The sequence below is a fragment of the Sciurus carolinensis genome, chromosome 2, assembly GCF_902686445.1.
Source record: "Sciurus carolinensis chromosome 2, mSciCar1.2, whole genome shotgun sequence".
NCBI classification, from domain to species: Eukaryota; Metazoa; Chordata; class Mammalia; order Rodentia; family Sciuridae; genus Sciurus; species Sciurus carolinensis.
This window is the reverse complement of record NC_062214.1, coordinates 86614976-86687064: the sequence shown is the minus strand read 5'-3', so window position 1 is coordinate 86687064 and position 72089 is coordinate 86614976. Positions and strand designations below refer to the sequence as shown.

At 44.3% G+C, this 72089-nt stretch overlaps 1 protein-coding gene across 3 annotated transcripts; it reads right to left on the bottom strand.

Annotated features, from left to right (window-relative positions):
• Positions 1 to 28627: 28627 nt before the first annotated feature.
• Positions 28628 to 62770, bottom strand: Anp32a (acidic nuclear phosphoprotein 32 family member A). 3 transcript variants are annotated; one of them, XM_047539050.1, is made up of 7 exons: positions 62571 to 62770; positions 36326 to 36475; positions 35978 to 36100; positions 33589 to 33787; positions 32075 to 32172; positions 29700 to 29763; positions 28628 to 29507 (listed from the first exon to the last, which is right to left on the bottom strand). In XM_047539050.1, exons 1-7 carry the CDS (start codon positions 62622 to 62624, stop codon positions 29446 to 29448), a joined length of 750 nt encoding a protein of 249 aa, XP_047395006.1. In that variant the 5' UTR covers positions 62625 to 62770; the 3' UTR covers positions 28628 to 29445. The 3 variants fall into 3 exon arrangements, 2 of the variants coding, with proteins under 2 accessions (XP_047395006.1, XP_047395005.1); XM_047539049.1 differs by lacking the exon at positions 62571 to 62770 and adding an exon at positions 56561 to 56635; XR_007107009.1 differs by lacking the exons at positions 32075 to 32172; positions 62571 to 62770 and adding an exon at positions 56561 to 56669.
• Positions 62771 to 72089: the final 9319 nt, after the last annotated feature.

Genomic DNA, 72089 nt, shown 5'->3' with positions numbered 1-72089 from the left:
TTCTTATAACTTCTACTAATAATTGTGTGACTAATCCTAGTCTGTGCAAGAAATCAAGGAAAAGGAATTAAAAGTATGCAGATTAAAAAAGATGCAAATCTGCTTTTAGGTGCCAATATTTTATTAGTACACATAAAAAGAAATCAAAGTGAATATATTAGCTCCTTGATATGGTTTAGATGTGGCGTCCCCCAAAAGCTCATGTGTGAGACAATGCAGGAAGGTTCAGAGGAGAAATGATTGGGTTGTGAGAGTCTTAACCCAATCAGTGAATTAATTGTTTGATATGGGGTAACTGAAGTGGTAGGGTGTAACTGGAGGAGGTAGGAATGGGGGGCATGGTTTTGGGGTATATATTTGTATCTGGCAAGTGGAGACCTCTCTCTCTCTCTGCTTCCTGATCACCATGTGAGTTGCCACACTCTTCCACCATGATGTCCTGCCTCACCTTGAGTCCTGAAGAATGGAGCTAGCCTTCTATGGACTAAGACCTCTGAAACCATGAGCCCTCAAATAAACTTTTCCTCCCCAAACAATTGTGCTAATTGGGTCCTTTAGTCACAGCAGTGAAAAAGCTGACTAAAACACTCCTCAAATTATTAAGTTTAGCAAAATTGCAAAGTACAAGATGAAAATACAGATATCAATTATATTTTTATGGAATGTCAAAAAATAATTAGAATAAGAAGTTAAAAATCACTGCTATTTATAATAGTATTAAAATATGAAATATTAGGGATATGTTTTAATAAAAACTGTTCAAGACCAACAGGGGCAGAGCTCTTACCTAGCATGTGTGAGGCACTGGGTTCGATCCTTAGCACCACATAAAAATAAACAAAATAAAGGCATGATGTCCATCTACAACTACAAAAAGAAATAACAAAACTGTACAAGATCTACATGCTGAAAACTACAAAACAATGCTGAGAGAAACTACAGAGGACATAAGGAAAAGGAGAGATATATCATATTAATGGATTAGAAAATTACATATTTATGCCTATTTCCTGCATTTTAATCTATGGATTCAACTAAAATTCCAAAAGCATCTTAATTCACAAGATGCATTTTGCATGTATATATGTAAATATATTTTTTTGAAAATACATCTATACATACAAAGGACTTATAGTAACTAAAACAAAATTGAGAAAGTACAAAGTACATGGATTTACACTACTTCATTTCAAGACAGTATAAATTTACAGTAAACACAACCGTCTGTGTTGACATAATGAAAAGCTTTATTAAGATCAAAGGAACTTAATGGAGTATCCAGAGACAGAGCATATGAGATGAGCAACTGGGTTTTTTTTTTTTTTTTTTTTTTTTTTTTTTTTTTTTGGTACTGGGGATTGAACTCAGGCGTGCTTAACCACTGAGCTACAACCCCAGCCCTTTGCATATTTTGTTTAGAGGCAGGGTCTCCCTAAGTTGCTGAGGCTGGCTTTGAACTCCCGATCCTCCTATTCAGCCCACTGAGCTGTTGGAATTACAGGCATATATCACTGCACCTGTCTGAGCAACTGGGTTTTGACAAAAGTGACAAGACAATACATTAAATGGTAAAAAGGACAGTCTTCTTGAGGGCTGATGTTGGGACTGACTAATGGATGTCCATGTGGGAGAAATGCACTGCCATGCCCACCCTCAGATCCAGTGCAGTGGTACAGAGGTTCTTACCAGGGAAAGGAAAGATTCTAAGAACAGGGAACTAAACCTCTCTCCTGAAGAGGACTGACTGCATTTGGAATGGAGTTTGGAGAAGTTCATGCCTAAGGGTATTATGGGAAACAAAGTAGATTTTGGTAGTAAGAAATGGAGGAGGGGGGTGCAGTTTGCTAGGAATGTAGCTCAGTGGTAGAGTGCCTCCCTAGCATACATGAGACCCAGGGATTCCCCACTACTGCCAAAAAAAAAGAGGGGGGCTAAAGTACAAGTAGAAATTTAACAGAGAGAATCAAGGTAAGAGACAGCCAAGAAGAACCCCCACAGGTAGGAGTAAGCCTTAAAACCTGGTAAAACCTGGCCTCTGCACTGGTAAAGCCTGCCACTGCAAAGGGGCCCCACTTTAATTGGGTCAGACAGAGCAATTTATGACCTAGGGTATGTGAAAACCAACAGAGTAAGTTAGGCTTAGTGGCACACCTGTAGTGTCAGCAACTGAGGAGGCTGAAGCAGGAGGATTTTAAGTCTGAGGCCAGGATGGACAACTTAGGGAAACCCTGTCTCAAGAATAAAATAAGGGTTGGGGATATAGCTCAGTTGGTAGAGTGCTTGCCTCGCAACGCACAAGACCATGGGTTCAATCCCCAGTACTACTGTAAAGAAGCAAAAAAACAGAGCAATTAGTTGTGTTTAAATCAAATTAAATTTGGCCTGAGAAAGCCTCCATACTTGAATACCCCAGTCCTTGTGTAACAAACTGCAACACAATTCAGTGCATAAACAAACTGAAAACCTAATTCAGGAATCTGCTTTTGTAACAAATAGTTGAGTCTCAGCCAGTCACAGCAGCCAAGCTTCAGTCAATTACTGGGGACCAACCATTCAAACCCGTTTCAAATAGGGCAAATGCCAGGCTTTAGCGAACTGAGCTGTCTCTAGACTTCACTTACGTCTTCTGCATGTCACTTCCCTTTTTCTGTCCCTAAACGTTGTCCAGCCATGTGGCAGCCCTGAGGTTCTGCCTTGGTTCTGGGGGCTACCCAATTCACAAATCATTCTTTGCTTAACTAAGCCCTGTTAAATTTACTTTGTCTAAAGGTTTTCTTTTAACAGTGGAGACTAACAGCATAGTAGGATACTAAGTGGCACATTTCTGTTAGAAACATCCAGGTGCCACAAAAAAATCAAATACGTGCTCGAAAGTGGGTGGACAAGGCGAACTCTTACTTCTGCCAGAGGGACGTGCTAAGTGCACCTGACTAGGGAGCGCACCAGGCGACCAGTCTGCCTGCTTATATCCAGGAGGCTGCCCTTCATCCTGATTGGAGGAGCTTGGGATTTGATCTATGCAATTGGCTAATTTTAAAATTGGGGCGGGCAAAGGGAAGGGCTATAATTAAAATGGCTACAATTGGATCCAATTAAGGCTATATTCTGACTTTCTATTTCTCACTCTTCCTTTCCCCATATTATGTAGCCCCCTCTAAATTACTGTGACTTACTTATCATTTACTGTTTGTCTCCCTCTGTTAGGATGTAAACTTTGCAAAGGCAGGGATCTTTATTTCATTGACTATGTGCCTGACAAAATATAATCCTTCAATAAATACAGTAGTGAATGAAAGAAATACTTAGTGAATATGAAAAGGCTGTATAAATCCATAAGAAATACCACCTCACTGGAAAAGTAAAATGCTACAAGAAATAAAAATAATACAGAAAAGAAAGTTATGAAATACACGAAAGGGTGCTAGTTATTGTTAGTAACAGGGAAATGCAAATTAAGACCTCACTGAGATATGAGATATCATTTTACACTCTCAAGACTGGTAAAACTAAAGACGTTTCACAATATGTACTATGGAAAAGAATGTGATTGAATGGCACCTCTCCTTCACCACTGGTAGGAGTGCAAACTGGTGCAATCTCTTACTAAATGAAAAGTCATTTTCATGTAAAGAGCACTACTCCCAAACCCTAGAGAGTGGTATGATTCAGAACTTTAATGTGATTCAGAATCACCTCAGAAACTAGGCCCAGAAAAACTCCAACATGCCTGGGTATAGTAGTATATACCTGTAATCCCAGTGGCCCTGGAGGCTGAAGCAGGAGGATTACAAGTTTAAGGCCACTCTTAGCAAAAATTTAGGGAAGCTCTAAGAAACTTAGACCCTGTCTCAAAATAAAAATTAAAAAGGGCTGGGGATGTGACTCAGTGGTTAAGTGCCCCTGAGTTCAATTCCTGGTATCAGAAATGTAAAAAAAAAAAAAAAAAAAAAAAAAAAAAAAAAACCCACTCCAACAAAACAAAAGGAGGCCCAAGTCCTACATCACTTCTTTGGATTTCCTGTTGTCTTCCAGGTGATTCTGATACACAGGTAAGTTTTAGAATCATTCTAGACCCATTCCTCATTATCTAATCTACCCAAACTCCTGCACATATGTGTACCAGGAAGCATGTACAGAGTGTTCATTAAAGCAATCTCTCTCTTCTCTCTCTTCCTCTCTTTTGCAGTAGTGGGGATTGAATCCAGGGATGTGCTACCATGGTGCTCCATCCCCTCCATTTATTTATTTATTTATTTATTTATTTTTAATTTTTGAATAGGATCTCACTAAGTATTATTTCCTCAGCTGGGTGGTGGAGACACAGCATTCTCTAGTCTTGCTTTTATACATTTCCTTAATATGGGAGAAAGTGGGGGGTTGAATATACACCGAAGAACAAGACAGAGATGGGTTGCCCTTTAATGGGATCATGCCATACACACTATCTTTTGGGGTCCAAAGCTACTCTGTAGTGTCTCAAGGAGGTGTTCCTAGGGCCCCATCATGAGGCATGAAGCCACAGAAGGAGCCAGGCTTGAGGACTGAAGTCATGAGATGGATTCCCAATAAACTGTAGGTGACTAGCATGGTTCCCAGGAGCAGGGAGATGCTGGTCTCTAGGAAGTAACATAATCTGGAAAGTTACATATTCATATAGAGACACAATCCAGGAAGTAGTGTTTTAATTGCTGTTTAAAGGAGAGAAGGAATAATTTCTTTTTCTCTGTTTTTGGTATCAGGGAGTGAACCCAGGGGTACTCTACCACTGAGCCACATCCCCAGCCCTTTTTAATTTTTATTTTGAGACAGGGTCTTGCCAAGTTGCTTAGGGCCTCACTAAATTCCCAAGACTGGTCTCAAAACTGTAATCCTCCTGCCTCAGCCTCCTGAGTCCCTGGGATTACAGGTGTGCATCTCACTTGGTGAGATCTGAGAGAGACATGGAACTCTGAGGAGCTGCAGAGGTTGTGGAGGAAGAAGAGAGACAGGGTGGGATGTGCTCCCTACATGCCGAGGAATAAGTGATGGGGAGCCCACCCACAGGTGCCTTCTTAAGATAAAAGGACCAGGAAGCAGGCTTCTTCCGAGATCCATATTTGCCCTACTTCATCATGAAGAACAGCAGAAAAGAACAGGCATTTTAAATGGTTAGGTGAAATGGAAAAAAATCCAGACACTAATTTAGTTAAGGAAGTTGGGAAGGTGGGAGGGAAGAAGAGAGAGAAGACACAAAACACCAAAGGACCAGTAGCAGACATTCACAGTGAGGCTGATCACTGTCATGAAAGAGCTCAAAGAAGGAGACGGATCTTGTCACTTTAGCTATTGGACCCCGGATATGGTTTATAGCTCAGGGACTCCTGCTACGACCAGAGACAGCAGATTCCTGATTTCTGTACAAAAAGGGACCTTACCAGTTCAGGAACTCTACTGGATACAGAAAGCCCTTCCAGTGACTTGCAGGACACCAGGGAGGAATAATGAACAGGAAGGGGGAGTCACAGTACAGTAAAACAAAGTCTGCAAGACACAACAGACATCACACCTGAAGATACACAGGAAAGAGCAAGGCACACCAACAATCCTTCTTCTAGAAATGATTTCTAAACAGCCCATACTCCAGACCACTCTCATTAGAATAGGAGAAAGGGGGGGAAAAAAAGTTAACCTAGGATGAATATCTCAAAAAATATAAAAAGGATGACAAAAAACAGTCTTGGAAAACTTGAATAGTAATATGGGAAGTTTATCCAGAGTCTGAAACTAGTAGGTACGACAATTTCGTCCTTAGACCGTCAGGTGTACTGAGTAGATGCTTCTTCCAGTTGCCCCCTTCAGCAGCACAGAAGTCCTCTACGAGAAGGTGACATTTAGAACCTCTCCTCTCGGTTTTCCTGGTAAAGCACCCATGTCTTAAAGATGCCTTATATATGATTTCAAACAGCTGCCTCCAAAGATCAAACTGTTATTTTCAGTGATTCTCCCTATTTATTTATTTAAGTAGTAGGGATTGAACCCAGTGGCACTCAACCACTGAACTATCCTCCCAGTCCTTTTATTTTTTATTTTAAGACAGGGCCTTGCTAAGTTGTCATGGCTGGCCTTGAACTTGTGATCCTCCTGCCTCAGCCTCCCAAGTAACTGGGATTACAGGCATGTACCACCTCACCTGGCCATTATGCTCCTTTCTTGAGATCAGTTCTCTCTTCCTGAGAAGCAGTGAAGAGTGTTACCCACTGGTGACAAGTGGGTATGGCAGGTTTTATTCACTGTGGGCCTCTTGATTGGAGAGTGCTTCCCTCTTTAGGCAGCTGAAATCATCATTGTCTTTTCTCACCAGTATGCTCAGGCCTACCACCAACTGAGCCTAGATTGGACCTTTCAAAAAAAAAAAAGATGCTTTCTTTAGGATCACTCATAGAGAAGTCCTGGTGAAAAATAACTTCCATTGCTAGGTGTTATTTTTTGAATGATGGTATGTCCTGGAGAGTTCATGCTGAAACTTAATTCCCAGTGCAACAGTATTAAGAGATGTGGCCTTTGGAAGATGATTAAGTCATGAGGAATCTGCCCTCGTGAATGGGATCATCACCCTCAGGAAGAGCTCCAGGTTGAAGGTCGCACTCTCTTGCTCTTCCACCTTCCACCATGTGTGAACACAACAACAAGCACCATACTGGAAGCAGAGAGCAGCCCTCACAGGACACCAGTGCCAGCACCTCGATCTCGGACTACCCAGCCTCTAGAACTGTAAGAGCTCCCTTCTTAATAAATGACCCAGGCAGGCACGCTGGCATGCACCTGCAATCCCAGTGCCTTAAGAGGCAGAGGCCAAAGGACCACAAGTTGGAGGCCAGTGTGAGCAACTTAGCAAGACTGTCTGAAAAAAAATTAATTAAAAAAAAAAGTAGGGTCGTGGTAGTGGCCGGGATGTAGCTCAATGGCAGAGCATCCTGGGTTCAGTCCCTAGTATAGAAAAATAACAAAACAACACCCAGGCTATAGTATTTCGTTACAGCAGCATATGTGAATTAAGACAGCAAGTATCCAGAGGGAAATTTAAGTCAGAAGAGAAGATTCTAGGAAGTGAAAAGAACTTAGACATGGAGGAAATGCCCAAAAGTGCCAAAGAAAACTAAACTATGCTTTAATTACTTAAAGAATATTTGTTTTTGAAAAGTGACTTTGGTAGGTCATAATGTTCAATAAGTTTCCAAATCATATAATAGTATAGGTTAGGACTATTAATCTCTGGATGTGGGGGCTTTTGCTTTTTATTTTTACCCATTTCTTTTTCAGTTCACAGGGTCTGTAGTTTTCTTTACACCCAACCATTTCCTCGTGTTGCTGATGATATTGGATACAAGGGTGAAGTGAAAATTAAGGTGTCAGGAATTAAATGCCACATGACTGCTGCCTCTTAATAATGGCAAGTTTATTATTATACTGTCTACAGAAAGATTCAAATAATTTGTAAATATTCAAAGTGAAGTCTACCTTCCCTACCCTTCCCCTTCCCTCTTAATCGGAAGTAATTGTAGTAAATAGCCTTTATTGTTTCATTTTTCTTTAACATTATCTATTATCCATTTATCTATGTGTTATCTATCCATGCATCCGTCTGTCCATCCGTCCATCCATTGATCTCTGTTGGATACATCACATACACACATGCAGTGAAACGTACTCTTGCTCTCTTGCTGTCCAAGATGCCCTGTACCCTCCTTTTTATGTTTATTTATTTATTTATTTATTTGTGGTGCCAGAGATCAAACCCATGGCCTCATATATGCTAGGTAAGTGTGTTACCACTGAGCTACACTCCCAGCTCTCTCTTTTTCTTTTTCTTTTTGGTACCTACCAGGGATTGCGAGCCTCCTGGCTTGGCCTTACGAGTAGCTGGGATTATGGGAGTGCACCACTACACGTGACCCTTTCATTTTTTTAAACAAGGCACTACATTATGTGTATATCAGTATATAAGGATTTACTTCATTCTTTATCATGGTTGTAGTGCTTTCTGCAGCATGAATGTATAATAATATTAGCTAACTCAATTTGTGATGTTTAGCCCCCCCTCTTTCTTTTTTCTTTTTAACTATTTCAAAGTAGTATATTTGTACACTTAAGAGCACAAACTCATGCCAGGTTGACTGGGTCCAGTCCTATCTCTGCAGTTTATTAGTTTTATCCTTTCTGTATTTCAAGTCTCCATCTCTGTAAATTTTGACTAGTATCCCTGACCTCATAGGAATTGGAGTAATATCTGTAAGCTCTGAAAGCCACGTCTGCCACATTGTATGCTCTGAGGATTATATTTGTGTTTGCAGCTTGTGCTAGTATTTTTGTAAGACAGCTTTCTAGAAGTAGAACTGAAAAGACAGTGCCAAAATATCTTTCAAAAAGTCTGGCTGTGCTGGGTGCTGTGTTGCATACCTGTAATCCCAGTGACACGGGAGGCTGAGGCAGGGGGATTTCAAGTTTGAGGCCAGCCTCAGCATCTTAGTGAGCAATTTAGCAAGACTATCTCAAAATAAAAAATAAAAAGGGCTGGGATGTAACTCAGTGGTAAAGCACCCTGGGTTCAATTCCCAGCACCTCCTCCCCACCAGAGTCAGCGATTTCCAGGGCCACGAGCAGTGTAGGAGGTATCCCCTCCCCTGTGCCCCTGGAGGAGTTCCCAATGGAGCTCTCCTCTTTCATTAGACTGATCCTTTTCAAACTTTTTTTGACTCATGCTTTCCTTGACTTGAGAAGTCTCACTATTTAAAACGTGATCTTAAAAATAGCTGTAAAAGTTTCAAATACATATACTCTTTGACCCAGCAATGCCTGTTCTGGGAATTGATCCTTTAGCTATCATAGCCAACGTGCAAAATGACATGTCTATAGGGTTGTTCATTGTGGTATCATCTGTAACTGTGACAGACTGCAAACTAATAGGGGGCTGGTTAAATAATTTATGGCTCATCCACACAATGGATTACTATATAGCCATTTAAAACAGAAAGAAAAAGCTCTCTTTGTACCTGTATGGAACAATATTCAAGATATATTTTTAAGTGAAAATAAGAATGCAATAGCTAACACTTAAATCCCACATTTCATCAATTTCAAGATGTGCATTTTTTTCACTTTATCGTATTTGAAATGAAGATGTATTACAGTCAAAGGCATGTCATAATTTAATTACAATGGTTTTTCTTTCTTAGTACATAAAGTAATGATGTGTTTTACAATCTATGCCATCTTGGATTTGCTGAAATACAGTAGTGCTTACCAAGAGCAGGGCACTTTCTTAAGTGATATATACACATTCATATACAAACACACATATATATTATATATAGTGATATATACATAAATGATATCTATATATCAACTATATATATATACACACACATATGTGTGTGTATACATATATATAATATATATAGATAGTTTCAATCACACAGCAACCCTATGAGGGTTGATACTGTTCTCCATTCTACAGGTAAGGACAGGGGACTTGACCTTAGGCAGTCTTGATCCAGAGCTCATGGTCTTAGTCTTAGGACACCACACCTTCCTATAGTAAAAGTGCCCGCTATAGAGAGCTCACTGTGTCCCTTAAATGCTTCCTTAATCTCAAATAATAATATGACACATATACTATTATTATCCTCACTCTACAAATGACAAAACTGAGAGGTTATGAAACTGGAGTAAAGACAACTAATGGGTGGCAGAACTGGGGTGCCAGTGTTGCCAATTTGGCTTCAGAGTTCACATTCTTAATGCTCTTTTTGCAACCTTTTGTGTACAGAAAGGGGAGTTATAATAAAATATTCATATTGTAAAATGAAATCTTTTTTTTTTTTTTTTTGTACCAGGGATTGAACTCAGGGGTGCTTAACCTCTGAGCCACATCCCCAGCTCTTTTTTTGTATTTTATTTAGAGACAGGGTTTCGCTGAGTTGTTTAGGGCTTCACTAAGTTGCTGAGGCTGGCTTTGAACTTGCAAACCTCCTGCCTTGGCCTCCTGAGCCTCTGGGATCACAGGCGTGCGTCACCGCGCCCAGTGTAAAATGGAATCTTGGAAGGAACAAAAAGAAAACAAAGCAAGCGGGTTACTTGCAGGGCAATAGGAACAGGGTGGCTGGAGGAGGCAGTGCAAGGAGACATTTTATTGTACACCTTTTTGTGTTATTTGATTTGGGGCTCATATGAATGTATAATCTACTGAAAATAAGAATTTTAACTGCTTCAAATTAATATATGGTTGGTGTGAGAGAAGTGATCCTGAGTATTCAGTTAATGAGATTTCTTTTCACATGCTCTTTTAATATTTTGAAACTTGTCATCTAAGCCTCCAAAAGATTTCATTTACTGTTTTGAAATATCAAGGGATAAGAGAGAAAAATCTCTATTCACCCTGACCACACATGCCATGACCTCAGAGCTCACCTTCCACTGTAGCACTTGACACATGGATCTGCAGGTCGCCGCAGGGAGGATGGAAACAGACAACCAACCAGGGCAGAGCCATGCCCTTCTCCTGATGCTGGGGCATCTCAGGGAGCTGCCTTGGTTGAGCAGCCCTGCAATAGCATGGGCTTCTGTTATGTTCTTATGTGTAGTTACAGTTTTTGTTTGTTTTGGTACCAGGGACTGAACCCAGAGGCACTTAACCACTGGGTCATATCCCCAGTCCTTTTTTATAAATTATTTAGAAACAGAGTTTTGCTGAGTTACTTAGGGCTTCACTATGTTGCGGAAGCTGACTTTAAACTCATGATCCTCCTGCCTCAGCCTCCCGAGTCACTGGGATTACAGGCGTGCACCGCTGCACCTGGGGCGCATTCACTTTTAAGTCCTTCATCCCCCTAAAGACGCGGGTTAGTAAGACCATTGAATCTTCCTCATAATTCGGAAGGATCCCCAAATCCACCTTTCTGAACCAAAGCTTGGGTTTTATATTTATATTGATCACAAGTAATGGCGTCAACCTTCAAGTAAATTTAAGAAAGCCAAATCTCTTTCGACTTTCCAGAGACTATTAAATGTCTGCTTTTCATTTGTGTTCAGTCTGCAAAGATCCCCGGCTCTAACGTGTATGAAGGCAGTGATGTGATACATTCTAGTTTTGTTAAATGCTTTAGAGTTGGTAGATCAGCAGCCTATCTTGCTGCTTCATTGGGATAGAAGGACAGCAACCAACTGTCTACTGAGGATTTTCCCAGGATGCTGCTCCAGGGCCTGCAGGAAATACCTGGATTCTGTCTTTCTCAAGACTTTCAAGGTCTAGATCATCAGTTCTATGAATCCAGCCAACTGAGATCACAGTTTATCAGACCTACTCGGCTCACAGCTACTGCAAACATTCCAGGGCCATTAAAAAAGACCCCCACTTCGTGGTGGTGCACACCTGAAATCCCAGCAGCTCAGAAGGCTGAGGCAAGGAGGATCGCAAGTTCAAAGCCAGCCTCAGCAACTTAGCAAGACACCCTCTCAAAACAAAAAATCAAAACAAAATAAAAAAAGCTGGGGATATGGCTCAGTGGTTAAGCACCTCTGGGCTCAATCTTTGTTGACAGAGAGAGAGAAAGAGAGAGAGAGAGAGAGAGAGAGAGAGAGAGAGAGAGAGAGAGAGAGAGAGCCCTGCTAATGCCATCTTTTAAGGGTTCCTGATAAGTTATAAAATGAAGAAATGCCAAATAGGGCCACAAAAATTGTGGTATATTTTAAATATATACATTTTTTTAAATGGTCTTTTAAATACAAAACAAATAAAATTCATTCTAGATGTGCTAATCAGAAGATAATTACAGAATTTATAACAATACTAGTTCACAGCACACTTTCAGTGATGAAGTGAAATAATAAGGGGCCACACTGATAAAATGGCTGCAGAAACATCTTCATTCAATTTTGTTAGTGGGTCCCTCTGGGGGAATGGCTGTCTCATTTGGAAATATGATTAAAAGTCCATAAGATTTTCTGAGAGCATGAGGTCTGCGGGAACCCAGCAAATACCCGAAGCTGGAGAGATAGTTCTCGCGAATGCAGGTCAGAGGAAGACCCTGGCATAGCTCTGCTCCTGGGCTTAAGGCTCTGACACAAACCAACTTGGGTCAGGTATGGCAAAGTACTAGGGTCTATTTCTCTATTTTTACTTATTTGTTCTTCTACAAGAAGGTGCATAAGGTGAATTCAGTAATGTTCCTTGGTCTTTGTACTTTGAGGTTATTTTTATTGTGAAACTTAATTTATTATATCTTAAAAATTTTGGGGCCATTTGCCTGCCTCTCGTCTGTCCATCGCCTGCCTTACACCTATCCTTCACCCAATGCACGAGGTTCACCTCCTGATCTTCCGACAACAGTCAGCAAACTGATCGCCGACCGCCAGTGGAGCACCAGCTGCCTGTTGCTACCTGGAAGTTCACTGTGACGGTACCTGCAGGTTTGATTACATGTGGCTGCCGCCATTTTGAGACAACAGCCAGGCCCCGTAGACCCCTGACCGGACTGACTGAGCCCCGTCTCCAGGATCCCTCAGCCCGACAGATCACTCTCTGACTCTGGGGCCCTCACATCGACTGCTCCCTGCCGCCAGGACCCTCAGACCAACTGACTGTGCCCTATCACTGGGAACCCAGACTGACTGATTGCAACTAGCCTCCAGGATCCCACAACTACACCAAACACACCCAAACTCCAGGACCCCTGCCTGACCAACTGCACCCCACCTCCAGGACTTCCAGCTGACCACAGCCACACCCTGAGCTGCAGCTCCCCATTTGCCAACACATTTGGAAGCCAGAGCGGCCATCTTGGATAATCCTGGAAGACTTAGCTCTGATCTTTAGGTGGGGCAAATCCCATCCTGAGACACCTGCTGGAGACTTGAAGCTCAATGTCAGGTACCTCTCATGCATCAGGCCACTGAACACTGGGAGGTTTCATTAGTATATGACTGTTATTCTATAGATTTTCTTTTTTCTCCTTATTGAAAAAATTTGTTTTTATTTCTTTACTTTTCCTGCTCTCTTTTCCTTTTGTTTACCTGTTCCCCCAGAGTCTCTTTCTCCCTTTTTTGCATGCTAACATCCAATTTCTTTTGATTACACTCTCACCCTTTCTATTATCTAGAACTTCTGTATATTCTTTTCTTATCCCATTAACAGCTACATCCTACATCCCTCTGCATCCTCTTTGTCCTCCATTAGAAACTGCAGATCTTATTACAAATCTGTTTGTTTTACTGAAGATAATATTTGAACTCATTCTGTTTATTATGACAATTTTGTTATTGTCCTCATAGGGGCTATTTGGTCTAGGATTGCTTAGTGTCTGAATTGGGCACTGCTAATATTGATCTCCCCTTAAAGAAAGGGTTTTGGAAACCTATAGGGCCACTATAAGCCTTTAGGGGGAAATCTGCAATACCCCAGATCTGCACTGCTAAAGGGGAAGATACATGAACAACATGAAAAAACAAGGGAAGAAAATGATCCAAACAAATCTAGATTCTATATTAATAGAATCCAATGACAATATGGTAGAAGAAATGTCAGAAAATGACTTCAGATTATACATAATTAAGATGATTTGTGAAGCAAAGGATGAAATAAGAGAGCAAATGCAGGCAATGAATGATAATAACAATAAGCAGTTGAAAGAACAAGTGCAGGAAGCAAAAGATCATTTCAACAAAGAGATAGTGTTTCTCAAAAAAAAAAAAAAAAAACCAAATGGAAATCCTTGAAATGAAGGAAACAATAAACCAAATAAAAAACTCAATGGAAAGCATCACCAAAAGACTAGACCATTTGGAAGACAGAACCACAGGCAATGAAGACAAAATATTTAATCTTGAAAATAAAGTTGCCCAAACAGAGAAGATGGTAAGAAATTATGAACAGACTCTCCAAGAACTATGGGACATTATGAAAAGACCAAATTTGAGAATTATTGGGATTGAGGAAGGCACAGAGAAACAAACCAAAGGAATGAACAACCTATTCAATGAAATAATATCAGAAAATTTCCCAAACCTGAAGAATGAAATGGAAAATCAAATACAAGAGGCATACAGAACAACACCAAGTGCACAAAATCACAACCGATCCACACCAAGGCATATTATAATGAAAATGCCTAACATTCAAAATAAAGATAGGATTTTGAAGGCTGCAAGAGAAAAGCATCAGATTACATATAGGGTGAAACCAATACAGATAGCAGCAGACTTCTTAACCCAGACTCTAAAAGCTAGAAGGGCCTAGAACAACATAGTTCAAGCTCTGAAAGAACATGGTTGCCAACCAAGAATTCTATACCCAGCAAAACTAACCTTCAGATTTGAAGATGAAATAAAATCCTTCCATGATAAACAAAAGTTAAAGAATTTACAAATAGAAAGCCTGCACTACAGAATGTTCTCAACAAAATATTCCATGAGGAGGAAATGAAAAACAACAATGTAGGTCAGCAAAGGGAGGAACTACCTTAGAGAAAAACCACTCAAAGGAGAAACCAAGCCAACTTAAAAACCAAAAAGCCAAATGACTGGGAATACAAATCATATCTCAATAATAACCCTGAATGTTAATGGCCTAAACTCATCAATCAAAAGACATAGACTGGTAGAATGGATTAAAAAGAAAGACCCAACAATATGCTGCCTGCAAGAGACTCATCTCATAGGAAAAGACATCCACAGACTAAAGGTGAAAGGATGGGAAAAAACTTACCATGCAGTAAAAAAGTGGGGGTTTCCATCCTTATATCAGATAAGGTGGACTTCAAGCCAAAGTTAGTCAGAAGGGATAAAGAAGGACATTTCATACTGCTTAAGGGAACCATAAATTAGGAAGACATAATGATAGTAAATATTTATGCCCCAAACAATGGTGCATCCCTGTACATCAAACAAATCCTTCTCAATTTCAGGAATCACATAGACCGCAACACAATAATTCTGGGTGATTTTAACACACCACTGTCACCACTGAATAGATCTTCCAAACAAAAAACAACCAAAGAAACCACAGACAATAACACAATCAATAACCTAGACTTAATAGACATATAGAATATTCCATCCATCAATGAGTGGATTCACTTTCTTCTCAGCAGCACATGGAACCTTCTCGAAAATAGACCATATGTTATGCCACAAAGCAGCCCTTAGGAAATGCAAAAAAATATAGATACTGCCTTGTGTTCTATCAGATCATAATGAACTGAGAATAGAAATCAATGACAAAATAAAAAACAGAAATTACTCCAACACTGGGAGACTAAATAATATGCTATTGAATGAAACATGGATAACAAAAAACATCAGGGAAGAGATAAAAAAATTCTTAGAGGTCAATGAGAACGACGATACAACATATCAAAATCTCTGGGACACTATGAAAGCGGTACTAAGAGGAAAATTCATTGCATGGAGTGTATTCCAGAAAAGAATGAAAAGTCAACAACTAAATGACTTAACATTACAGCTCAAAGTCCTAGAAAAAGAAGAACAGAATAACAGCAAAAGTAGTAGAAGACAGGAAATGATTAAAATCAGAGCTGAAATCAATGAAATTGAAACAAAAGAAACTATTCAAAAAATTGACAAAACAAAAAGTTGGTTCTTTGAGACAGTAAACAAAATAGACAAGCCCATAGCCACACTAACAAAGAGAAGGAGAGAGAAAACTCAAATTACTAAAATTCATGATGAAAAAGGAAATATCACAACAGACACCACTAAGATACAGAACATAATGAGAAGCTACATTGAAAATCTGTATTCCAACAAAATAGAAACTACCGAAGACATTGACAAATTTCTAGAGACACATGCTCCTCCCAAACTGAACCAGGAGGACATACACAATTTAAACAGATCAATATCAAGCAATGAAATAGAAGAAGCCATTAAAAATCTGTCATCCAAGAAAAGCCCAGGACCAGATGGATTCTCAGCTGAGTTCTACAAGACCTTCAAAGAAGAACTCATTCCAATACTTCTCAAAGTATTCCAGGAAATAGAAAAGGAGGGTACCCTACCGAACTCATTCTATGAAGCTAATATCACCCTCATACCCAAACCAGGCAAAGACACATCAAGGAAAGAAAATTTTAGACCAATATCCTTGATGAATATAGATGCAAAGATCCTTAACAAAATATTGCCAAATCATATCCAAAAACATATTAAGAAAATCGTGCAACACGATCAAGTGGGATTCATCCCTGGAATGCAAGGATGGTTTAACATCTGTAAATCAATAAACATAATACATCATGTCAATAGACTTAAGGATAAGAATCATATGATTATTTCAATTGACGCAGAAAAAGCGTTTGACAAAATACAACATCCCTTCATGCTTAAAACACTTGAAAAAATAGGGATAGTAGGAACATACCTGAACATTGTAAAGGCTATTTATGCTAAGCCCATGGCCAACATCATTCTTAATGGAGAGAAACTAAAACCATTCCCTTTAAAAACAGGAACAATACAGGGATGTCCTCTTTCACCACTTCTATTCAACATTGTCCTCGAAACTCTAGCCAGAGCAATTAGGCAGACTAAAGACATTAAAGGGATACGAATAGGAAAAGAGGAACTTAAACTGTCACTATTTGCTGATGACATGATTCTATATTTAGAGGATCCAAAAAACTCCTCCAGAAAACTTCTAGACCTCATCAATGAATTCAGCAAACTCGCAGGCTATAAAATCAACACTCATAAATCTAAAGCATTTTTATATGCAAGCGACGAAACAACTGAAAGGGAAATTAGGAAAACAACCCCATTTGCAATAGCTTCAAAAAAAAAAAAATACTTGGGAATCAATCTAACCAAAGAGGTGAAAGATCTCTACAATGAAAGCTACAAAACACTGAAGATAGAAATTGAGGAAGACCTTAGAAGATGGAAGGATCTCCCATGTTCTTGGATAGGCAGAATTAATATTGTCAAAATGGCCATACTACCAAAAGTGCTATACAGATTCAATGCAATTCCAATTAAAATCCCAATGATGTACCTTACAGAAATAGAGCAAGCAATCATGAAATTCATCTGGAAAAATAAGAAACCCATTATAGCTAAAGCAATCCTTAGCAGGAAGAATGAAGCAGGGGGTATCGCAGTACCAGAACTTCCACTATACTACAAAGCAATAGTAACAAAAACGGCATGGTATTGGCACCAAAACAGACAGGTAGATCAATGGTACAGAATAGAGGACAAGGACAGAAACCCAAATAAATACAATTTTCTCATACTAGTCAAAGGTGCCAAAAATGTGCAATGGAGAAAAGATAGCCTCTTCAACAAATGGTGCTGGGAAAACTGGAAATCCATATGCAACAGAATGAAACTAAACCCCTATCTCTCACCCTGCACAAAACTCAACTTAAAATGGATCAAGGACCTCGGAATCAGACCAGAGACCCTGCATCTTATAGAAGAAAATATTGTGTTAAGGGTTTGAAAAAGTAGGTCCAAATCTTCAACGTGTCGGCTTAGGATCAGACTTCCTTAACAGGACTCTCATAGCACAAGAAATAAAAGCAAGAATCAACAACTGGGATAGATTCAAACTAAAAGGTTTCTCTCAGCAAAGGAAACTATCACTAATGTGAAGAGAGAGCCTACGGAGTGGGAGAAAATCTTTGCCACTCATACTTCAGATAGAGCACTAATTTCCAGAATCTATAAAGAACTCAGAAAACTCTTCACAAAGAATACAAATAATCCAATCAACAAATGGGCTAAGGAAATGAACAGACACTTCACAGAAGAAGATGTACAAGCAATCAACAGATATATGTAAAAATGTTCAACATCTCTAGTAATAAGAGAAATGCAAATCAAAACTACACTAAGATTCCATCTCACCCCAATTAGAATGGCGATTATCAAGAACACAGGCAACAATAGGTGTTGGCGAGGATGTGGGGAAAAAGGTACACTCATACATTGCTGGTGGGGTTGCAAATTAGTGCAGCCACTCTGGAAAGCAGTGTGGAGATTCCTAAATAGAGATTGCGTTAACTGATTTAGAGATTCAATGCAGTAATGATGTCGCCGATCTCTAAATTTATGTGTAAATTTAATGCAATTTCTTTTTTTTTTTTTTTTTTTTGTGGTGCTGGGAATCGAACCCCAGCCTTGTGCTTGCAAGGCAAGCACTTTACTGACTGAGCTATCTCCTCAGCCCTTAATGCAATTTCTATCAAAATCTCAGGAAGACTTTTTTGTATAGACAGATTTTTCTAAAATTTTTATGGAAAGGCTAAAAAAATGAGAATAGTTAAAACAATTTCAAAAAAGAAAAATAAAATACAAGCAATCAATCTACCCAGTTTCAAGACTTATTTTTTATCTATAGTAATCAAGACTATGTGCTATTGGTGCAGGAACAGACATGTAGGTCACCAGAACAGAGTAGAGAATCCATGTATAGTAGAGACCTATGTATAGATCTACATATACATGCCTAGTTGATTTTTGATAAAGGTGCAAAATCAATTCAATGGAGGAAAAACAGCCTTTTTAAAACACGGTGCTGGGGCATCCATAGTATAATATAAAGCTGCTACTCCGCCCTTTACACTGCAGTCATTTCCTCGCCTCCTAACTACTTGTCAGTCTGTGAACATCCTAGCTAGCTATTGGTTCATCAGTCAGCTTGCAAGTATCCTTCTCTGTTATTGGTCCTGTTAGCCCAGAGAATTTGACTGCTTAAGAATAGCTCCCCCGCCATTTTCTCTCTTCTCCTCCTCCTCATTTTCATGCTTTCTCTCTCCTCCCTTTTCACACTCTCTTGCATGCACTCTCTCTCTTCCTCTCATTTTCTCCCTTACCCTGTAGGGAGACACTCTGTTTGCATCATAAACCCTCTTATGTGAGTTCCCGTGTCCAGAGTGGTTTCTGAGTTCTTACACATAGATTAAAAAAATAATAATAATCTAAACTGAAACCTCACACTTCAGGCAGAAATTAACTCAAAATGAATCATGGAAATAGTAAAATGTTAAACTATTGGACTTTTAGAAAAAAAAACAACATAGAGGAATCGTCTGGACATAAGACTTATCAAAGAGTTCTTAGACTTGAAACCAAAAGGATCATCCATAAAAGGAAAAACTGATAACAGGAATTCACCGAAATCAAAATCTTTTGCTCTGGAAAAGACCATGTTATGAGGATGAAAAGACAAACTACAGACTGGAAGAAAATATTTGCCAACCATGCATTCAGCAAATACTAATATCTAGCATACATAAAGAACTCTAAAAACTCAACAGTTTAAAAAAAATCAATCAGAAAATGAACACAAGAAGATATTCCACCACAAAGAGATATTTCATGAGAGAAGATGCCGATGGCAAGAAAGCACACAGAAAGATTTTCAGTATCAATAGCCATTAGGGAAATGCAAGTTGAATCCATCAGGACCTATTGTGACATACCTATCAGAACTTCTAAAATAAAAAATAGTGGGCTGGGGTTGTGGATCAGTGGTAGAGCACTTGCTTAGCACATATGAGGCACTGGGTTCAATCAGGATGGCATGAAAACCAATAAATAAAATAAAGGTATTGCATTCATCTACAACTAAAAGATTTTTAAAATAAAGATAAAATAATGGCAACACCAGTATTTTTGAAAACTAGCTGTAGAAAACACATAATGTGTAGGATTAATATTCTTATTTCATAAAAACTTCAATAAATCAACACAAAAATGCTGGAGATCCCTCCCCCCACATGATAGGAAATGATAGGGAAATGAATATAAACAGATAATTCAGAGAAGAAATACAGAAGTTCAGTCATAAAGTATGTGCTTAGCATGCGTGAGGCCCTGGGTTCAATCACTAGCAACACACACACACACACACACACACACACACACACATAATTTTTAAAAGAATTTGGAAAAAGAAATGTTTTATAATATGAATTAAAACTGTAATCTTCACCCTATGGAATTGGCAAAAAATTAAAATATGATTAAAAAATATACAAAGTTGACCAAGTTGCCAGAAAACAAAACATTATCCTACTCTATATGGGATATATAAATTGGTATAATCTTTCTGGAAAATAATATGCTAGTATTAAATGTTAAAAATAGTTTCTAATCTCTGACCCAGTAACCGGATTCAAGGAATCTGTCCTACAGAAAAATCAAAATGTGATCAAATGCGTAGGAACAATAAGTTCACCCTGGCTTTGTTTGCAATGGAAAAACTTGGAGACAAGCCAAAATCTAACAATAGGGAGTGATTAAACCATTTATATATAGTACATACATACAATGGAGCATACTACTCTCTAAAAATCATGCTTCTTGAAGGGTATTTAATGACAGGGAAATGTTCAAGATACTTTAAGTAAAAAAAAAAAAAAAAAGAAATATACTAATATATTGTTAAGGTCATGAGAGTAAAAACTATACATTTTCTCTGTACATTCCAAAATTTCAATAGTGAGCTTTGTTTTTTTCTTTTTACTTTGGTAACACAGAATTATGTTCACGTATTTCAGTTGAATATAAAATCACAAAGTTAACATCTTAAAGGATTTAAAAAATTGATCACAATTTTAATTCTGTAATATCTGTTTCTCATGTTATCGTCACACCATTATTTCATCATGAAAGTTTTCATACAGACAGAAAATCTGAAAAGCTATTTACCACCTAGATTCTATAATTAACATTTTGCTCTATTTACTTTATCACATATACATTAATCCATGGTTTTTATGCATTTTAAATAAATTCCAGAAATCAGTGCTCTTCATTTCTAAATGCTTCAGCATACATATCATTAGCAACAGTTCAACATTTATTTCTGGTTCTGTATTTCTTTTTACCTTACATACAGTGTACAAATCTTCAGTGACGAATTTTGACAAATGTATGCACGTGTGCATCCTCACCCACATGAGATACAGAATGACTCCCTCACCTGGGTCAGTCCCTCTCGCCCCTTTCAACCAATCCCCTATCCATGCTCCCACAGGCACACAAGTGTCCAGCTCCTATCGCTGTAGACTAGGTTTGCTTGTTATTAAATTTCACACGAATGGAATCATACAGTATGGCTTGGTTTTGCTCAGCATCATTTCTTCTTTCTTTTGGAGTGCTTCTGAGTTCTTGTGTTTGTCAGTAATTCATTTATTTTTGTTGGGGGGTAGTACTCCATTGAACATCTGAGTGGTTTCCAGTTTGAGACTATTTACAAAGAAAGCTTCCATAAACATTCTGGGGGAAGTCTTTTTGTGAGTATATTGCATTTTTGTTGGGTAAATATCTGGACTGTAATTGCTAGGTCAGAGGTAGGCATAAAATTATAAAAGTAAAAGAAATCTGGGGGCCTGGGGATGTGCCCATTGGTAGAATGCTTGCCTAGCACGTGTGAGGCACTGAGTTCCATTCTCAGCACCACATAAAAATGAATAAATAAAATAAAGGTATTGTGTCCATCTACAACTAAAAAAAGAAAAGAAAAAGAAATTTTGGGAGACTTTTACACACCCACCAATTACCAGGGCGCATTCTGACTGCTTCACATCCTCACCAACAGTCAGTGTTGTCAGTCTTTGTAATTTTCACTATTCTGCTGGAGCAATGGTAACTCATTGTGTGCGTTTCCCTGATGACTAGCAGGTGCTAATGCTTTTAGGCCATTTGTATCTTCTTCTATGAAGTGGTCTGTGCAAATATATTGTTCATTTTAAAACTGGATTTTTTAATGTTCTTGAATTATAGAGCATATTATCTTTCCATAGGACAATAAGCTGTATACTGTTATCAGTTGTGTGTATACTCATTCATTTTCTGCTCTTTTCAATAAATACTGCTTCATACCCTCCCCCTTTATTTCCTCTTCGAAAGCTGGAAACTCTGTCCATTTTATTTACTTAGTTATTGTAGTGTTGGGGATCAAACCCAGGGCTTCACACAGGCCAGGCAAGTGCTCTACCACTGAGCTACCCCCAGCCCCACCCCTGTGTTTTTATTGTTGTTAAAGAGACAGAAAACAGGCAGAGCTCATTGGAAAGCAGGAGAAGGACCTCCTGTCTTGCCCCTGCCCAAGGCGCATACTCCTGCCTGATGACCCCATTAGGCCCTGCTTGATGTCCCCACTATCCCCACAATTCACGAAGGACCAGAAGGGAAGCTGTGCTCCTCCCTCGTGTGCCCCAGAGCCTGGAGCTGGAGAACTGCTCTTCCCTATCATCCCCTCCATGTCTCCTCCCTCCTCTACAGAGGTGTGACTGCTTCTTCATTACTGCTGTCTCCTCATTAGTGAGGACTTTAGAAATTGATTCGTTATCTTTTTTTTTTCTTTCGATCATTATTCTTGTCATTCCTAACAATTTCAGCCATCTCAGGGGTGAATCATCTAATACCTCGGCCTCTCCAAACTGCAAATTCCTCATCTCCAATGATGACCCACTCCTCTATCCCACGAGACACCTGCTCTCATGGCATCCTTGAGCTTCTCACCAAGACCTGGACCTCTCCCTGCCTCTGACTGCTTCCTCCTTTTCTTTCAGCTCACTCCCTCCATCCTCCCACCCCAATAAGCCTGCAACCTTGGCAGTTGTCCAGGACATTGACCTTTGCCCACTTTCTCATGCTCAATCCTGACACCTTAGCCAGCTTAGAATTCCTGGTCCATCCTTACAGCCATTGGAACACCCCACGCTTTGTCCATTATAGTCTTCTGGTTGGGTCAACCCACCTGTCTGCCTCCTCCACGTCTGCACTCAAGCAGCTGAGCCCTGTTGACCATCTTCCTTTAAAACCACGCTCACTGGGCTCATCCAATGGACATCCAGGCCTCTCAGACTTTCATAAAGTTGTCTTCCCACCCTCCAGGGTAACTGCCCTGGGCCTGCTGTCTCCCTTCAAATCCCAATATTGCCATTCTGTCTTGTTGGCCTCCTCCTCCCACACTATATTCAAAGGCCACAAGATCCCTCCTATCTCCCCTCCAGCAAATCGGCCTACCTACCTGTAACTACAGCATGCCTACCTGTGTATAGAGCTCACCTACCTGTAACTACAGCCCACCTACTATGTCTACAGCCTTCTTCTTCTTTCCTGTTACAAAGGATGAAATGTCAAAGACAGACCACATGCCTCTGCTCCAAGACTCCCCATCTCCCCTAAATTGTGGAGGACTCTTTCTCCAGGGTCAGTCCCAGCAGCACACAGGAGCTCTGCTCACCTGACAGAGTGGAGAGAGGGGGCTTGCCCGAGTCACACAGGCTCTAGCCCAGGATGGTACCACCAACTGTGCTGCTCCTTCTGATTTTCAAGCAGCAGAAGAGCTGCTATTGACCCTTGGGAACATCTTAGTGTCCCTCTCTCCAAAAGCAGAGATCCACTCCCCTTGTTCACGAGGTTCAAAACATTTTTGTTGCAAGACATCTGTTCCCAGGGACTATGGAGAGACTGGTTCTATCACAGGCCTGGAAGTTGGGAGAACTGCAGAGATGAGTGGGAGGATCGTGCTGGGCCTGAGAGCTAGAAGCTTGAGAGAAGGTGTGAAATTAGTCAAGCCAAGATTTGGGTGAGATGAATCTTGCTGCAGTTAGCTGTGGGCTGCACAGGCCCTGAAAATTGAGGACACATCTCCATCCTTCAGACCAAGAAGCCGCAGGTTCTAATACCAGCTCATGCCTTACATGGCTGTATGTCCTTGAGCAAGGTACATAATGTCTCTGAACCTCGGTTTCTTTACTCAGAGAGTGGGGATAAGAACTACCTCAAAGAGAATTCTGCTGTGAGAAAGAACAAGATCAGTTTCAAGCTCTGGACATCAAAAGCACTCAATTCAGGTCAGTTTTACTTCCCTTCTTTCTTGGTCCAGCCGGGTTACCCAGGCAATCGTGGGTGTGCATGGACCAGACTACCAGTCTACATATGGAAGCTTCAGAAAGCTAGCGAATTCATTTCGCTAATTCCCCGTCAGAGTGCTTCTGCCTCAGCAGAGCGCCTATTTCTCCTACGCTGACCCTTGCTACCTCTGCTGCGGGCCTGGGCAGGGCGATGCTAAACTTCATGTTCAGAATAAAGGTAACTGGAGGCCTCGGGCACTGAAGAGATCACAACAACAAACTAGCAAGACTGTCAGAAGGCATTTAGTCTGCACGCTCTTTCTATAGGACATAATCGTGGGCGATTACCCAGCTAGGCATCTTCAGAGCTAGGATGAGAATCCAGGTCTCCTGACTCCTGAGGCCCGGCCACGGTGCGCTACACTTCAGAAGCCATCAGCAGGGTTTAGGAAATTCCCAGAGAGCCATTCTTTTTATAACCCAGAAGTGAGTCTGTATCATAACTGTGGTGGTTGATACAAAGAGCGAACTTTACTGTATATAAATTTTAAAAGGGAAGGGGAATTTTTTTTCACGATTATCTCCCTGCCCCCTTTTTCTTGTGGTGCTGGGGATTGAACCCAGAGCCTCAAGCATGAACTCTACCACTGAGCTGCACACCCAGGTCCTTGTTTGTCTTACCTGTTTGTCACTATGTTGCCTGGGTTGGCTTCCAACCCCTGACCCTCTTGCCTCAGCCTTCCAGAGCCATGGTGTGCCACCATGCCAGCTTAGATTATCTTAGTAACCATGTAGCAGTTAGAACTTTGCTTTCTTCTTGTAACAGGATATTTGTGTTGCTTGGACTTCTTCACCATAAGATCACCATCATTTTTTTAAAGTTGCAGTTTTCTCTCTCCCCTTTCCCCACTTTCCCATCACCTCAGAAATGGTAAGACACACAGCTGTTTTCCCTACCTACCAGAAGTCTGAAGGTCAAGTAGACCTAGACAGAATTCCTGCTCTGCCCCATCATCTGTGTGTGTTCAGGCGGGTCACTTAACCTCTCTGAGCCTCACTTTCCTCAACTTCAAATGAATATGGCTGTAACACCTTCCTCTTTAGGCTGTTGTAGGTATTGCCTTTAATGCATCATCTCCCAAACTTCCATCATAGAATCCTTTAGGCATCGTTAAAAACAGGGATTCTGGGCCCCAATCCAGAGTACTAAGCCAGAATTCCCAGAGGGTGAGGTCTGGCCATCTGACAAGCCCCAGGGATTCTTATCAGGGAAACTTGGGGAACACAGTTGATTTTTACTAAGCATTTGTTGTCCTGACTGGCACTAAGCAGTTAATATTTATTAAGCACTGATATGTGTTCAATCTTTGAAATGGGGACAATAATGGCCACCAAGTGGGGTTATGATGAACAACCAGCAAAACACTTGTGGCCAGCGAGCAGGAAGTTCTAAGTGTCTGCACCTCCTTGCACTAGTCACTCTGAGGTTAGTCACAGGAGGTTGGTGGTCTGCTCTCCTGGTTCTGGCTTCAGGCTCAGGCGGGCTTTGTCCAGGAGTGTCTCCTCAACTCCCAGCCAAGGACCCCAACAGGAGGTTCTCATTTCCCAAATCCCAGGGATGGAGTCTCGTTGGCCAGCCTGGAGCCAGGCCTTTCCTTGCACCGATCGCTATGGGCAGGGTGTAGAGTATGCTGACTGGCCAGGTTGGCCATGTACGACCCTGGAAGTGGAGAAGGGAGTGGGAGTCAGCCCGTCTGACTTCAGGAGTGGAGAATGGTCCATGTGCACGAGCCCGCACCAGCAGAAACACGCTTGGCAGGCCACCTGCAGATGTCCCTTGCACGAGCTCCCCAAGTCACCATCAGTGGACGACAGATGCCCCTTCAGGTTTGACTTTACCTAATCTTGTCTCTGCGCACTCTTTTGGCTGGTCTTGAGGGCCTGTCAGGTGATCAGCCTCAGATCTGACCTCATCTGGGCAACTATCTCCAGCCTTCTCCTTGGCCTGCTCATCCAGGGACCCAGTCTACTACAGGGGCTGTCCAAATACCAGTCTAGAGACACAATAGCTGCGTTTGCTCAATGCTGCTTGTTAGGGACCCACTGTGGGAATCCTTCCAACCATGAACAATGAGTTTTTGGACCAGGATAAAAACAGACTTTGCCAGTCAGCATATGAGGCAAATGGAACTGCTCCACCCGCCTTCCCTCATCTGCCTGGTTCTCTCAACACAAGGAATAAGAACAGGGTCTCTGGTGTCAGGGGGATGGAGATTTGAGGCCTGTCACTTACTGGCTGTGCTAGTCATCTCATCTCCTGGAGCCTCAGATTTCACATCAGTAAATTCAGGAGGTTTGGAGGAGGCAGTGGATATAAAGCATGTGGTCCAGACTAGGAGCTCATCACCACCAAGCAGCATGTGGTTCTCCAGGCCAGGGTCTGCACCAGGAAACGCAGTCCCTTCCATGGTAATCAACGTCAGCATCAAGGAGACAGATTCACGGGAATTTGAAGAAATCGCAATTTGTCCCAAAGCTACATAGAACCCATCAATGGCTGTCCACACACAGCTAGGCTTCCTTCTTCCAGCCTGCACTGTGAATCTTCTGCTTCTCACCATGACTGGCCTCCCCTCAACTGCACAGTTCAGCCAGGAGAAATAAGAAGCCCAGGAATGGGAGTCCTGGGTTCCAGGTTTTGCTCTGTCACTCTCTTGCAGAATGACCTTGGGCACATCACTTGCCATCTTTGGCATTGGCCAGCAGAGTGGTGAGAAGTTCCTCCCCGATCCATGATGGTCAAGGGTGAGGAACTGAACCCAGCTGCCTCAATCAGGCGGCTGCAGCTCAGGAAGGTACTTAAGTGTATGGAGGGGCAAGAGGGCTGGTTCTCCTGATGGTGCTCTTCTTTCTGGTATATGACCTTGGTGACTCACTCTTCAGCCATCTGGGTAACAAGAGTAATGCACCTACACAAGGCACTGTGATGACTCAGTCCTTACTGAGAAGCTGTTTGAAGCACTGGGCCAGGCACACAGCAAGACCTCAGGGAAGGGCAGCTCTTCCTCTCTGGCAGAACTTCCTTCTCGCCATTCATGACTGAATTCCACAAAATGAAAATAGCGTTAACAGACCTGGGTTTCACCTCTTCCAAGTTACCAATCTGCTTCCTAATCTGTACAACAGACATAATCTCCCTCAGGGGCTGATGAGAAGACCCGGCATGATGGATGTATTCACAATTTCATTAGTAAGAAATACTCAGCCACTTGACCAGGATCAAATTAGCTGAGGCATGGATCTCTACCTTCCAAATCCAGAAAGGGTTCCTTCCTGAGGCTTATCAGCTCAATCCATTCATCATCCACTTTACATTTTACAGTATCTACTTCTGTATTTATCAGTCAGTTGATCCTTAAAGATCCCATGGAGGGGGTCAGGGTCAAAGACCTAGGCTTTTTCCAACTTCTCCCCACTCCCAGTTTCCTTCACAAACCCCAAGGCCCAGAGCGTGCCTGCCTGGTTCACACCCATTGCCCCAGTACTGAGGCTGGAAGCTGCCTAGCAGCGGGTAGGTCACAGGCTGTCTAGGATGCAGTGTTAATTGCTGGAATCACACAACGACTGTAAGGCATTGTAAGAAGCTAGAGTTCTGCATTGGGGTTCAAGGCTGTATGGCTGAGAAGGAATGTGCGGATATGTACAGTCAGCGAAGTAAATGGATATAACCACTCTGCAAAACAATGGGACCGCATACACAAGCACGCATTAGAAACGTGAGACAACTTTGTTCAATGAATCTACTTCATTCTAAGAACTCCACAAAGTGTAAGTACTTCTATATGAGAATGTGCACTGTAGTGATAAATGGGAAATAAACAAAAAATCTAACCATGGGACCACAATTAAACAAACCAGAACACATCTGATGGATTACTATGTAGCTATTTAAGATACATGCCTTTAAAAACTATTTAGAAGTACAGAGAAATGATCATACCATTAAGTAAAAAAGTGACAAAATAAAACACCATATGTAAATCTCTGAGTTTGCGAAATAATTTGTTTTATACATTCCTGAGTTTTCAAGCATACATTCTTTGTACAGCATGAAAAAGAAAACAAAAAGATATTCAACACAAGGCTCTAAAGGTGGTGTGACTTTCTGGTGATTGTTTTGGTGCTTTAACTTTTGTATTTTTTTTTTTTTTTAATGTAGCTTCTAAGGAAGTTTACATCCCAATGAGATCTTGTTTTATGACCCAAAGTACTCAAACTCAGCATCAGACTACATCTTCCATAAGAAAAGCTATTTCATCAGGTGACAACACACTTCCACGTCAGTGAGCAGTTCAACTACAATGCATTTTATAAATATCAATGGCCTGTTGGACTCAAAGAAGCCATCCCCCAAAAAATTGTATAAAAAGATTTATTGAAATTTATCAATGACAAACAGACATAAAACTCAAAGTTTGGCTCTTCTGAGGGGCAGGAGAAAAACTGGTGCAGATGTTCTTTTATACAGATGAAACATGGTTTAGGAAATAACACATCACTTCTAAAGCAAACCAGAAGAGGAACACGAAAGCAAACCTGTACATTCACTAGGAATTTGCAGTCATTTCAGACTTCCACTAGGTAAGAAAATACAATTTTGCATTAGTTTTTCCGTGCTTGGGTGTATGAAAAAAACCCAGCCGACATGCAGCCACGTCTCCAGCGCTCAGGTTTGTAAAAATGTTCTAAGCACGGAAGTACACGTGGAAGAATTATCCTGTCATTTTCATAAAACAAAGTGTTCTAATATTTTACAGAACAAGATAGGACAGTTTTTTTTTTCTTTTAAAGAGGTTGAAGTTTGAGGGTTTGTTTCTTCTGATTATAATTACCAAACCCATTTTTCTTATAATTCATAAACCTGTGGTTTTCAGCTCGTGGGCTCACAGCTCAAGAGTACCACCAGAGTTCTCTTTGTAGAGTGAAGCCTACCACCGTCTGTGAAGGGGGAAAAGGGATGAGAGATGGGGAATGTCCCCAGACCAGTGCCAAAATACGCCTTTAGGTTGCTATTTACAAACCAGGGCGTTGGATGCCTCTAGCAGGCCCAAGAAATGCAGAAAACACATGAGCCAAAGCAAGAGTTAAAGGTATAGCTGGTACTCAGCCCTTCCCAGGATCTGAGTGACCAGTCTGAGGCCAGCACGGCCTTCAAACCAATTCCAGGGACTTGGGACATACCAGGAAATGTAAGAGACCTCCAAACCATCCTCTTTGAGAGTAAGGAACAAACGCTCACTTGGTGTGTACTCAGCTATTGCATTTACAGGGACAAAACCAGACACAAAGAAAAAGGAGGGGAAAAAAAAATAAAGAGTGGCAGTAAAAATAGTATTTTATTCCACCCCCTCCCGCCCTCCCTCCCCCAGCAACCCCCAGTACACTTTTCCCCTCTCATTCCCACAGCAACGTTACAATCAGAAAAAAATAAGTTTCAGGGGACAGGATTTGGAGGAGGGGAGGGGATACGGGTAAAAACAGTCAAATCACAATAGGAATTTTTCAAAATAGGTTATTCCACTTAGTCATCATCTTCTCCCTCATCTTCAGGTTCTCGTTTTCGCTTCTGACCCCTTTCTTCTTCTGGAAGAGTAAGGAAAAGACATTTGGATTAGATACCCATCCCACCTCTTAACTCAACCCACCCTAGCGAGCAGCCACATCGAGGGCCTCGGATAGGCATCTTCTGCCCACTGCAGGCTCCTCAGAGCCCAGCAAGCTAATGTGAACTGCACACACCAGGCTGCCACAAGCTGAGATAAAAAGGTACCATACCACCAAGATCTTCCTCATCTTCCTCGTCATCAACTTCCCCGTCGTTATAACCTTCTTCATCCTCCTGGGAAAAAAAGCAACACTGGAATGTGAGAAATGACCTGGCCCATGATGTTACCCCCAACCCCTCAGTGTCCATGCCACGGCCTGCCAGCTCAGGATGAATGTCAAGTGAAGGTTTGGAGTCTATTTTGGAACAAGGATTCTACTTGAGAATCTGCTGAAAGCTTTGAATTCCTTCCCCAGAAATTGCCCACATCAGACATAATACTGTCAAACGACTGGAGGGGGCTAGACTCCACCCTAGAAAGGACTCCTGATGTCCCCAGAGGTCGCTTTCCAGCTTGCATGCTCTTAGGAGAACAGCTTCCCCAAGCAGACTCCTGACATGTAAAGGAGGCCATCCTTTCTTTCATCCGCCCTCAATCTAGTTTTGGCCCCTAGTTTCAGCAAATCCAGATTATGCGAGCAAACCCAACTGCACCCTACCCAGTCCTTTCACCATCTTGCAATCTTGGGCCACCTGGAGGGGAGAGGAAGATAAATTCAAGGTCCCCTGAGGACATCATTCCCAACTTGCTGAGACTTCCCTCTCCACACAGGGCCTTCGCTCTGTGCTGTCCCGGAAGACATTACATGCTCCCTGACTCCCTGCATGTTGACTGCTTCTAAAGCAGGCAGCAGCCCACGGTCTAAAAGAACTGGGTAACAGACTTCTTTCTGTCAAGGAAAATATCCTTTTATAATGTCACCAAATAGCTCCCCCTTGGTCTGTTTGCTAGAACTCTGTTTTTGTGTGTGTATTACTGGAAGCTGGAAATGTGCAGATGGTCAATGAGATTACAACCACCAAAACAAAACCCGCATGCTGCGTCTCTTGTGACAGGAAGGGCAAGCTGAACACTCCATCAGCCAGCACCACTTACTGCCCTGTCCTAAGGAGCCTTGTTTTCATAAGTCTTTACTTTTAAAGAGCTCACAGTACTCAATAGCAGTGAGCCGAGCCTAACCTAGGGAGAAGAGGAACTCAGAGCAGTAGCATATGGAAACCCAACCTATGTCACTGGTTGTTTTTTTTTTTTTTTTTTTTTGGTACTGGGGATTGAAACCAGCAGTTGTCACTGAGCCACAACCCTGGTCTCCACTTTTTTTTTTTTTTTTTTTAATTTTTTATTTTGAGAGAGGGACTAAGTGGCTTAGGGTTTTGCTAAATTGCTGAGGCTGACTTTGAACTTGCAATCCTCCTGCTTCAGCCTCCCAAGCCACTGGGATTATAGGTGTGTGCCACCACACCTGGTTTTTCTACTGGCCTTCACCTGCCTCTTCCAGGCCTAGGCCAGCAGCAGCTAGGAGATCCTGACTGAATGCAGTGTACATGAAGACAGTGAAGGAGACAGGAAGTGAGGAAGGTGGAGAGGGAGGGGACGGGGCAGGCACCGTGCCCACACTGTTATCTTGCTGTTGTAAGAATTGGTTTAGAATTCTAAATAAGTCATAGAAAACCATTCTGCTATGGAGAGTTGGAAAACCAAAACCCAAAATCTAGCAAATGGAGCCAGGAACTTGAAGAAGGGTGGGAGTGCCTACACTAAGCGGTCAGACACCGTCCTTAAGCATTTTGCTTACACTTGATTTTATACTCTAAATAACCCAGTGAGAGATGCGTCATGATCCGTAATTCACAGATTAAGAAATGGGCTCAGAAAGGTCAGTAACTTGTCCAGGGACACACAGCTAGTACACAACAGAGCTGGGATTTATCCCCTTAGACACTCTCTACAATATTACTCTCACATAGACCTTGTTTTTAAAAAACTGGAATCAGTAAATCCATTGGCTAATGGCCCACTCTTGATGCACAACTTCCTCAGTGTGCAGGTGACTTCCGTTCCTCTGACTTGAGACCTGGGAGTACCTTATCCTACCTTTTATCAGTTCCAAGCTGCCTGATTTTCCCTGGTACACTTTTAAGTGCTTGTATCATAACTAACATATGAATGTAAAACAGCAGCCATTGGGGACAGGATTCTATACTTCCAAAAGATCTAATTTTTACATAGAAAAGAGGGCCAGGCTCCCCCCACCTCCACTGCCCCCACCCGCAGGTGAGTCCCTGGCTCCAGAATCTTCTTCTCCACTTCTAATTCAACTTCCCCAGAACTATTTGCGAGTCTATCCCCCAAAGTCAGTCCAGTGGAAGGTTCTGAAATGGACTCCTTCCCCTGCCCTGGGGAGACTGGCTCCTGAGTCACTCCTGAGTGGCAAACCAGAGTCCCTGGGTTGCCAAGGTTGACCATGGAGGTGTTTGGCAGGACAAACTCAGAGGCAGCATTAGGGCACCAGGATATGGCAGCCCTGCAGTCCCACCTCCTTACCTCCTCCTCTCCACTCACGTCCTCCTCTTCCCCCTCCTCCTCTTCATATTCGTCCTCCTCATCTTCCACTATCTGAGCATCTTCATCATACTCCTCCTCTGTATAATGGGAACAAAAATAAAAGGGGTGGTGAGGTAGCTCCTCCCTCCTGGGTGCAGGTCCAGGTGGTGGGCCTGCTGGGGTGATGGGGTCTTGTGTGGGGCCCAAAGCCTGAAGGCTCTCACTCACAAGAGCAGTACTGGTATGATTAAACACTTCCCAAAGTGATCCACAAGATTAGCCCTCCTGTCAAGTTTCATGAGAGCAAAAGATCCCTTGTGGACGCTGAGGCCAGAGAGATCGCCAGATTCAAGCACAAGTTACAGAGAAAGCTAGGTGGTCAATTCATTTAGAAAGAGCTCCCGGGCGCTGGGCACAGTGACACAGGCCTGTAATCTCAGCGACTCAGGAGGCTGAGGCAGAAGGATCACAAGTCAAAGCCAGCCTCAGCAACTCAGTGAGACCCTGTCTCAAAATAAAAAGGGCTGGGGAGATGGCTCAGTGGTTAAGTGCCCCTGGGTTCAATCCCTAGTACAAAACAAACAAATAAACAAAAACCCCAAAACTTCCAGGCCAAATTCTTCACTTTAAATGTCAGAAATCTAAGGCAGAGACAAATGACTTATTCAAGGTCACACATGGAATCAGAGGTGGGCACCAGGAAAGGGTCTGGAAACATGGCTTTAAGGCTGTGGACCTCCCTGCAGCACCCTCAGATCCCCTCTGTGTGCCAAAACATCACATGCATCCCAGGATGGAGGATGGTTATTATCTACCAAGAAAAAAATCTCCACCAAGGCAAACGGAGTATCTAAATATCTTGTAAAATACTCCTAATCTAACACGGAAAAACAAGTCTTGTGTCTGAATTAACTGAGCGGGGAAGCCACACTATGCCCATAGCAGGGAGGTGGGAAGTCAGAAGGAGGCACTCTTTCTCCCAGTCTTTCCTTTCTGAAGGTTCTGACATTGCCTCCTACACACCCCAGAGCTAGCCGGCAGTCTGTGGGCTACAGCCACCAGGGGGCCTCACAGTCTCTGGCTCTGACCTGATCTCCACTTCCTGGAGAAAGGGGGTCCTCAGGCTATACCCCACCTTCCACTATCCTCATGCCCGCTCCCTGGGAGTGTCTAGATGTGGGTTCAAACTACATATACAGAGAGAGAGACTGTAGAATCACCTTTCTTAGGGGGCTTCAGAAAAGGGACAAAAATTGAAGACTCAATTTTAAAGGAATTAGTATGTAATTGGGGAATGTCAGGGAGTTCCTCTGGGGTCTGGGTCCTGTTCTTTCAGGGGAAATAACCAATGAGACCTATTAGGGACTATGGGAGAGGAGGTGGCCAGCCCCCTGGAGAGAGACAGCCACTGGCAGGCAGCCCACCCTCAGCAGCAGGCGGGGCTTCCCAGCACCTCGCCCACTCTGCCTCACCCCAAGGCCTCAGGCCGAGCCCTCGCCATCTGTGCCACCCACCATCCTCGTCCTCCTCGTCGTCATCCAGGCCCTCCACATAGCCCTCAGCATCTGAGTCGGAGGCCTCCTTGTCGTCCTGGTCATAGCCATCAAGATACGTGAGCTGTGGGAGGAGCTTGAACACATTTTCTCGGTAGTCGTTCAGGTTGGTTACCTCACAATTGAAAAGGTCTAAGCTCTTGAGGTTCTCTAGGTTCTTCTGAAAGTGGTAAAAGAAGTCAAGAGTGAGAGCAATTTATGGCAGGTGGCCCAGGTCAGGGGTGGCTACCCCAGAAAAGATCTCATCTGGAAAATGGGTTGAACTTGAGGACCTTAAAAGTCTCATCCAGTGTGAACACTTTTATTCTGCAATTCCAGCTTTTGCCTTAACAGAAACTGTCTTGAAATTAACCTGGGTCCTTCTTGGTACATGAACCAAGAGCTCTGCCGAGTCCCTCTGTGACCAAGGAGCCTGAAGAACCAAAAGGCAACAACATGAACTCACTGCTGCATCTACATGATTATCACCGCAGTTAACACAGCACTTCATGTAGAAGTCAATTCGTCCTGTAACCACCTAAGTAGAAATTATTGAGTTTTACAGATGAGGAAACAAGAGGCACAGGCCTGTGATCTTGCACTTGTCCAAAAGGACAAGAGAAAATATGACGAAAAATCCAGATTCTGTCCATAGTACTTAGCAGGTTGTGCTTATCAAAGCATTGCACTAGCTTGGTCCTAGCCCAGAGGAGCCCTGTTGGATGGCTGAGGACACTAAGGCCCATGAAGCAAAGGGTCCACAGCTCTTGTGTGAGAGCTGCACCTTTATCTCCTGCCTCACCTATGCAATTTGTCCCAAGCTGAGCCTCTCTGGGATGGGGGCTGGTCTAACTGGGGAGGAAAGCTGCTCTCTCTCAGGGTCAATATTGGTTCTCTAGCACTTGAAACACCTGGCACCTGTGACCTAGGTCATTCTCAGAAGAGATGCTGAAGGCAGTCCTGACTGTGCTCTGTGCGGATGAGCCAGCACCTCCCAACCAAGACCAGTTTCCCACACCAGGGAAGTGTGGCGTGCATCTCGCTAATAATGGCGGGGAACCTGCTGAAACACTGTGGTCTGCCCACTGGGAGGGGAAAGTGTGTGTTCAGTACATGGTGACTGAATGGCAGTGTTTGAGGATTTCATATACTCAGTCCCCAAACATGCTCCACACTCTCAAATGAGTATACAGAACTTAGAAGGTTTTTCCTTTCACAATAAAATTATGAAATCAAGACCTCCAGGCAGACCAAAATAGTTTTTTGCCTTCTCCCAGGAGATCAGTGGGAGACCTGAACAGAACTGTGCTATTCAGCACATTTTATTAGCTGACCCCGAGACATAGATAGGTAAGGTCTGAGTTTAGGAAAGAAAAGCCAGCTTCTTGTTCTGCCACCCTGGTCCATCAACAGGACCCTTGAATGCCAGTGGAGAGCTCGGAGTGCTTTGTGGGCAAGAACCCTGCAAACCAGGACCCAAACCGAGGGCCACCCTAACCTCCGGCCTACAAACTTTGGCCATCACGGCAGCATGCCTCTGGAGCCTTCCCTGACTCTGCAATGCCTGGTTTGGGGTGATTCTTAAGTACATAGTTACAAAATTAGGCAAGTTCACTTAATGTGGTAGTACTTAATTCCAAAGAGCTGTCATTTAATCAGTGATACATCGTTAACAGTTCATTTCCTTAAAATCACAGGAAAATAGTAATTCAGGCTTTGGTAACGTAGAAATTATCATTTTGACTAGCCCCTCTCTAGCTAGTAAATTAGTGAAGTCTAGGGCGTGCTCAGTTCTAGGAAGACAAACAGAGGAGCCAGAAATGCCACCCAGGTTTCTGAGGTCCTGGTCACCAGCAGGCCAAGGACACTCTTATTCCACATGGAGGTGAAGGCCTGTATGAAGCTCCCTCTCATCATCACAGGGTCTGTGTCAGCACTGATCTGTGTCCCACCACTCAGTCACCAGCTGTGGTCAACTTAATTCTGGGATCATTCCTCCTTGTTCAAAGAGGGGCAATAAGACACAAACTGAGCCTGAAGAAACACAGTCCAGGTTTCCAAGGTGAGTGGAAACTGAGGAAAAAGCCTGAGACCAGAAATGGAGGCCAGTGTCCACATCCTGCCTTCGCACTGACTGGCAATTTTGGCTGTGTAACTAACTTCTGTCAGTTATTTCAACTCTGGGCCTCAGTTTCTCTATGGACTAAGCAGAAATAGTAGCTCCCATTCTATCTCATAGCGAATAATGAGAGTCCAATATATTAAGATAAATGAAAAAAGGGTATTATACAAAGGCAAAGGTAGCATTCTCTGATATCAGTTCCTCCTCCCCTCCCATCCCAGCAGAGAGGGGAGCATTCAAATGACTTACCAGTGGCTCTATTGTACTGAGGTCTTTAATTTTGTTGCCACTTAAATTTAGATGCGTAAGGTTCGGACACCTTTCTGCCAATACTTCCAGGCCCCCTGAGATTCTGTTATCGCTTAGTTCGAGCTAAACAGGACAGGCAGAGAAAAAAGCAGAAAGGGTTTTTAAAATGAAGGTTCTCGGCTCAGAGCCTCTTGGTTCTCCCAAACAGTGAGGAAAGGAAAAGGGAAAGTAGTCTCAGGGAGTCAGCAGGCATGTCGGTGCAGGCACCTGGCCTCACCTTCAATTACGCTCCCTGCACACAAAGTAATCACCCCTCCTCCTGCCCACCCAGCTCCCTGCGCTGTTTACCTTCTTAAGTTTGTTTAACTTTGGTAAGTTGGCGACTGAGGTGAGGCCTACGTTGATTGTACTTAGGAATTCCAGTTCTTCAAATTTGTCTGTGAGGCCTTCGATTTTGCCTTCATTCGACCGACAGTTGTCCAGGACAAGCTCTTTCACCTGGAAAGGGAAGGAGCACGTGAATGGAAGCAGGAAAAGGGGATGAGTGGCAGAGTGTTAGGGAAGCCTCCTTGGAGGATGAGGAGACACTCCCTGGAAGCAGTCCATCTTTACACTAAAATGTCACTTCCAGATCCCTGTGCTGCCAGGAGTCAAAGGATGGACCACCCCCCCCCTTTCTGTTGGGCAGCACAGAGGCCAGCTACCTCCTACCTCCCACCTTCACCCCTCTGTATTTCTGCAACCCTCTGTTCATGGTGCTTGAGGCTCACATGCTTGTTCACTCTCCGACTGGTCATCAGAGCCTGCTTACCTGGCCCCTGGCACTCATCACTGCAGTCACCTACTCAGCCTGCCCCATGGTAGGCGGCAGACCAGGGACTCCTAACTCTCCATCCCTAGACCAGTGCTGTCCAACAGAAGTTCCATTGAGGATGGAAACATTCTGCATTGCCCAAGAAAGGAGCTATTAGCCACACATCCGCCCTGAGCATTTGCAAGTAGCCCTAGCTAGTGAGCCCCAGGAAGCTATTGATACACAGCACAGCCTAGGCTCTGCTCTCCAGGGCCCTGCACACAGAGGGGGAAGGAGAGAAAAAGAAATGCCACACACTGGGGATTGGTCCGAACTGAAATGCTGAGGCTGGCAAAATCCCTAAGGATGTCTCTCGAAGTGTCTCTGGAGACATCTCTGAGACCCTGTTCGTTCCCCACCCACTTTTTACCCAAATACAGGTCCTAAATCCTTTATTTCTAATGAGGTGGAAATAACTGATCAAAATCCACTCAGGCAGACCTAACTGAAAGTGACCTGGTCAGATGACAAGATGACCAGTGGGCATGGCCAGACAACAGCTGAGGAAGAGCGAGCAGCTGTCAGGTCTGAAATGACCCAGGGAGTGAGCAGGGAAACCAGGGTGCCTCCAGACAGGTGGCCTAGTTATTCCCACCTGGTGCATGCTACTTGCTTGGGGAACCTGGTCTTCAGGGCTGGAAGGAACCTCTTGAGTGCACCTGGTGCTTGAGAGGGTCCCTTCAGCCCAGGACACAACATCCCAAATGAGCTGACTCTGAAGTCTACTAGGATGTGATATCCACTGAGATGTCACCTCCCTCCCTGGGACTCCCACACACTAGCCCTGATTTCTCATCACTGGGTCACATGGCATGGGCTCATCCTTTCTGCACAACACTCCTGCATTTGTTGCAGGGTCGCTGCTGCCCCTTGGATAAGCAGAATGGTCCCTGTCCAGGGCATCCCCATCTCCTCTACAGGCTGACTTGTCTCCATCTTCCAGGTAACGCTTCTACTCAGCCGTTGTGGGCCAGGTGGAAATTTGCAGGAAAAGGGGGAACACGGTCCACACCAAGCCAGCGAGCAGAGCAGGGGAACATGGGGCACAGCTGGAAGTCAGGGGCCAGCAGGGTTCTGCTGCTTTGCCCAGGACAGCAGCAGCTCTCTCCCAGAGCTAATGAGCTCTCAGCCGAGGCACTAGCCATAAAGGTCCTTCCCACTGGGTGTAGGAGTGGGGAAGTTCAGTCCCCAGTAGAGGCCAGATGTCCAGGTCAAGCTGCTTTCTCCAGGTCACTAGCAAGAGTGCCTGGAAGTAAATCCTGTGAGGGCCTCTATCCTAGGGCAGGAAATCAGGGTGGAGCCAGGAAGCCAGGCCATAGGGAACAAGTAAATGTGGGAAGAGTAACCCTCTCCTGGTCTACAGTAAGCAAAAGGAGTCCTGAGGCCCCTGTCAGTGGTTTCCTTAGAAGGCCCTGGGTATTCCTGAAGCTCCACTAAGGAAAGACAAATAGGAGAAGAGACACCAGTCCACTCGTGACTGCAGACACATGGTGTTCCTGGCCTGAGTGGCCTCTCCCCTCACTGCCATCAGCCAAGGAGAAGAGGGCGTCAGTGCTGGGGGTGCCTCAGAGACCAGGGCACACACCACCCAGAGATTCCACAGACACCTGGGTTTCCAAGTGCTGACTAAGCCAGTCCCCAGCTCCCAGTGCCACACCCAAACTGCAGCCACTTCTCTCAGGGACATGTCAAACCATGACAACTATTCTTTATTAAAAGCAATCGTTGCTCTTCCTTGATCCCTCACCAGGCATCCTCTCCATTTACAGCCACATTAGCACTGCCTGTTCTAAAACCCAGGACTGTCATGGAGGGTGTCTACTGGACCCAAGGGGTCTGTGTAGTTCACAACATGCAGAGGGGCCCCTGGCAGCTTCTCTGACATTCCTAAATGTAGGGCACACACTCTCCAGACCCTCCTCAATTCTGCAGGCTCTCCTGCTCTATAACTGCTTTCTCTTGGCCCCTCTTCCTACTGTTCCAAGAGTTGGGTGGGCGCCATTTCCAGAGGTCCCCACCCTGGCTACACTTCCTTGGTAACCAAAGCACAGAACCTAACTCAGCCCTGACTCAGAGGGCTGCAGGAAGGAACACAGACACAGGGGACTGGGACCCCACTATTTGGCTCTCCCCCACATTCCAGGAGGCTACTTCCACTCCTGGGGAATTCCACATTTCTGAAGGGACAGGCGGGGGGGACTCCAGAATCCCCACTGTTTCTGTATCTCCTACCTGGTAGGGGTGGGAAGTGAAGGTGTTCAACACTGTTTAGGGTGAGAGCAAAGAGGAGAGGGAGGGGTCAGGGCCTAGATCTTGTAGTTGCTGATATCACCAAAAAGTCCAAAGCATGCGGTATCACACTGGGGAAAACAAGTGAGCTGCCTAGGAAGTGTCTGAAATGGACCAAAGAGAACAAAGCAACAATGTCAGCTGGCTGCTGGCTTGTGGGTCATCCTGGTCACCCTCCCACCTGCCTCCACAAAGCCAGGGTTTTTGTACCCCAGGGCAGAGTGATGTGTTTCCAGCCCTGGGACCCCTCCCTGAACTGCTCTAATTCCAATCTGCTTCCTCTGTAACTCGGTGGCCTTGGTCCTAACCCTTCCACGCTAGAACATCCCTTTGCATCCAGGGTGTGTTTTGCTTTAAAAAGAGGAGGGGGAAAAAAAAGCCCATTTCCCCTGCCAAGTCCTGGGTGTGAGCAAAGTGCAAAGTTAAAATTAAACTGAAAATTTGTACTTTGGGTTTAGACTCTCCCAATTCCACCAGTGATTTAAAAATATCTGAATGCGGTTACTCTTGTAGCCCAACAACTGGAGTTACTCTGCTGGTATGGGAACTTTTCACCCCCACGCAGGACCCGCCACTTCACTGATCAAGTGGTGACACCCAGAAGGAGCCTCCCATTCACATTCTGCCTCAAGAGATGTCCATGAAGAGGCACTGAAGATTCCCAGAAGCCAGACTATCCTGGCTCACACATTTCTTGAAAAACTGTCCCCAAAGCTGAAACTGTCAGTCATTCCCCACCAGTGGGAGCTGAAACTTCCATGATAAACACAAACATTATTACTCTAAGGGAACAAACAACTTGTTTGTTTCAAAACTCCGAAGTCCTTTTGACCTTTCCTCTCCATTTCCAACATTACAGCCATGGTCACTGTCACCTCAAGTTACTTCAAGCCTGCTTTTGCCTCCAACTGAGGTCTCTGTGACTTCAGGGACAGAGACAGACATGCTTAGGAGGAAGACTGGACTACTGGTAACAGGCCTCGACCTGGAGGTCAAGGACTCCACTGGCTGACTGGTCCCATCTCTGTCCCCAAAGCCCTAGGCTTTTGCCTGTTAGAAAGGGGATGATGACATCTGTTTAAACTATAAAGCACAAACTCTAACTTAGAAAATACACCTTGTTTTTCAGTGCCTTGGAAACATCCGAGTTCTTAAACATGACGTACAAGGCCCCCCTTTCTCCAATCTCCACACTCCCCATCTCCCACCCTTGCACTACAAATCTAGTTCAAGTCCCCTCCCCAGGAAGCCTTCCTTGTACCCAGCTCTGGGCATCCTGGGGCTCTGAGGGCAGCTGCTGCATGAATCATTTAATCGTGTATTAAGCATCTGATCCTCCTAGAGGTCAGGGACTGTCCTTCTCCGTAATCAGCCTAGCAGGGAGCGGACACCAGAGCAACTGCTTCACAAATGTCCTCTTTATTGTGCCAGGCACAATACTAGGAACCAGGAATATCAAGAGAGGCAAGCTGCCATGAAACTTGCAGGGTAGCTGGTGGAATGAACATTGGATAAGTCCTACCTTTGATAAACAGCAGCAGCTTCTGGGTGTGTACTTTGTGCCCCTGAGACAAGCTTAAGCCCCTGAGAGGTAAGGGCAGCTGTGCTTGCTACTGACTTGACCCAGTGCTCTGTATATGGGCCTCTGGGCCTCTCAACACAGTGTGTTCCTGCAACATTGTTGGCTGAGGGGACATAGAGGCGATGGTGAGCCAAGGTCAGGGTCCTTGCCAGCAAGAGGTTAGGTGACTGGCTAGGAGGGAACAGTCGGCTAGTAAACAACTCCAGCCCAGGGTGCCAGGTAGGAGGACTGAGGCTGAGACAGAGTGCATGCTCCAAATGCCTCCACTGGAGAAGACAGGCATGCCAGAGGCAGACAAGAGGTACCCAGAAAGCCCAAGAAAGGGGATGCACTACCTCACAGCCAGGACAGGCTCTATGACTCAGAGGCCTAGTGGAAAATGACAGTGTGGGACCCTTGCTCAGAAAGTCATGAAGAATTCTAAGGCAATGACAGCAGCTCATGCAATACAGGTCACGTAGCCGTGAAGCTGGCCCTGATTAAAATGGACAGCTTGGGCCTAAAAACAGCTCTCTAAAGAGGAGAATCAGAAAAAAGGAAGCTCAGAGTAAGAACTGTTCTGCATGTTTCTAGTACTTCCTGAGGCAACACAGAGGGGTGGAGAGAAGGCAGGCTCTAGAGTCAAATCTGTTTACTTGCCCATCTCACCTCCCTGAGCTTCCAGATTTCCTCTAATGACTACAATGCCCATTATCTTGGACTGGATTAAATGAAATGATGTACTTAGAGCATTCCAGGTTGGAAAATGCCGCTTGCCTTCCCCTTTACCCACTACCTTCTCTACTTCCGTGTGTAGTCAAGGCATGAGAATGGGAATGAGGGCAGGCTATAGATGCATGTCACCCACCTGCCTGCAGAAATTCCTCACGGAAGACACTGGGAACCAAGGCAGCATGCTCAGAAACATACCCCTCTTGATTTTTACAGCTACATCTGGTTTTATTTGGTTTCAACCTTGTCAGTCCCTGACCAATTTAGTTTTCAGGTTCCAGTCTTTGCACAGAGGAGAAGACTCAAATCAAATTGACCCCGTGTTTTTGGTGCTCATGGGTTTTAAATAGGTCAGCTTCTAAATGGGCCATCCCCTGTTGCAGATCCCATTTCTAGCTAGAAGGCCAAATTATTTGACACAGGGATAACAGAGATATATCTGCGATTTTGTTGTTTTAACCATAAAGTCTATAGTTTTGCTTCATAACAAGTATGGCAGAACCTGCAAAAATCAGGCTTGTGGGGTGGGGGTGTCAAGGCTCTGTGAGAAAAGTCAGACATTCTGAAAGCTCCAAGGGCCTTAGGGATCATCTAGGCCAGTGGCTTTCTAACCACAACCCACAGTGAGAAATGCACTTTGTACTCAGTGCACACATGTGCTGGGCATATAGGCATACACAACAGAAACAAAACTTACTCTTATAATTACTTTTTTCTATTAAAAGAACTTTGGGGGGGTTGGGGATGTGGCTCAGTGGTAGAGCACTTGCCTGGCATGCATGAAGCCTTGGGTTTGATTCCCAGCATTGCAAAACAAAACAAAAACACGACCCACATTTTGTAAAATGTTGGTTCTGATCTCTTTTTTCCAGAAGAAGAAGCAAGGTCCAGCGCTGCACTCAGCGCCTCAGAACCCATATCTGGGTGATTCTTTCTTTCCTTTTTCGCTACACCACACATGGCCACCCTGGATCAGAAATCACAGTCCCTAGTGGAAAGCCGTGGAATTAACAGATCACCCATGAAGCTTCCCAGCTTCGGCTAACAGCAGCCTCCATGGCCAATTCTTAGGTCTCCACACTTCTCAAAGATCTTTCAAAATCTTAACTAGGGGCAGGGCCCCACACTACTTTAAAAACAAACAAAAATCTCTCCAATAAAAAAGCCTCTGTGTCTTTTTGTTGTTGTTCCTACAATAGAGCTAGGAAGGCAGCGAGGAGCACATGGCGCAGAAAGTGGTGACGCCATCCTTATTATTTTCGGGAGCCCAGGAACGCGAGCCCAGGGCGCCGCAGCGGTAATTAAGCTGTCGGCCAGGCCGGCTCATAGGCTGAGCCGCGGCGGGGGAGGGCCCGCATTAACATAAACCCTGTGACTCGCTCGCGCGCCGCGCCGCGCCGCCGCCTGGAACCGGCTCCTCTCTCCTCCCCAGGGCGTGGGGCGGACTTGGCTTCTGCTTCGCCCCAGCACAGGGAACTGGTTCCACTGCGGAAGCTCCCTCCAGTTACAGATAGGCTGGGGCAGTACTTTGATCCTGGTGCCTGGCTTTGGGCTTGCTAAATGGGCCTGTCTCGTTAATGCACCCTTGCGGAGCTGGACCGCTGTCCCCAATGTGGCACTTTTGTTGCTTTCCTCCCCTTTACCTCATTCCTACCTTCCAGCGAATCTAGATGATGCTACTTCACTGACCTGATGGGTACCACCTCCTGTGGGAAGCCTTCCCTAACTGCCCAGCCCCTCTATTTTCCTGCCTAATTTAAGAGCTTGTACAGGAAAACCTTCCTAGAGTAACAGGAAAAGGCCCCCGAGGGCAATTTGGGGCTTTGAAGAAGAGGAGGAGCCTTGGGTCTGACTTTGCTGGGGGTGGGATATGCGATGAGGGTTCTGGAACAGACAGACCACTCCTAAATGGTCCTCCCTTCCTATTTTAGGGTGGGGTGGTACCAGAATACCAGATGAGGCAAGAATCCAAACTAGTCTGAGCAGGCGGGATGTGTGTGTGTGAGAGAGAGTAAATAGGCAAGCAGGCAGAGAAGGAAAGGGGGACAAGCAGCACTCAGGTACATTGCAAAGGATGCTTCTCAAGGCAGACTGCTCTCTGTGCCACTAATTTGCTGTGTGCCCTGTGGGAAGTCACTACACTCTCTGGGCTTCTGCCTGTTCTCTAGCCCATGGACAATGGAGCTTGAGCAGAGAGATGAGGCCCCTTCTAGTTCCAAAATTCTGTGGGTCCAAATACTTTGAATCTTTGAGTGTTGTTCACTTCACATCAAACTCAGTCACTATTCCCCAAAGGAGATGGGTGATTTCAAGGGCCAAGGAACCCAGGATTCTTGGTTGAGGGATGCCAGAAAAGAATTCTGGGACATAGGGCTGACATCCTGGGTAATGAGTGGAAAAAAAAAAAAGTAGGATTCCCATGCCCCCACCCATCAGTGCCGCCTCACGAAAACCCTGCACCCCTTTCCCAAGGTAGTTTAGTCTCTTCTCACCCCTCTGTTAGCACAAACAGGAATGCACCCTTTCCACCCTCCCAGGCAACTTGCCGCTGCCCGCCAACTGCCCTGGTAGCTGCTGCATGGCCATTCTTTCTTCCTTTGGTCTCTCCAAACACAGCCTTGCTCAGCTTTCAGGTACAAGTCCCCACGGGTCCCCTGCCCAGAGGGGTTGGCTCTCCATAAATGCTTACTGAGTGGTCACACGGGAACAGTTCAGTCAGACTAGAGGAAGGGTCAAAGTGCAGACGGGCAGTGGCCCTGCAGAAACAACTAGCTTCCAGAAAGCCGACCCTCTTTTCACTTTCTGAGGCAAAGCATCCCACTAAAACGACTCAAGTAAATCAGCCGCCCCAGCTGACTGATAAGGTTGACACTAGCTCCTGAAATCAGATGAGGACATTTAAGCCCAACTGGGCTGGGCCCACTTGTGAACTGTAGAAGCTATCTGCTGAGGAAATCCCAATATAGACCTTGGGGGACCAGCATAGGGTCTCTGCCTTGTTTAGAGCTTGATTGCAAAACAGAAGTTAACTCATTTCCCCAGTTTTGCTACTCAGTTGGCAATTCAGTTTTTGTCCATCTCAGCTCACAGTGTGACCCATCTAAAGGTACCAAGTCATTCAGACTCAGAGGCCAAGACACTTCTCACAGCCTTGCTGTGGGCATCTGCCCCATTTCTATTTAGCCTTTTTTTTTTTTTTTTTTTTTTTGGGTCAGTGCTGGGGGTAGAACCCAGGGCCTCATACATGCCATGCAACACTCTATCACTGAGCTACACACCCCCAGCCCCTCCAGTTGGCTCCCATCTCCTTCCATACCATACTGGGAACTGAACCCTGAGGCACTTTTACCACTGAGTCACATTCTCAGTCCTTTTTATTTTTTACTTTGAGACAGGATCTCATTAAAATATAGAGGCTGGCCCTGAATTTGCAATTCTCCTGTCTCAGCCTCTGGAGTTGCTGGGATTTCAGGGGTGTGACACCATGCCTAATCCCACCTGACTTTTCAAAAATGCTTTAAACTGGGTGCATTGGTGCACTTCTATAATCCCAGCAGCCTGGGAGTCTAAGGCAGGAGGATTGCAAATTCAAAGACAGCCTCAGCAACTTAGAGAGACTCTGTTTCAAAAAAAAAAAGGGGGGGGGGGGCTGGGGATGTGACTCAGTGGTTAGGCACTTATTGAAAAAAAAAAAGCTTCAAACAACTAAAGGACCCCCATCAGTGCTACCTCTAGGGACTGCCATGCCCAATCCAACCCTGAGCAGTCCATGAAGTTGGGTGGAAACAAGCAGTGGCCCACCCAAGGTCAGAGTGGCCAAGGAAGTCAAATTCCTAGCCTAGGGCCCAGACCCCAAAGCCACAGCCTCTGCATGATGGACTCCTCTAAGAAAGGAAACACAGGGTGGAAAGAAGGCAACCAGGGTGGAAAGGTTGCCAGTGAAGGACCCTAGGCCCAAGTGCAGCCCTCCTGCCTCACCACCCCCAGGGGGCTAGGAGTAAAAATGAGGCAGGGAAGGCCAAATGACCTCAGAATCAAAATCTCCTCAACCTTGGCCTCCTTCCCAGTCACCTCTATCCCAAATGACAGTATCCTCAGCAATGACAGAAGCAGAGCAAATGCCTCGGCACTGAAGTCCTGGTGTCCAGTCACCAATGGGAAAAAATCATGCAGAACCTAAGACTGGGGCTGAAAGTTCTTTCCTCCAAGACCACAAATCAAATTAGTCCTGGGTTACAAATAAGCAATATAATCTAAGTTCTTTGCTCCTCAGACAAATGTAAAATGCATAATTTGCCTAAGTCTGTAAACACTTATGGTAAAATATTGGTGATGGAAGCGCAACAAATGCTAGAAGGAAATATTAGTTCCATATTTCTATTAACTGGAAGGGGATAAGTTAAGTAATAGATTGAGGGAAAGCATGGAAGCAATGTAGAGGTGGGGGAGAGGACGAGACTGACACCAAGACAGGCAGGGAAAAAAAAAGGAAGAAAAGGAGAAAGTTACAGGCTTTGTAGGTTTTGCTTAACTTCTAGAGTTCCATCTCTTCCCCTGGGTTTTGGTGATAGAAGTACATTTATTCACTCTTTTTAACAGAATACAGGTTGAGTTAATTGTTCCCAGGTCTATTGCTGCTTCAATCTCAAAGTGCTAAAAAACAAAACGGAAGGAAAAAAAAAGCCCTTACAATTTTTATGACTCTTGAATTTCAAGAGTCCAGGGGCTAGATGACTGGAGGAAGGGCCCTAAATGGTCTTCATCAGCAGTTCCTGAGGAGGCCACTGCCATGGCAGCCAGCAAGGTCATCCCAGACTGTGTGACAGAAACAAGTGGAATGGACAAGTTCCTTGGTCAGGGTCCCCAAACACTGCACTGACAAGCCCAAACTTTAAATTCTGAAATCTGAAAAACAAACTTGAAGAAGGCAACCAGGGTGGAAAGGCATTTTTCAATTGAAGAACAATTGAAGGAACTAGTCAGGGTGGGGGAGACCATGATAGTTATCTCTCCCCAACTATTTGAAAGAGTATCATGTGTGAACAAAGGTACATTTTAGTTTTCTGCATTACTCCAGCAGTTCCACTAATCAGTGGGCAGGATTTATAAAGAGGTATGTTTCTGCTGAATGTAAAACCTAAGAGGGTCTTTTGATCACAGTGGCTGTCATGAAGAATGGGCTGTTCTGAACACTGGTGAACTTCCTGGTCCTGTAAGCATGTGAACCAGAGGCTGCTAAATGACTGTCTGCCAAGCATTATGCATAAACAGTGCTGAACAATTATCAAGTGAAATGATATTGTATAATGAAGCTCTGCAAAGAGTTGGGTCCTGGGTCTTTTTACCTCTTAAAATGCTAGGATTTGATTCTCTCCTCTTAAAGCAGCATTATCTGCTTAGCACACAGGCTCAGTTTACTCATTCAACAAGCTGTATGGAGTAGCCATTATATGCCAGGCAATGAGCTAGGCCTTAGAGATACAAAACAATCCAGGCTTCTGCTCTCATAGGTTTATACTGTGGTGGGAGAGCCAGACAATAAATAAGTAAATGTAAATAATATTAATATTATAATGTTAGTGACATGAAGAAAGAAAATGGGAGAAAAACAAATGTGACAAGGGTAAGAGGGAAAGGGTGACCAGGAAAGGCTTATTTGAAGTAAGGTTTTTGCAGGGTTTGAAACCAAGTGAACATCCAGACAGAAGGAAGAGCCGGGGCACAGACCCTGAGCAGGAAGCACACTTAACCCTATTTGGGAAGAGCTAGGAAGCCAGGTAGCTATAACAGAACTTGAGGATGGAAGGAAAGGAGACAGTTGCAGGAGACTGAGGAATGGAAAAGGGTGCTGTCTGCATCATACTCTTAGGCATATTCCATATTCATCATACTCTTATGCAACTGGTGGTAGGATAGGGGGTCCACAGGCAATGGAAGACAGAATTGTGTGGACCATTACAAAGGAGATAACCCAAGTTCTGGTCATAAGTCCGAGATTTCCTTGGCCCTGCCTGCCCTAAAGGAAAAAAATAAAAGAACTTTATTCAGGACTGTTCCCGTCCCATGCTTCCAAGTGGAAATAGGCTTAGGCTACACACTTGGGAAAATTCTATGGAAGAATGTTTTAATTATGAGCAGGCACCTGTGAAGTAATCAGAAAATAAGGTTTGGTTCCAGGCTTTACCACTTAGGAAACAGGTGGCTTTGGCCAAGACTTCACTGAGACTCTGTTTCTTCATCCATAAAATGGGAAGAAGAACCCACACCAATCCCACATCTCCATGGGACCAAATCAGTATGAAACCACTTGGTAAGCTTGTTGTCCTGGAGGTTACTGTAATAAATTTTATGAGTGTATTTCTTACCCAGAACTTTGAAACCCAGAGAGCAGAGACCAGGTATTATACAACTCTGATCCCCCCACGTTGCCTTGCACTCAGCTTTCAATGAATGTTTGCTGATGCAAAGTATTAAAAATAACCTGGGACAATGTTCTGTCATTTTCCCTTCCTATTACACAGCAGCCAGAACAGTTTTTGCAGACTCGAACAGTCTCTCTTCACTGCATCCTTCACTTTGGGAGAAGAACCAACTGAGTCATATCAAGGCAATGTGTTCAGGGGATAAACCCCCAGAAATGGGAATGGGGACAAGGTCTGACACTTCTGGGTCAACTCCTTGCTTTGTGCCACATTAGCCTTTCTCAAACATCCTGAGAGGGCCAGACCAGGCCATCAGTAGAAGGGACCACAGAATCACCTACAACATGGTCAGAGTATCCTGGGAAAGCCCATAAGAACTAGGGAAATACACCAGGGCACACAACATTCCATTCCAGATTAAGAGGTTTGATCTAGTCCAAAGTCCAGAAAATAAGAATAGCTATTTCAAAGTCACTTTTGGGTTTGCTGTTTCCCAATTTTTTGACTAAGGTTTTAAAATCAGAACGTATAAGAAGATATACAGTTAATGGCTGGGCCCAGTGATTTGGGAGGCTGAGGCAGGAAAATCATAAGTTCCACGCCAGCCTAGATAATTTAGCAAGACTCTGTCTCAAATTAAAAATGGCTGGAGAGGTAGCTCAGGTAGCAGAGTGCCCTGGACCCAATCTCTAGTACTGAAGTGGGGAGTGGGTGAGGAGGAGGAGAAAGGGAGGAAGAGGAGGAAGAAGAGAAAGAGGAAGAGGAGAAGGAGAAGGAGGAAGAAGCAGCAGCAGCAGCAGATGATGATGATGATGATACACAGTTAATCCTTTGTGCCATCTCCTCTTTGTTGGTCCAGTTAACTGCTCCACTTACTGAGCCAGTTTGTTCATATATAACATATACAAGTAACACAGAATCTTATTTTTCTCCCTTTTACCACAAACTGGCCCAGCATACTGATCTTTGCCTTGTCTTTCTTTTTTTCATGAAGTTCATGTAATAGAACACAGGAAACCTCCCATGTTCCTTATATGGGCAACTGCTGGTGCTGTCCTATTGTGTGGATGTGCCATCGTTCTTATCCAGTTCCTTATTGATGGGTATTTGGGTTGTCCCATTCTTCTGTCATAATAAATAATTCTGCAATGTAGATAAACCAGAGCATGTCATTTTGCATTGGCCCAGATTGGTGAAAGAAGTACTGAAATCAGATCCCACTTCTGATTATAGGGTGCAGTCCTTGGAGTCCTAATGGGCTCACCACTGCCCTCCTGTGTGAAAAGGTACTTAACCTCCCTTCATTCAGTGAATGCTACTTAGAACTTACTAAATACCAGGTATGACTCCAGGTGCTGAGGATACAATGATGAAGGTGTCCTTGCCTTCTGCCCCCAGTGTGTCCATCTGGGAGAGGCAGGCAAAGGGGCCTTTATAACACACAAAGGCAGTCTGATGTGCCTTGAAAGCTATTTGACTTCTACGGGCCTGACTCCCTGTCTCAAAATGGGGTACCTATACCTCGGGTTTTCTAAAGGATCAAAAAAGTAATGATTGCCAAGTACGAGCAAGTAGGTACTAGGCAAAACTCATTTTAGGTGCTCAATAAAGGGTTCCAAATCCTTTCAGGTCTCAGAGAGGTCTTCCTCATGGAAAGGGCAAGGAGGAGGTCTGAGTAAATCGCACAGCATCACCATGCCCATTCATTCTATTGTATACTCTTTCCTTACACAAGGCTGGAATACACAGCTACTTCTTTTTTGAGGCAGCACCTAAGCCCCTAATTATGTCTCAGCCTACTTTTATTGGAAAGTGATTGACCCTTCTCCCACTTCACAGACCCAGTTCAGTATCTCTAAGGCCCTAGGGTATGTTTTCCATCTGTAGGCAGAAGCCCTAGTATCTGAAGTTAGTCAGAGGAAACTCGGACATTTTTTTAAGACCCTCACACAGAAAGATCTGGGCAGGAATATGAAAGTTGATTTTACTGGGATATCTCTGAAAGTGTAAAATAACCACTTAAATTAGGGGGGGGGGTGCAGGGAAGAAAACCCAAATAGAAAAAAAAAAAAAATCATTAAACCTTATTGTTTACTTTTATGTGTTCTATTCCACAATAAAACATTTTTAAAACTAGAAATTTTGGCACAATCTGCTTCACTTTCCTAGGAAAATAAACGTAGCAGATACAGATGTAGAAGAGAAAGAAATGGAAGTCTAGAGTATTTCCACATTATCACTCAAGTAATTGGGAGAAGACTGGTGTTTAGCTAAAGTTCTAGAATCCATGCATATCTCTGAGGCTGGTGACCTGGCTTTGTACTTAACACAGTTCCTCAAGACCCTGGGTTAGTTACTCAACCTCTTTCTGAGCCTCGGCTCTCTCATCTGTTAGATGGGAACATCTTGCAGCATTTCTGTATAAATTAAATAAGAATATAGTGCTGTGCACATAGGTACAGAACAGTCAAAAACAAACAAAACACATTAGAAAATCTAATGCCTTCCTTCTAGAAGTTCAAAAGAAAACAACAGGAATCAAATTATGCAGGCCCCTAACAGTGGGAAGCAGTTCCCTCCCAGGCTAATTAACTTCAACCAGAGTCCCTTTCACAGTCTCAAAGGCAGCCTGCTCCCAGATGAGAACCTATCAGCCAAACCTGGCTTATCCAGGTCCTCAGGAGAGGTGGGTCAACAGCCATTTGTATGACCTCTGACTAACTGGGCTTCTCTCCGCCTAAAATAAGCCCCGGGCTCAGTTCTGTCTCACAAACTAGGATGGGAGGCATTGCTAAGGTCTCACCAGCCCACCCAAAGTACCTGGACCTTCAAACCTTCAAGAGGGCAGGAAAGGCCCAAGTGAATCAAAAAAGAAATGGGGATCCTCCAAGAATCACTGCTATTTCAGAAAGGTCAAGGGGAATCCCATTCTGATATCAGAGCTGGTGGTTACCAAAATAGGGCAGTATCTCTTCCCAGGCAGGAATAAAACCCACCCTAGGTCAGTTCTTGCCCTGAAATCTGGTTGGTAGATACCCATGTGTTTAAAATGTCTACCAGCTCCAACACACCCAGCCATAAATGAGAAAATAAATCTACTATTGTTAATAATGCAATTTAGAAGTCCAAATTGTTTAAAGCAAGAGTCCCAAGAGGATAATAAAAGACATTTTGGGATGACAAAGCAGAGGGTCAGTGCCTAAGGTTGATGAGCAGAGTTCTGGCTAGCTGTTCAACTTCTCCCTGTTTTGCATTATTTCATCTTTCCTACTAACGTGCTCATGAATTCACCTCTTAATCTTGCTTGATCTCAGCTTCCTCACCAGGAAGATGGTACCTCTAGATAGGTATTTTAAGGTTCTGGCTTATGGCAGTGCAAGCCCAGCTTAAGTTACCTACACTGCTCAAATCTCAACTCCTCAGAGAAGCCTTTCTGGTAGCTGTACCCTATAACCCAGCTTTATTTATATTCACAGTACTTACCACACCATCAGCCATGCCCTTGTTTGGTGACTTAATTGGATGTCTCCCCCAAAGAATGAATGGCCCCCAAAGAATGTACAGGTGATTTGTTTGTCTAGTTCACTACTATATCCAGAACACCTAGAACAGAATGCCTACAGTAGGCATTCAATCAATATGTTTGTAAACAATGAATGCAAAGTTAGCTAAAGCCGGGGGTCAGCCAGAAAGGCAGGATTTTAATTCTTACCTCAATTTACCATCTAGATAACTCTGGTCCAGTTATGCAGTTCTCTGCAGTATTTTCTATTTGAAGAAACCATCCTAGTTACCATCAGTCACTCCCTGCTCCCCATCAGGGCATCCAGGGCCATAACGAGCCTCCTGGTGCTAACATGACACTAACCCAATTCAAGTCTGCTTTCTGGTATGATGGGAACACATACCACACTTTGATGGAGTCTGTGGCTACATGGTCAAACTTAGAGGCACAGTCTCATTTCCACATGTGGCTGTGCCCTGACAATGATCACACTAGCCACTGGAACTGTCAGAGGGTTCCTGAGTGACCACATAGGCCAAACACTTGCTCTGAACTAAGTATCCCTGCAGCTTTAAGACAACCAACATTCCATTTCAGCTCCTGCTAGCCCTACCCACAACAGCAGACCCTGAGGGCTTTCCTCTAGGAGAAACTCCCCAGACTCACAGACCTGTTCCCAACCAAGACACATAAACACACGTCTGCAGAGCCACAAACTAGATGGGGGCTCAGAGGAGCAGAACTGCTCATTATGGCTGCAGGCCAACCTCTGCAGACAGGCTTCATCAGGCCTACTTAGAGACAGCTAGGGAGCGTCAGAGTACACACAGCCCACTCTTCTAGAATACACTCAAACTCCACAGCGAAGGCGAGACAAGCAAAAGTGGAAGGAACTCCTGGGAGGCCATGATGGTCAGTTCCTTCCCGTCCACTTAGATCAGGCCCCTGACCCAGAACAAACAGACCCTTCCCACAGGTAAGCAAAGAAACAAATCTGTGGTAACCAGAGCATTCCTATATCCCCAGCTGTGTGTCACCCTGGGCTCCCTATACCCTTAATGTGCCCTCTGGCTAGAGTACAAAAAAAGACTTTGACCAGGTCAAGAAATAGGAACCACGAACACACCCAAGTGAGATTTTATTGGAATTAGCTGAGGAGGTTGCTGTGGCATGACCTGGACATCACCTGATAGATGTGGCTGGCTTCCTCTCTCCTGGTGGGTCCAGTCCAATAGGGCTTCATGGAGGAGAGAACCTCACAGAGCCCTTTGAAAGACTGGAAATGGCGGACCTGGAGTTTGGCAGCAAAGCCCGGAGTTGAGAGGCAGAAGGGCTGATGCCACAGGAAGAGTGCACAGCAAAGGCAAGTCACGCAGAGCTCCCGCCCCAAGGGAAGCCCTAGGGCAGAGGACGCCTGCAGCTTGCCTGAAGTTCCTCCAGCCCCACTTCAACAAAAAGCTGGGGGCTCTGTCCTTTGCCTGGGGCTTCCCACTTGCTCTAAAAGCAGCTCCAGTGAGGCCTCCTTCTGGACAGGCAAAAGGCCATTCCCACCACACAATCCCAGACATCCAGCACAGACTTCTGCAGAGCAGCTGGCTCCCTATCCAACAGCTCTTTCAAGCCTGCAGCCTGGAATCTATCTTCAGGGTCTGCCTAATCTGGTAGAGACCATATTTCTTTTATTCCTGACAACAACTCCTGGAGAAAAGGCACTACTGTTGTTTACAATTTTATAGAGGCAGCAACCAAGGCTCAGAGGTGATCTGCCAATAGTCTCAAACTCAGCAGTCCTGGGACACTCATGTCTTCCCTACTCCACAAAAGGTCCACTGCCTCTCAGTCCCTTGGAGACTGAGGATGGGTCAAGTCCAGTCTTGATCCCACTTCTAGCAGCAGCTTTATGAAATATGGGTACATAAGAAATTATAAGTACAGTGAGTACAATGTGTGTGTGTGTGTGTGTGTGTGTGTGTGTGTGTGAGAGAGAGAGAGAGAGAGAGAGAGAGAGAGAGAGAGAGAGAGAGAGAGAGAGATTGAGATTGTGTGCTCTGTATGCTATGGGGACAGGCCAAGGAGTGGATCTCTGCATCCTAGTAGGTTAAACCCTGTACTTTTCTCTATGTCCTTGCTCCATTTCTTCTTCTTTTACATCCATTTAGTATAGTTCTTCCTACCTGCTGTGAAGTTCTGCACCCTCCCTCCATGTGGAGGTTTCCAACTGTGCTTTAGAGTCCTCTTTAGAGCTTTCTAAAAATACACGCACTGGGGTACCACCTGGGAACGGATTCGGTAGTTGGGGTAGAGCCTGGGAATCTCTTCAAATGCTTCCCTGGTGGCTGTGATACAGAGCTGGGGTTGAAATCTGCTTTACTAACAACACACCTTCCTTCCTCCTGTCTATCACTCCAGCTCCTACATGGGAACCAGACAATATCAAGCCCATGTAATCCATTCCTCTCATGCCCTTCTCTCACTTAAACTGAACACAATTAAATTTGCTACACAAATACTTAAATAGTCTATTTAACTCCCTGCCTCGTTCTGGATGCTGGTGCCCAGGCTGTGCACAGGCTCTGGCTGATGAACAGGTCAGTGGAAGTGGTTCCCCTCACTCTCCCCCACTCTTCTCCTCACAATCATACTGCTTTGCCTGTCAGGAAGGCCAATCATCAGTGCTAAGGTGAAAGCTGGTTATATAAGGTGGAGATAAGTCCCTCCTCCAGAGCCCTCTAAATTTACTATCAGGGGTCCTTGCCTCCACCCTCCTGCAACCCCTCCTACACAAACTCTCTCTCTACACACACACACACACAGTGCCCCATTCTCATGATGTCTGCAGGAGGCAGCAGAATCCAGAAATTCAGACCTGAGCACTGCTGGCTCCAAGTCCTAGCACAACTTTGCTGATGTCTCACACAGCAGGGCTGGCAGGTCTCTCCCCTCCTGAGCTTCACCATGCCCCTCTGTCCCAGCTCTCCTAGCCCACCAGGTCCTGCTGCCTCCAACTTTTGCCCAGACTAAAGTAGGGAAAAGCCACCCACGTACCCATCAGCTCTGAGCTGGGAAGGGATTTGGGCAGGTTTGGTTGAGGCATTTCTTAGGAAAGCAGGTTTCAATTTTTCATGAGAAGGACATCCCAGGCTGGAAGGGAAAGTGTGTGGGGCCAGCGGGAATTCTGAGTGGACATCTGAAATAGCTGCTGCAGCAGGGAGAAAGGAGCTGCCCAGGAGAGGACAGAGTCTCAAGTGGCGACTCTCCTGGATCCAGTACTGGGGCTGCTCCAGGTTGTCAGGATGATACAGCTATCCCCAGATCTAGGAACAGCAGCACACTGACTATCAAACTACTCCCAGGGAAATGTAACCTCCTGCAAATTTGAATCTATGGCTTATAACCTCTTTTACCATGGGAACAAATGTTACCTTTTAATAAAATGTGCCTGTTGATAATGTAAAAAATTTTAAGTGAATGCCAACTAAAGTTTCTAACAGAACAGATTGTAACAATAACAGCCAGCATTTCCTGAGTGCTTACTGTGTACCAGACTGTTGGTAGGTATTATGACACTCTCATTTTACAGGGACAAAAAGGGAAGGTGCTATGAGGTGAAGGGACTTGCCCAAGTACCCCAGGTGGAAGTGGGGGAGACAGGATGCACACCTAGACAGCATCATCTCTAAAATTCTGTCTTGGTGCTACAAAATGTGGGGCTCAAGAAACCGCCACAGTGTGGGGAACACTGAAGGATGGGGGACAAGAAGAGACGAGCATACAGGAGAGGGTGGGGTATATGGTTGGCTGAGGGCCACTGGCACAACCAGGAATTTTGGAAGGCATCTCTCTGGGATAGGAAGCTAAAATGATTCCTTATCCTGTGATGAAGTTTGGGGTGGGAAAGAGGGGACCAAGAGATGGGCTGGCTTAAAGTAGGGGAAATCACCGCTGACCCCAGTGCAGAGGTTTCACAAGGCATAAAAAAGCACTCTCTTCCCCAAACCAAATCACAAAATATTCGGGTATGAAGGCACCTTAATATCCATCTTTTAATGTCTCAACAGTAACAGAATTAAGTCAATTTATGCATCCAAATCAGCACATTTTTTTTTTAATGCTATATATGCATGTTGGGTGACAGTGCTAAACATATGTTACCATTAGGATCAAAAGTTTGGATGCCACTGATCTAATTCATCACCCCTGTTTTAGATGCAAACAAGAGGGTGAACTACTTGCCCAACTCAGTTAATAGCAAAGCTGAAAACAGCACTCAAGTCTTTAATAGTTCTCTGGTAATTTCCTCACCAAACCGGAATCTCCAAAAGTAAATACCTCTGGGAAACACAGCCTGGACTTTAATCCACATCAGAGTAATAGTAGAGTAAGTTGATCTTTTAGATCTGCTGCCTGGAGCAAGTTTTGGTAAAAGAAATGATAGGAGGAAAGCAGGGAGCAGTCATGAAACCAAAACAAAATCAATTTGAGGGAAAAAGCACATGAGTTGCAGGGCATGGCATAGGGCATGGCTTGGAGTACACGGGAAAAAAAAGACATTTTACCTTACTTAAGACTTTGAATTAACAATTATCAGAACAAGGAGGCTGCTATCATGTCTTGGAAGGTGGCTCAGGGCCATGGGTGCTTTGCTCATCTAGTTTCAACCAATTTTATTAAATGAGAAGTTCTGAATAACAGATGCCTTCACAAATCTCCATCCCTGCCAGACTCCATCTCTTTAATGAAAACATCATTGTTGGGCATTTAGTATTTGCCGCATAATTACATTCCAATGTAACATGAGATTCTGACTCAGGTCCATGTCTCTACCTGCCTGTGAAAGGGAGGCAGTGGTGCTGGGTGCTGGGTGCTGTGTACTGGGTACAGGTGGGAGGTCCCAAAGACTAGATTGCTCACTCGTGCAGGGGTGAGCAGGCTGCAATGGAGAAGATGTAGCAGCAAATGTCTAATAGACATAGGAGGAGGTGTGCCCCTCCTGCACACCAAAGTGAAGAGCCTCTTTTTAAACCAAGTCAGGCCAGAGTTGTACCAAGTTCATTCAACCAGAGCCCCACCTCCTCTGAGCAATAAGCTCTTGATTCTTTTCTGAAGTGACTACATGAAGATGGAGACATGAGTGTAAGCAGACATGAGTGTTCTATGCAATTTCCAGGGGAAAAAAAAAAAAAAAAAAAAAATCAACAGTCCCAAGACTAGAGGAAATTACCTTGAGGGGCTGGTGGTGCAGCAGCAGCAAAAAGAGGGAACCAGATCTGTGTTTTGCCATCCTTAAAGTACAGGATAGCCTTATGGGAACAAGGATTTGTCCCCTTGAATTTATCTCTTCCTTCCCTCAGCCTGGCCAATCTTCTATCCATTTCTTCTCAGTAGCTCAAGCACAAGAGGCTGGTGGGAAAAATAAGGGCTCAGAAACCCAAAGCCACCTTGCGGTGATTCACTCCCCAGGGAATCGTGTGGTAGAAAAGCAATAAGCCCAAGCTAGAGATCCCAAGATGACTTGAGGTTTTTAGCGATCTGTGTCCTGAGCCTGATGCCAGCCAGGGGGGCCTCAAATCTGGTATCTTTGCAAAGTTCCCTCCCTCTATCTCTGGGAATCTTGATTAGAGTGGTGCTCCACAGTAAATCAGGACTTCTCTTCTTATGGAGGTCCTTGGATTGAGGTGGGTTTATACTGAGCTCAAACTAGCTAAAGGACACATACAAAAAGGTCTTGGAATGATCACCCAAATGTATGGCTTTCCATATGCTTAAAGAAATAAAACACAAGTCCCTGGGGTCATCCCTTCCACTACTAAACCAGATTTCTACAAAGGGTTGGATAGGAAACTTACTCAGGAAGCAAAATTGAGAATACTATACACAGGAACTTTTATAACAAGAGTGAAAACAATTTCCACAATTCCTTTATTGATGAAATTCAAAATAAATTGAATACGAAAAATTTTTTTAATACAGTTCTGCTAATGAGACAGGTACAGTTGAGGGGGAGCTGGATAACATTTTGCTTAACTAGGATTCAAAGTCAGTGCTCCTTATCATAAAACTGATTACAATGTTTACATGTACAAATTATTCTTAGCTCACTCATGGCATTACAAAACCAGGCAGGCTCAGCTGTGGTTTGGTGACCCTGTGGTAAACCTACATCGAAGGGTGGAGTTTGGAAAATCTGCATTTTACATGCTCTCCAGACGATTCTGGTAATAGGCCATGTTTGGATCCCAATGGACTACACAACTCTCAAAGTGTCTACTGTTCACCTAACCTCTGGTTTTAGAGCAGAGAACCAAGCACCGATGCCTGCCACGGTTCAACCTCTCCAAACCTAAATGATTCATCCTGACAGTAGGGATGATGCTGCACTGCTTGGCCTACCCTTGAGGGGTTGTTGGGAGGATTAAGTGAGATGATCCATGAGGTGTTATTAGTATACTGTCCCAGATACTCAGGACTTACCAATTCTGTTCATGCATTACATGCAAGATCCCATATAAGCCAATGCAGAAGAGGGGCTCCTGCTTATCTTGTACCTAAAATGTGTCCCCTCACACCTAAAAGGCCAGATTCATTTGAGCCTAAGCAGACATGATGCGCCAAACCAAATTGTATGGCTTCCCTAAAAATGTCAATGCACAGAGCCTAAGGTTGAATACATCCTCATATCCAGTATCTTAACCAAGAGCCAAACTGGTCTTCATTTCAATACTTTCAGTAACAAGAAACTCACTCTTAAGGTGGCACCATTCCAAAAGTGGAGGGAAAAAAAGCTCTTCCCCATAGTGCCTTACCAAAAATAAATAAATAAAGTAAAAAAAGTGCTTCAAGGGAGGCTGTAGAGTGTTCAGTCTGAGTACAGTACTAACTAGCTGTCTGAGTTTGAATCCTGATTCTGTCATTTAGTGGTCAGGTACTCATGTGATAACGACTCTGCTCCAATTTCCTTAAGCATAATATGAGGATAACAAAGTATCTACCTCACAGTGCCAGTTGTGGGGATAAATTAAGTGCTATGTGTAATCCACTTAGCAATGTGTCAGACCCAGCATGGGGGCTATGTAAACATTAGCTATTATTGTTGTTCTTATTCTAAACTAAGAAGCCCAAGTTATGCCTCACCGCACCCCAATATCTGAGAATAACATTATCATATACTGAGCACCTACAAAGGGCCAGATCAAACCAGTTTTGCCACTTACTGATTAAACAGGATTGCTGTTCCCATTTTACAAGATGGCAAGCTTCAGAGAGGTGGGTTAAGGCGACCTGTTCCAGGTCACAAGGGGCAGTCTCCAACCTCAGTGTCAGGGGAATTCAAACCCAGGTCTCTGTGGTTCCAGAGTTCAGCTTCATCATGGATCCTCCGGAATCAAAACTACCATCAGCAACAGCACCAGTAACAAAATTCAGCTGAACACAGCTATAGGGAGATCTCATTCAATTTTCTGCCTACGAATCTCAGATTGGCCTGCATGAACAGGAGTTGATATCGAGCTACTTAGACCCAATCAGGCAGTAGTCAGCTTGGAAAACATCATGCGATGTACTCCAAAGGTCAAAGTAAAAGCTGGCTTCCAGGGCAGCCCTTGCCGGACACACTGCCCCGAAAGTTAGTCTCTAGGTAGACATCAGGTCTACGATGCTATTTAAGCAGTACCCACATTGCTTTTCTAAAGTCTCAGAGAGACTCCAGCATTGGAAGACTCGAATGAACAGCCTGGCTTTTACAAGCCAGAGAAAGGCAGTTTACTTTTTTCAAAAAACAAACCTTACTCCTCTTTCGGTCTGGGGTCACGTTTGGTAGGACAGCTAACTACATTACCCTGGCAAAAATGAGAGCGGAGGAAAAAGAGCGAGGGGGCTCTGATATCCCGTAGGGTGCCGCAACACCCACCTGAAACACGCAGCTCGACCTACCTTCCCGGAGAGCCCAGCCCCGGAGGGCGTTTCCCCAGCACATCCCCGACAACTCGTCCCTCCCGAGTAAGAGGCTGCTGTCCTTGGCTTCAGTCAGGGCCACTAGAGTCGCGCGCTCAAACCCTCCCGCCCGCCAAAAGAAACCTCATGTTTAATTTTCCCCTCACCCTATCACTTCCGCCGAAGGAGCAAACGCCAGGACGTCCTCAAGGCCACATCTAACTACGTCTAGAACGCCTGCAGGAGGAACGAAATACCAGAGAAGAGGGGCGGGGGACAGGGAGCCCGACTGGGTGTGTGGTGGTGGCGCGGGGGGTGGGGGGTGGGGGGGGTGCTTGGAAGAGGATCGTCGCCCTCTGGGCGCTGCGACGCTCCAGCAAAGCCTCAGGCCGTGGGGCGGGGGGTAGAAACCCCCATCAGCCAGCAGAACACAACGGGGGTCCCTGGAGCCAGCTCCCCTAGCCGCCTCCGCGCCAGAGGCCGTCGGGGCAATGGCGCAAGACTCCGCTCTCCACCGCCCCCCCCACAGCGACAACAGCCACGGTGACAAAATGGCAGCCCGGCGCCCGGCAGTCGTGCCACAGGCGCGCAGGGCCCTGGCGACTGCCCCCGCCCCCCAATAACGCCTCGGCGTCCTCGAGCTCGGCCCCGGGCGGGCCTAGCCGTTAAAATACTAATCACAAATAAAACACCTGGAGCTCGGAGCCAGCTCGGGAAGCCGAGGCCGCCGGCGCACCCTCCCGGCCCGCGCGCCCGCCGCCGCTCCGCGCCGCATGGAGCCGGAGCCCGAGCCCGCATTCCGAGCCCCGCGCCGCGCGCCATGGGGGAGGGGCGGGGCGGCCGCGAGAGACCCGGGAAACATGGCTGCTCGTCCTAGTTCGGCGTCGCGGCGTGGCCACCAGCCCCCGGATCCGAGTTGGGAGAGGTGCCAAAGGTGGGTGTGTGGGGGCCCCGGTGGGAGCGCGGCGGGGAGGGGCGCAGGGGACGCTCTCCGGGAGCCATTCGTCTTAGAAACGTTTATTTAAAAAAAAAAAAAAAAAACAGTTCCTCCTCCCCCACCCCTTTTGTCCCTCTTTCGCGAGCTTTCTCTCCCTCCCCCCCGAAATGTGCAGAAAGTGCCCCCTCCCCCGCCACCCGCGCCCCACCCCGCCTCGAGGCAGGGGGCAGGCGTGTGGGCCGGGAGACTGGAGGCGAGGGGGCGAAGCGTGAGAAATCGCTCCCAGTTCGGCGCGGAGCGCTCCCCTCCCCCAGCACACACTCGGGGAAGTTTAAAGAGCCGGTTCGACCCGCTTTCGATGTCGCTCCCAGTTGGCCAGCAGCGCTGGTCGGGTTGGTCCGGCCACCGCGCTCCACACCCACGGGCCACGACCCCGGCCCCCTACTTGGCGCCCTTCCCCCTCAGCACGGGGGGCTTCCGGAAAGTACGCGGGAAGACCGCGGCTCGGCCCCCTCCCCCATCACCACACCCAGCCCCCAAATGCCCGGGGTCCCAGCCGGGACGAAGCGGGCAGAAAGGCGAGCCGCCGACAAATTGTTCGCGGAAACTCCTGCCTTCCCTGGCGGCACCCCTTCCTCCCCGCCCTGCGCGCCATAAGGCACTCGCACGTCTACAGTCCACAGCTGCGTTATGATGGGGGTGGGGGGGGACAAAAAGGATCTTGTTTTCAAAAGTCTCGCTCAGGTTTGGGGGAGGAACTAGGGAAAAGAGGAAGCGAGGCCTGCCTTCGCCAAGGATTCGGGTCTAACAGGCTGAGGGGCGACAAGTCAGTGCTGCCCGAACTCCCAACTCCGCGGAACCCCGGGCACCCAGGCCGGAAGCGGGGTCTTCCTGCCCGCGCGCCCCAGGTCCCCCCCGAGGGCCGAGAGGAGTTCGCCAGCGTCTCCGCCCCAGACCCAGGGGTCTCCTCCGCCGAGCGCCAACTCGCAGAAAACACTGGTGTTTAAGGGGGAGAGGGAGACAAATAAAAACGAGTGTTCAAGTCACCCAGCCTCACCTTCCTCCTCCTCGGAGGTGGGCTTTCGCCCGAGCCTCCTAGTTCCCACCCGTGTAAGTTTCCTCCGGCCGGACTCCCGCCGCTGCCCAATCAATAACGGCGACGGGAGGGCAAACTCCCATCCTGAAGCTGCGCGTCTGCCATGCCCGCATAAATGTGGACCCAGCCAATATCCACCCGGGCACCGGCTCTGGGCAGCTCGCGTCCTGACAAAGTTTCCCGTGCCCATTTATTAACCAAGCGCCGAATGGCTGCCAGGGAGCCCACCGGGGAGAAAGACGGGCCAGGGGCCAGTGCTGAGGGGCACTAGGGCCCCAAGGCTGGCATCTCAAGAGGGAGCTGGGGCGAGGGGGACCGGGACGTAGCCTTTGGGCAACTTGCACTAACGATCGCTCGAGGTGGGGAGGCGCGGGGATTATCTGTCCTTTGCACGTTCGAAAATCCCTCCCCCTCCCTCCAATTTATCACCCCTTCGTAGGGAAAGGAAGAAACATCAGCATCTGGCCCAAAGGTGGGGTGGAAAGAGTGAGGGAGAAAGAGGAGGAGAGGAAGGAAGGCAGAGAAAGGGAGGGAGGGAGAGAAAGGGCGCGTTCACGAACACTACAAAGTTACAAATATGGCTCCCCCGTCTCTCGCCTCATCACTGCAAAGAAATGAAGACGCACTTTAAACTCGAGCCATTCCCAACTCCACTGCAGCCCCCTCCCCACGCGCTTTCCCCGGGGGCCTCGGCCCACATTTATCAGAAACTAAACTGGACTCGCGAAGCCCAAAACTTATTGTGTGCGCGAGCGAGGGAGAAAGGGAGGGGGCAGGCGCGGGAGGGGGCGGAAGGGGGATACATGTATAAAATACAACACCCCCCTTTTTGTTGTTAAATCCAGGAGGCAGCCCCTCTCCTCCTCCTCCCTCCTCCCTCGTTAATCTTTCCCCTAGACGAAGTCATGGGAGCAGCGAGCTCCAAGGGCTATTTCGCCCCATTCTCTCCGACCCAAACGCGTGCGCCTCCTGGCCCCCGATGGGTGCACACTCGCACGCACACACTCGAACCCACACTCGCACACGCGGGAGCACACGCACAGGTAGTCATACACCAAGGGCAGCGGCGGCGGCAGCCGGAACATGCTCGGATGGCATTGCAACCCCTAATCTTGCAATTCATTTGCAGTCCGACCCCCAAGCCTACACCTCCGGGTCGCCCTCCTCAAAAAAAGTGCCTCCCCCCAATGCGCGCGCGCACATACACACACACATACACACACAAAGTAGGAGAATGGACCGACGGAGATATTTTTGGCAAATGCTCACATCAGAGGGCGTCCTGTTCCGCAGCTCTAAATGAATCCGTTTGTCCATGTCCATCTCTCGCGCTCTCTCTCTGCAGAGGCTCCCGCGCCGGCGGAATTCAATCAATAAACCCCGAACCCACGGCCGCGCGTTTTAGGACTTTGAAGGCTCAACCAGCTCCGCTCGGTTCTCGAGCCCCCAGCACCCGCGGCGCACACTAACCTGATCACCGTGGAGGCGGGATCTGCGGCTTCGCGGATGAGCGGCAGCAGCTCGAGCCAATCGCTGCTGAGGGTCTCCGGGCAACAGCCAATGGTGGCGGCGGCGGGGGGGGAAGGGTCCAATGGGCGGGCTGCGCAGCCGGCCAGGGAGGCTCAGCCATTTGGTTGTGGTGCCGGAGACGGACCCCTTTAGATTTCGGGGCGGCTGAGGAGCGCGGCGGCTGCTCGGTGGCTGAGCCAGCGGGGTGGGCGGAATGGCGGGGGAAGGGAAGGTGACTGCACCTCGAGGGCCTCGCTGCCCGGTCTCGCCCACCCGCCGCCACCTCAGTGTTTGGCCGGGGGCGGGGCCGCAGGTGCATTATACCAGGGGGAGGCGCGGCCGGTGGGGTCGGGTCAGGGTACCCGCCCGGCTGAGGGCTCGGAGGGCTGCCCGTAGGCTACCTGAGGCCGCCCGCGTCGTAGGTGGGAGCTGCGGAAGGAGGCGGGCGGAGTGAGGTCTGGGGGCCGCTGGCGGGCCGATGAAAGGCCTAGAAAGAGGGGGAGGGGTCAAGGGTGCAGTGGGGGAGGGGCTGGTCATAGTCTGGGTCCGGCAGGTCTAGCTGGGCGAGTGTGGCTGTCCCCACCTCCGCGGAGACCTCCTACCCCACGGTTGCAGCTTACAGTCCGCGCACCCTTTCCCCCGGCCTCGTCCGAACCTGGTCGCCGCCATCGCCTCTCGAATAAATAAGTAAATAAGAGCCAGATGCTTCCACCTTTGGATGACTTACCGCGCGGTCTCGACCCTCTCTCCGCCGAGGGCATTTAATTTTGTTGTCAGATAAGGCCAGCTTAAAAGGAGTGATCACCAAGAGTCACTCAGGATCTTGTGGGCAATAAATGAATGAAGACCACGGATTAAGAACTGTCTGCTGAATGTATAGAATATTAAAAAGGAGAAAAGGAAGGTGCTAATAACTCTTGGTTTCTGGGCCAAATATAATTTATGGGCTTCATAGACCTAGTGAAAGAGAACGGCGCATGGTTTATTCTAATGGTCCACCTGAGTCATTTGGTTCGATCTGAGTTGCCAAGGAGACTCTAATTGGAGTACTTTCTCCAGGTTTTTCGGTTTGCCTTTTTTGTTTTGTTTTGTTTTGCTTTGTTTTTTAAATTACCTTACGCTTTAGGAAACGTTAAAGTCCTAATTCCTTTTGGGTTGACAACTTCTTAAGGGCCAACCCTAGGACTTGGTCTGTGTGCTAAATTGGCTGCCTGTGCTGTTGATAAATCACCAGGATTGTTATCAACAAGGACAGATAACATCTTTACCTTCTTACGCTATACAACGGTTATTTTAGTGTCTTTTTACAGGTCTACACTTTCCCTACACACCCCAAGGTACTTTTTTCTTTTTAGATACATTGTGTTTAATTTTTAGGGTCGTGGGTTCGAGGGAGAGATAAACCTGTATGCATGTTACAAATTTAAAATACTGTTACATAACACTGATACAGTTTCGTTCTCAACCATCAAAAGTTTAGGAGGAAATAAAAAGCTACAGAATATAAATAAAACAATGCTTACACTGGGAAAGAAACTGTAGTAACTAAAAATTGCAAGCTGATGAAACTGTAAAGTCCTGCAACTAAGCATTTTACTCAGTAAATTCAGGTAAAATATTGAATTTGAAAATTGACAAATGTTTGAGTAGCTGAGAAATGCAAAGTAAAAATTAAAAATCATTGTTTTATTTCATCTAAGTATTAATAGAATGACTTGTTGGCTTAGCTGACACAGCTCATCCTCAGATATTGTTCATTTTGATGAAGACTATTTGTATAGTTGAAAAATTTTAATTGTATTGGCCTCTTTTTAAAACATAAAGGACCCCAAATTACCTCTTTGCAATTGAGTCAGTTATTTCTGGATATGATGTTTAAACAGAGTTCTTCATCAGAAACACATAAAGTCAATATGGTGTGTATAGTTCCTGCAAAACAAGAATCCTGAAGTTTTTCATAGTAAATGCTCACCTTCAACCTAAACTTTTAATCACAGTTGAGACCACACTGCTGGCAACACGATGTGAGACAGTGCTTTTCCAGAAGTGTAATCCCTTTAAAGCCAACCAATCAAGTGCAGAGATGTGCCCGCTTCCAGCATTGCTAAACAGAAGCAAAGAGCTCAGTGTACAAGGAGTGAAGAGAATGACTTGGAAGCCCAAACCCTCATTAAGGAGAGTGTATGGAAACAAAATTGGGAAAAAATCATAACTTAATCACCAAATCAAAATATTAAATATAACTTGTTTTTAGAAGCATCTTTATACACTTTGATGACAACATTTTTGTATTAGTGTTAGAAAATGGAAAGGGTTTCCTTGGTTGTCAATCATCACAGAAGTTGGAACATCAAAAGTATTTTTTGAGTTGTGACCATTTGCCAACATAATTTGAAAGAAGAAATTTTCTCTTGCTTGTAGTTTATTTCCAAGAAAGTTTTAATATGTTTTTGTTTATTTTTATTATCAGAAAGAAATAGTAATATAGCTTAGCTAAAGTTAACTCTCCTATAAAACTTGACTGTACATTAAAAAAGTGCTCTTAAATTACAGTTTTAAAATGATACTTTATTGCATATTATGGTAGTCAATAAATGCCCTGATTCAGCATTTCAAAATATATAGTAAGAAAAGAAGCCCCATATCAAGGAATCTTGGTAGAATTTTGATATGGAATAGAAACAGGTGGAGTTTCTCACTGAGTGACCCTACATAAGAATTAGATTATAAAAGATGTAGTCCCTAACTTTTGGAATTGGGCTTGATTTCCATTGAGGAGAATAAATGAGATACAATTCAAATTTTTGAATCCCTAGAGAAAAAGATGGCCTTCAAGTAAGGAAAGATACCTTCCTACATTCCCAAATAGTTTTCATCAAGAATCATTCCAGACAAATGAGCAGCCCATTTTGTTTTCAAAGACGCAAACAATGTATGTCCTTAGTCTCTTTTGATATGTGTTGAAAAGTACTCTTATAAATGCGGACATTACTGCTACTGCCATTTCAGCTGGTTTGCCCTTGTTTGGTCTCTAAAAATGGAGACCCTTTGGTTAGTGACCTTTTCATGATTCAAGCTGATGTATTCACAGTTCAACTTTCTGTTCTTCAGTTGAAGCACATATACTGGAGCCTAGCCATAGTATTCTTTCACCTACATTATGGATCTGCTGCTTGGACCCCAAAGACAATGATATGGAAAGACTCCAGCTTAATTATGCTCTCTTTTGTCTTTCTATATAAATAGCTTTTAGAAATGTAGATTATTCTTTTGAAATCCATGGTAACAAATGTGAAGACTGTGCATTTTGATTTGAAGAGCAAAAGAATGTTGAGACCCAGGATCTAAAAACTTATTCCTAATTTTCTTTTCCTTAATAAAGCATTGAATGGTTTTTTAAAAAAAATATTGATTAAATGGTTACCATATCAATAGATTGGTCTTGGAAAAAAGGCAGTTAGATGAAGATGGCCATTATATGTGACTTTAAAAGTTAAACCAATCACAGAATTATTAAAAGCAGCATAAAGGTGGTTTATTTTGAAAGGGGGGGGGGACAACTATCACCTGCACACTTGTTTGGAATCACTAGAAATTTTGTGAGTCAGTTTCTTAAATTATTTATTAAAAATAGTTTGGAGGTAGCAATAAGGTGAAAATTTGTTTATTTACCAGGAATAAAACCAGAGATATAGGTCTTATTTTTAGCATTAAGATTTGGCTATTAAAAAAAAAATTAAATGCCCTAAAGATAAATAATGGAACGAGGAGTCATAGAACAAGAATGTGACTAAAGTTACTTTAGATTGAAAAAAAAATTAATTTAGAGTATTAATTTGTTTTAATCTATATAGGGTTGGATTATAAACTCTATAAAGTTAGGGTCCTAAATATATTAGGACAGAAGGGATAGAGATCAGACTTTCTAAGAACTTTCAATGTGTTTTCTATTTGCAAAGGGTATTCATAATCTTTATCATACATGGAAAATTGTCCTCTCAGATTCTCTGCTTTGTAATGGCAGTTGTCATTTGTATTTACAAGTATTGATCTATTTTCAAACATATATTTTATAATTCTTCATGAATTAGAGATCAGATTATTGCATTCTGAGAATTTAGTAAATATTTACCATACTTCTAGTCCAAATGGTGAATCCCTTTGGAAGAGTATGCACCACCTTAAACTTTCACTGGAAGTTCTGGATTCTAGCACTTGAATATAAATATTTTAAATTTATTTGCACATGACCAAATGAGATAACCATGGTAGGTATTTGAGGACTCTTAGCCAGCAAAGGAACACATGTTTTACTCTACTAGATTGGTTTTCTTGTCCAATAATTTACCTGAACTCATTTTGCATAACTTCTTGGTTTGAGAATTATGTGACTTCCACATATATTTACTCAAAGATGACTTTAATAAATGTGATAAGTAGCAGACTGGAGACAGTTCAATGGAGGAGCACTTGCCTAGCATGCATGAGACCCTGGGTTCAATCCCCAGTGCCACCAAAAAAAAAAAAAAAAATCTGTGACAAATACTTTTTACTTGACTGGCCAACTCATTGTGTCTGCGTTGATGTGGGAAAGTACTGCTGTGGATAAAGCAGAAGAGCAGGCAAATTCAGGATACAAGTGTGTGAGCATGTGTGAAGAGCATGCTGACCATGGTATCATGTTACTTTTTCTAATAGCTAAAGAAAGGATATATTTATATGCCCAGGAAAATGTCAGAGAGGGTATGTACCAAAAAAAAAAAAAAAAAAAAAAAGTCTAAAAAAATTGATTTTACAATGATTTTATTATGGAGGATGGAGTTACAGTGTTTTGTTGTTGTTTTGGTGCTGTTTTGCTTTTCTTTATTTTTGAAGTTTTTCTGTTGATAAATAATTTTTGCAATAAGAAAAACGGTTGTTTTTAATGGAAAATCTAGGTGTAGCTGATGTTTGGAACGTTTGTGTTAGTCGTAATTCTTGGATGCAGACAGTAGAAATTTACACTCACCAACAAGCAGAAAGCAGTTTTTAAATAAGGCTACCACAGAACTGAAGAACAAGGTCTAAGAAATGAGCAGTAAATGGGGTGCTGGGCATCCTGGAGCGCCGCCAAGAGCACACTCTTGGTATACTCTGCAGAGGTCCCCACACCCAAGCGGTCATCTCTAGGCTGTATACAGCCCCCCACGCCAATCCCATTGCTGCAAATGATCTCTCAGCATCCTGTGTTTTTGTGTTGCTCCCTTAAGGTTCAAAGCCCTTAGCCAGAACATTTGCAGATGGCCCAGCTGTCAGGGAAAAAGATTATCTGCCCCCTTTAGTTTCCACAGTGGGATGTGTAACCCTGCCTCCTACCTATTCTAGGATTCTTCCCAAAGAGTGTTTTCATGCTGGGACGCCAAAGTAAAAAAAAAAAAAAATTCCCCCAAAGTGATCTAATTCAGTTACACTATGAATGTTTTCTAATGATCCGTATTACCTCCACCTCGGCTTCTCTCCTGATTACTACTACTTACTAGGGAGAGACTACACCACCTACCTAGGAACAACCTAAAGCAGAGCTAATATATGGAATCCTAATAACACATTCCCATGCCAGAATAAACAATGTGTCATTGTCGATGTAAATGAAAATACTTATCAAAGCAGAACTGGTGATAACATTGAGACTTTGAGGAAAATATCCCCAGTAGAGATATTTGATCTTAAATTGCAAAGAATTTAGTCCTAAGGGGTAATCAAAAGATAGGAATAATCAACTTGTTATATTTCGTGTGTAAAATATAACATAGATATCAAGTGATGGATTACTGATAATGAGTTTCTATCTGCTACTTTAAGCACATGATTCAGGCTCAAATGCTGAACTCAGCTCACAGAGTATGAGATTTGCAGTCAAAGTCTTTGGTAGTAGATGAGGAGTCCCAGTCTAAGTAAGGGTTAAAAGAAGGATGTAGTCACTTTAAGGACCATTTTATGAAGGAAAGATACTGATGGTGAAAAAAATGCAAAACCACAAACACATCAAAGAGTCCATATTCCTGGGAACAAAGATGAAGGTCATCAAGGATGAGCTTGTAGCAAACATATCAATACTGGAATGGTTTCCTCTCTCCCAGCATTTCAGGTCAGTTAGCTTAGATTGCTTTTCAGCTAGAAAAGAACAAATCATATCCTTGTAAGGACTCTAAACAAAGTTATAGGAATTCAACAGTTTTCTGTTTCTATTAAAGCATGTCATAACTGTTATGTGAATAGAAGTTCTTTATAAGTGCCTGTAACTACTTTCCAGAGAAGCAGTGCTAAAGATTCTATTCACTGATAATACAAAAATCTTCTTCATGACCAAGTGTTTAATTGAGTAGAATTTAACTGATTTCTCAGATGATTTAATGCAAATTATGTCAGATTGCTAACTGTTCAGTAAAATTCATTTCCTCTTCTTCCTGAACACAAAGCTTGGCAGTGCTTCCCAGCTACCATTGCAGTTATATGTGTCCACGTGACTGAGTCCTAGTTAGTACAGTATGAGTAAAAGTGATGTTGCACTTCAAGGTCCCAAATCACCCATGCTTGCTGATTGAGATGGATGTGACAGATGACCTTATAAATCATGCAGTGGAAACTTCCTCAGCTTGTGTCCCTTAGGAGAGCCATTCCACCAGCTTATTTACCTGTCCATCAAGAGAGAAACTGTGACCAAGACAGAAATTCTTATGCTGCTATGCCATTACACATTTGGGTCTATTTGTTACTATAGCCCATGCTAACTAATACACTAATAAAGTTTTTTTTTTTTTTTTTAGCCTTAGTTTTCCTTCCATTTTTGATATTATAGATCAATTATAAATTTGAATACTGTTGAACTTGCAATGTATTGCTTTGAATTCATGAAACAAAATATGATCTAATAAAAGGATTATATTAAATAACATATACTTAATGAAGAAAGTTCTAAGGGAGTCTATAGAGATGACATGTAAATATATCTCTTCATCCTAAAATTAGTGCTTGGTTCATATAGGTATAAAATAAATGTCTATTGTCTTATTAATAAATGATTCCTCCTAATGAACTCCGGCCTAACAATTCAGTTGCTTGGTTGCTTGTTGGACATTTCTAAACAACTGTCCTACAAGAACATCCACATGGTATTTCCAAAACTAATCTTCCTTACCAGCCTCTGCCTTCTCTGCCTCCACCAGACTATCATTATTCTCCTGACTTCCCTCTTTTTATCAGTGGCACTCTTGAAATTGTCCTTCATTGACTCCCATAGCCAAATGGTTGTTCCCCTTTTTAAATTTGTTCTTTTTAGACACACATGGCAGTAGAGTGTATTTTGACATAGTATACATACATGGAATATGACTTATTCTAATTAGGATCCCATTCTTGTGGTTGTACATGATGTGGAGTTTCATTAGTGTATTCATATATGAACACAAGGAAGTTATGTCTGATTCATTCTACTATCTTTCCTATTCCCATCCCTCTCCCCTCCCTTCATCCCCTTTGTCTAATCCAGTGAACTTCTATTCCTCTTCTAGTTCTCCCGTATCTTTCCTCCTTTCAACCCCACTTTTCCCACTCTGTGTAAGACTGTTCATACTACCTCCAATCTCCCTCATGTCTGAATTCCCACCCTGTGTTAGTAGTTCCAAGGCTTCTGGTTTTCTCACCAGTGGTATTTCAAAAAGGATTTGAGGACCAGTATGGGATTCCCAACTTTAAATTTTACCAAACAAAAACATTTCTTAAAAAAAAAAACAACCTATCACAAAAATGTATGCAGGGGCACATGCCTGTAATCCCAGCTACTTCAGAGGTTGAGGCAGGAAGATCACAAGTATCACTGATTTTTCTATAGATATTTTAAGATTTTTATTTGTTTATTTATTTTTCAGTGTTAGGGATCAAACCCATAGTGTCATGCATGCTGATCAGGCACTCTACAGCTGAGTCACATCACAGGCCAATTTTTCTGTACACTATTTAACAGTGGTATATTGTAAAAGGGATTCAGTTTCAGAATGCAGGACAATCCTTTAGATTAAATAAACAATTTTACAAGAACTCATTGCATTGTCCAAGATCGGGCGATTGGAGACTCTTATGTAGCTTTGACCCTCAGGTTTTGATATTTTCTCTTATAGCCAGGTGAATGTTCCTGAACTCCAATTATAGTATTTTTCTGATCAACAATAGATTCCCTCTGGCTTATTTTTCCTCATCTTCCACTCAAAAGGGAGACCCCACTCAGTACCTGCTTTGGTTTTAATGTCTCCCCAAAGTTGGAAACAATCCCCAAATTCATGTGTTTAAGGGGAAACATGGGGAGATGGGATCTTTGGGTTGTAATTAGGATTAGATAAGGCCATGAGGTTAGGGCCCCCTTGATGAGATTAGTGACTTTACAAAAGAGGAAGAGAGGTCCCAGCTACCATGCTCTCTCTGTCTTGTCATATAGTGTCCTCTGCCATCTTATGATGCAGTGAAAAGTCCCCACTAGACCCTGTGTAGCTACCAGAACTATGTTTTGGATTTTCCAGCCTCTAGAACCATGAGCTAAACTTACTTCCATTCTTTGTAAATTACCCAGTCTTGGGTATTTTGTTATAGACATAGAAAACAGACTGACACTACCTTCCCAGTATTATTTCTAATTTCCAGGCAAATTGGACCCCTATTATTCTATTTCCTTTTCTTTAACTATGTGATTCTGCTTTCTATGTGACTCTATCCTTTTATTTCTCCCAATCGTCAAAACCCTACCTAAGATTTACCAAATTTGATGTCACTGCCTTCTTGAAACCTTTATGATCCATTCTACCCACACAAATAAGATCTTCCCTCTCCTTGAACTTTCCTAACATTTAAGTGTAGCAAGTTGCTGCTTACTTCCATGATTGTTTATTTACACCTCCCACAAAATTAAAATAAATCCTTGAATAGAACAATGATTTTGCCGACCCCTCCATTATTTGAACATTAAATATTCAATATATGTTTAATGACATAATAAATGTTTTGGCCATAAGAAGCACAATTTAAAAATCACCTCATAGATTCCCAGCACCACACATATATACACACTCACGTACTTTAGAAACTTTTTAATAACTTTATCTTCAATGTCAAGTGAATAGCAATAAAGTATTGGGGAAACAGGGTTTGCTAAAACTTCTTTGTTCTTTCTAACCTGAGGGAAACAAAAATAAATTCTGGTTTCTAAGACCACACACAACTTTTCTACTATGAAAGTTTTAATTTAGGCTC

Coding starts and splice junctions, on each gene's coding strand:
- Anp32a (XM_047539049.1), bottom strand. CDS start 56,620: ATGGCAAAACACAGATCTGGTTCCCTCTTTTTGCTGCTGCTGCACCAC. Junction 36,101..36,325: donor AGTTAAACAAACTTAAGAAG/GTAAACAGCGCA, acceptor TGTCCTGTTTAG/CTCGAACTAAGCGATAACAG. Junction 32,173..33,588: donor CGACGAGGAGGACGAGGATG/GTGGGTGGCACA, acceptor CCCATTATACAG/AGGAGGAGTATGATGAAGAT.